Here is a 72,089-nt window from a genome sequence, read left to right as displayed (position 1 = left end):
TCTTGGCCATCATCCAAGAGAGTTGTTGACGTCGTAGCTCGGTGTTTTCCTTCTCGAGCTCAACAACTCAGGCGGTGGCCTTCTCGGCGTCATAGCGGGTCTTCCCCAAGCGGTGCAAGGCAAACTTCAAAGAATGACAAGGCCAACACTAGTCATTTTGCTAATTGGGTTTCTAACCTGCATGTGGAATCTTACTGTGAAGAAGGCGTTGAACACCGAATCCTACTAATGACCAACCCGCCCTTCAAGCATTTCCCCTCAGGATGCATCGAGCGGAATTCCATACTCCTTTAGTGGAGGAGCTACAACGACCTCAGTATTGGCTACTTCCAGTTCCTCACTGGTGGCCATTAGTACCAAGGGCTAGCCAGGTTTGTTGCCATCTCCTTTAGAGGAGGGAAATGTTGGAGGTTGAGGAAGTCGGGGCTTGGGTATTATTGGTGGTATTCCGGCTAGCCTGCGGGGGAGACAAATTCAAAACATGCATTCGACTAAGCATAGGAAATAATTCTCAACAAACATGGGTCATTTCCTGGTCCCCAAAGGCTTCATCAGGACCAGAAGAGGTGCTAATCTCTTGCTCCCTGATGCTAGCTGGGTAAAGGGAGCATCATCCGACGGACTCACACAGACTCCCATGCTCTTAGGTCGAAGGCTAAAATGTACTCGTAGATTAAAAATGGCATGGCTGCAAAGGATCATGGTAAATGCTCAACTTACCAAGATCGAAGCTGTTGTCTAAGGTGGCACAAGGTCAACGAGATCAGAGGGAGCAGGAGCAGTTGGCGTTATTGGCGTTACATCACTTGCCACCAAGTCCACTCCCGCAAAGTCATCACTCTCTAGCACCATGCCACTATCGAAAGATACAACTTGTAGCGTGCCACTCCCAGTCTCACTCAGACCTCTGCTCCCCATGATAAGAACATCGTCTAGGTCTACAGCTGTAGCGAACATGACTCTTTTAGGGCATGTATGTGATTTTAATGATTAATGACAACATAGTCAATGGAACAAACATGTTTATCAAGTATATGCTTCAATAGGTCTCATGGATGCACACTTGAGAAATTCTAGCATTAGGTAGCTCAGAGAAGAACATAGATGAGTTTAAGAGAATATAGAACTTAAAGAAGTTTGAATTAAACGAGCTCCACCTTATAATAGACTCAGATCAATATATGACAAACATGACGTAGGGTTATTATCCTTATGGAGGCCCGAACCTATTTAAAAACCCTTATGTGTTCCCTTGGTGATTCATCTACTCAAAGCATCCCCCTATTCTTTAACAAGTTCGTTAGATCAACATAAACCAAACACATGCACTACCCGATTCATGAGGGAATGAGAAAAGATGAACAGGGTGCACCCATTAATGAAGGTGATAGATAAAATGTCAATATGATATTTTAGCCAACTGTTTCCAGCTACGGCACTTGAAATGCTTGTTGGCGGTTCTTATGTCTTACAAATTTATATTTGCAAGCACACATAATCACCGTTGACGATGACTAATGGGTATCATATCCAAACACCCTAGGGTTTTCCTGTAATTCTTGTGGTATATCTCTATCTCTAGGAAGAGGATCCTTTAATGAAAATAAACTATCCATGGGTGCTCAGGGTATCCGGTAAATAGGGAAGTTTATCTACAAAAATGGGAAGGAAGACTCTAGAGGACGTACGACGCCCTCATATATATATGGAGCCTGGGGAACCTGTGGAGGACAAGTCATAGGAGCCAACCAGCGACATAAGTCTTTCTACAAGTCACAAGAAGCCACTCGACTAGGTTATATTCATCTAGGCTAGCCACACAACACCTTATAATAGACTCAGATCAATATAAGACAAATATGAAGTAGGGTTATTATCCTAAGGGAGGCCCAAACATATCTAAAAACCTCTCTATGTGTTCCTTTAATTCATTTACTCGAGACATCTCCCATCTATTCTATAAATTCATAAGATGGGTGGTTTACCAATCGTCGACAACTATTATAGCATTTCACCTTGGAGTAATTCAGGGTATTGTACTTATTTCTTAGGGAAGCAATATCATGGGTTGGGATAGTCATTTCAACAAGTATCTAAATATTACCAATATTTCCTAATGGGAGTAAGAAATAACGGAGTTCATAGGGATTATAGACACTGACACCATTGTCCACATCTAAGAATTCAAGAAAGATTCAAAGAGGTACCTATCTTGGAGATGACACTTGAGTAAGAGTACTGCAGTTCTTATTCTAACAAAATTGAAGTTAGCACAATATCTTACTTATATGTCAAGGCATGAAAAATGATAGAGGAATTAATCAATTATGGAAGCTTAACTAAGAGCCATCACCACCTTAGCCTCACCCTAAGAGGAATAACCTGTCAGGTCTAGAAGGACCTACCGTTAATGACCTACAGTTAAGCACAACTTCCTGGAACACCCTAAGGACCACATTAAGCTTGGAATGCTACTAAACTACCCTACAAGCATACCGAACAAGAAAATATTGACATCATCTTCCCAGACACAGAGGTAATGCAGAGCCACAACATTAGTTAGATTATATATCAAGAAACATCACACTAACATCATATCAAGCATCCCAACAAGGTAAAGCAATGACTCCAACATCAAGAACCACCGTGGTTGTCACACCCGGTTTTATAAAGGGACAAAACCAGATACAAATCACATGTATGCCAGGATCAAGTTTTATGCATGCAGCGACTTCATCAGTGTATCACACACAATGCATTATTACAACATTTAACTTAAACAAAATAGATAGACCGCAAAGTCTTTAACAAAAGCACACAAACTAAACACAGCAAAGCTCCCATCCTCCACAGGCAATTGACCGGGGGATCCATCGGCCTAGCAATCTTCATCTTCATCGATGTAGATGTCTGGCTCTCCTTCAATATCTCCATTGTCTGAGCAGCGATTTGATGCATATTTGGATGGAAATAGCAAGTGTGAGTACATATCGTACTCCGCAAGTGTGGAAAATATATGACATGCAAGCTTGATTAAAGGAATAGGCTATAGCAGGTAAATTTCCAACTATGCTATCGTAAAAAGAGTTATAAAGCAACCTATTTATCTATGTGAACCATCACTAAACTCCCAACTCCTAGAAATATCTCCACATGTTTCCCAACTACCTGAACTCCACATCAGGTTCCCAAACCAACCAACTTAATACCCATCACAAGTAACCAAGAACCATCCACTGACAATTACCCTTCATAAGTAACCAACCAAAACAACTAAATCAAACCAATTAATCATGTGAGGATCCAAGTCTCTCATGACCGTGAGCACGGCTAAAATATCAGATTGTACACTTCGCAGAGGTTGTCCAGCTTTCCTCACAAGTCATGATTTTCTTTTTGCCATGTTGCGCAAACACTTAACACACGCCAGTGATGTGTCGCCCGGAGATCACTACAAGGCTGTTACAAAGCATCATCCCAATAAGAATAATCCCGCTAAGGTTTCACCACCATCAAAGTGGAGTCACACCATCTAGAAGCCCCCTCATGCGCCTTGTAGCTCCAGAAAGAATCACTTTTCCTTTCCACTACACCACTAGTGGCTCATTCTATGCTAAGGATCTGCTAATTACTAAGCCAAGCTATACCCATATAAGCCTCATGAATGAATGATGATTCCTGGGTTGTCACTCCATGAACCGGTCCTTAGGTCACTGAGCAAACACTACCACCCACCAAAGTGTTTCACACACTTGTTCCTCACGCACCATCATCAACCAACCTTCTGCTCGACATCTCTAAGTTCCATGTTACCACACAAGCTACTAGTATTCCAAACTCATAGTTGCATAGTTCATTAATCATGTTTAACTAATAACCCATCCATTCCCTTGTGCAAAGCTAAGCATAAACTACCCATAAACCACTATTGACAGCTAGGCGATAAGGAATATATGGAACATGGTACTATAGGCAAATGAGATTCAAAACTAATAGCATGCACGTTTGAAATAAAGAACGCATTTGAAAACTGGGATCAAAATGTTCATGGACACTTGCATCTTCCATCTTGCTACTCGGACTCTTTAAAGGCTTGGCCCTAGAGATTCTCAAAGTGCTCTTCGTTTGCTCTTAGAACACACCAGAAAAGCACATACAAAACTAGCTAATAACAGTACACAAAACAATAGCTAACATAAAAAAGGGTACTAAAAGATAGTACAAGCTGCTATGAACATGATAGCGCAAAAATTGTCTAAAACGGAGCTAAAACGAGAAAGTTACACTAAAAACAAGTTTAGGGTTAAATCTGAAAAAGAAAATGACCTATTCTAAATTAAACATAAAGTTTAGGGGCCTTTTTGTAAAAATAGAGGGACCTATTTGTAATTATAGGAAAGTTTAGGGGCTAAGATGTAAAAAGACATGGGGTTTTTGGTAAATTCGGAACAGTCCATGGGCTTATTTGCAAAATTAGCTTCTTTCCCGAATTTTGGGGAATTAGAAAATTAAAAACCAGGGTGTTACAAACCTACCCCCTTAAAATGAATCTCGCCCTCGAGATTCGGAAGGATCATAGAAGAGCTGTGGAAACTCGACTTTAAGATCTGCTTCTCTTTCCCATGTTGCTTCTTCTTCCGAATGGTGCCTCCACTACACCTTGCACATATGGATCTTCTTATTTCTGGTGACTCGTTCTGACGTCTCTAGAATCTTGACAGGATGTTCCATGTAGATGAGATCCTCTCCAACTTCAATTTCTTCTTGGGGCATTTGCTCTCCAGGAACTAGTAGGCATTTCTTCAACTGTGAGACGTGGAAAATATCATGAACATCTGCTAGCTGAGGCGGTAGCTCCAATTGATACGCTACTTCTCCTCATTTTTCCAACACTTTAAAAGGGCCTATAAACCTGGGTGCAAGTTTTTCTTTGACTTTAAGTCTATGAAAACCTCTGATCGGCGAAACTTGTAAATATACGAAGTCACCTGCTTCAAAAGTCAACTCACAACTTCAAAAGTCAACTCTTCTGTTGTGTTTGAGCTGTTCTCAAATTTTCCTTAATCTGTTGTACTTGCCTTTCTGCTTCTCTCAGAATTTTAGGGCTAAACACTTGACTTTCTCCAGTCTCATTCTAGTACAACGGTGTCCTACATTTTCTTCCATACAACCATCGACATCTTCAAACTAGCCTGATAACTATTGTTGTAGGAGAACTCTGCATAGGGAAGATTTTTGTCCCAACTAGTCTTCTTTTTCAAGGTACAAGCCCTCAACATATCTTCCAAAATTTGATTTACCCTCTCGGTCTGATCATTGGTCTGCGGATGATATGCTGAACTAAAGTTTAACTGGGTATCCAATGACTCATGTAGCTTTTGCCAGAACCTGGAGGTAAACTGGCTTCCTCCATCAGACACTATCCTTTTGGGTACTCCAAGCAAACACACAATTCTGACAATATACAACTCAGCGAGTCTACGTCCTATGTATGTGGTCTTGACTAGGATGAAATGAACAACCTTTGTCAAACAATCAACTATAACTCAAATAGATTCATATCCAGATTGAGTTTGGGGCAACCCAACGATAAAATCCATACTAATTTCCTCCCATTTCCACTCTGGTATCTTCAAAGGTTGAAGCAATCCCACAGGTCTCTGATGTTTAGCTTTGACTCTTTGACATATATCACATAGTGCTACATACTCGGTAATTTCTCTCTTCATACCATACCACCAATATCGGTCCTTAAGGTCTTGATACATCTTGGTGCTTCCGAGATGAATAGAATATGCAGACTCATGCGCTTCTCGAAGGATAGTTTCCTTGATAGATTTGATATCCGGAACATAGATTCGTTTCTCAAACCACACCGTTTTGTTCTCATCCTCGGTAAAACTTGAGGCTTTACCCTCCTTAATCTGTTGGTTGATTTTCAAAATCTTCTCATCCTCGAGTTGCCCTTTACGAATTTCTTGTTCCAAAGTAGAATCAACTTCCATTACCACAGCTTCTACGTTGTTTACTAATCTGAGATTGAGCTTTTCAAACTCCTTGCATAACTCGGATCGTCTATCTTGCACGGTCATTAGACTGAGATGAGCCTTTCTGCTCAAAGCATCGGCAACTACATTTGCCTTTCCGGGATGATAGTTAATTCCCAAGTCATAATCCTTGATAATCTCTAACCATCTAGCTGCCTGAGGTTGAGATCTGGCTGAGTGAAAATATACTTCAAACTCTTACGATCCGAATAGATCTCACATCTCTTTTCAATCAAGTAGTGCCTCCAAATCTTGAGTGCATGAACTACGGCGGCTAACTCCAAATCATGTGTCGGGTAGTATTCCTCAAGCTTCCTCAATTACCTTGATGCATAGGCTACAACATGGCCTTTTTGCATAAGAACACATCCTAATCCTTGGCAAGAGGCATCACAATATATGGATAATGGCTTTTGTGTATCTGGCATAACTAGTACTAGCACATATGTTAATCTTTTCTTCAACTCTTCAAAACTTGCCTCACAAGCAGGGGTCCATTTAAATGTTTTACCCTTCTCAAGTAACTAGGTGATAGGATTTGAAATCTTGGAGAAACCTTCTATAAAACGACGGTAGTAACCAGATAATCCAAGGAAACTATGTGATGAGGACATCACTCTTTCGGACACACACACCGAGTATTCCTCCAATAATAGGTCCATTGACACGAGCTCGTGCACGTCAACTAAATCATGAGGTGAGCTCGTTCCTTAGTGTTCCTTTATATTTTGATGAGGATGGGATGCTACTGAATAATTGTGATGTATTGTTACTTCGGAACACGGGAGAAGAACAGCAAGGGCGCCCAAGCCAAGGTGGAGGTCCAATCAAGTTCGAGTCTGTTTCGGAGTCCAGGACCAGCCTGCACTAAAATCGTCGCTCAGGATGCATACGGACTCCGTTTTTGACGTTCTACACATGGTTGGAAAGCTAAGGAGATAAGCTTTCCAACAGGACTGGTCCCATATCCAAATTATTTCTGAGTCAACAGGAAACGTTGAAAAAAGTGGACGTCCAGAATCTGTCAGGGTGCTGCGCCACCATCTTTTGGGCTGTTGGGCCGTGTATCGTGTTGGAGTCCATTAGGGACGCATCCAGGGATCCTTGGCCGACCCTAGTCTTTTATATACAGTAGCCGCTGCCCTAATTAGGGTTGGGTTTTGGTTAGATATTGATCTACACACAGTTGTGAGATTTTCGCTCTTGTTCCGGACCGACTAGGCCGCCGCAAGTGTTTGTGGAACCCCGACTTCGAGTGCTTGAATTCGATTCGCAATATTTCAGATTGCATCTTTCTACGTTCTTCCTTGTGTTCTCAGTACGCTTGCAGGGATTGAGCCTTCTTGGCTGTCAACCGCGCGACACTGTTGATAACCATTGAAGCTGTGGTGTAGTGATTGCAAGGGAGACGATCTGTTCGGGTCGAAGCCTTTGGATCATCAATGTCGAGTTCTCCACCCACCGACTTATCGCTACCTATCGGAAGATCAGGCCAACATTTTTCATTAACTGGTATCAGATTTTCAGGTTGCCCGTTAGGTAATTTCGTTTTCCCCTTTAAATTAGTCTATTTTTCATTACCTAGAGTCCAGAAAAAGCCAAAAAAATTCCATCAATTTCCGCTGCCCTAGAACCCTTTGTACCTTTGCAATTTTTGTTTTCCGTTGCGCGTTGTTGAGTTTGTGTCCGTGGTCGAGTCTTGTTGCTGGTTTTAGAGTCGTGTTCTTGGTTTTTAGTCAACGCTCTGTGCTGTTTTGATCACACCGCTATCCCATTGCCACCATCCCCACCAACAAGTCGAGCCACCACATTACTCGATTTGCCACCGCGAGCCACCTTGTGTTACTTTCCGCCACGCCAACCCTAGATAGGTCACAAGCCGCCTTGTATCAATTGCCCTACCACTGCTGCCATCCTTGTTCATCTCGCGATCCTATTACTTGCAATACCTTAAAGAGGTCAATTTCTGCAAGAGGATCTTGAAAAAAACCCTAACTCGACAGGGGTTCAGTAAAACAGCCATAACTTTCTCATACGGACTCGGAATTCGGCTCGGAAGATTGAGTATTCGAGTCGCGAAGTTTCCGCACGCTTTTCAGAGAACGTGCTTGATTTTCTATAGGCCACATCTTGCATCCGTTTGAGCTGAAAATTTCTGTGGTTGTTGCTTGTGTGCTCCTAGTTCAGAAAAAAAATATCAGAAAAATACCAAAAAAACAAATTTCGTGATTCCTATTAGTGCTAAAAGACAAAAAAGAGGAGCACATGGAGAACACCCAGATCATTGTGCTATTTGCTGTGTCTTTCTCTGATCATCCTTTTTAGCTTTGTTTCAGCTGCTGTGCTAGGACTAGGGACACGTGATAGACCAGCAACTGTGATTCATACTTTGGACACTTATTTAGCTTTGCTCTTCTGATTACAGTTATTGCTAATCCTTGTTACCATATTGTGCCTTTCAAGCTCCACCTCCTTTGATCCGAACAGGTTCACTCTTGCAATCATCCCACGCTTCCAGACTCGTCACCGATTGTTCCTCCTTGCTGCGTTGGTAAGAACATTTGTAAGAGCGTGGTAAGACGCTTGAGTGTGTGTGATTCCACCTTCCACAACCTAGTAGTTGATAGGGATAATATTGTGTTGTCCTTTGTTTTCTACTAACCATGTCAGGTGATGGCTCTCCGTCGGATTTTAAGGATTGTGTGTCCAAGGAAGAACTCAACAAAGCCTTGCAGGATCATACTAGGCTATTGACAGACATTAGAACAAGCATTGCTAACCTCGTCACGCGAGTCAACGACCTTGAGTTGCAACAGCCACCACAGGATGATGACCATTCACATGATGATGATGATGATACTAATAATGGTGACCAAGAAGATGGTGAGGTTTTTGTTGGGCAAGATGCGCATGCTGAGCAACGTCCTCATGCTGAAAAATTACGTCGTGGCCAACAACAACGTCGTCAAGGTAATGGAGGTAATAATGTTAATCGCAACGGTCGCGATGATCCTTATTCTGAGATTAAGTTTTCAATGCCTCCTTTTGATGGTGCATATGATGCTGATGCTTATTTGAATTGGGAAATGACGGGTTATCAAAAGTATAGTTCTCATATGGTTCCTGAAATGCATAGAGTTAGACTAGCCACTTGTGAGTTCACGAATTATGCTATTATTTGGTGGAATGGTCTAGTTTCTAGTGGCTTAGAACCTGAATCATGGCCTAGACTAAAGCGTGCCATGCGCAATAGATTTATTCCTCCTGATTATACACGTGAATTGAAAAAGAAATTGCAGCGCTTAAATCAAGGTTCTAAATATATGCATGATTACTATCAAGAGCTTCAAATTGCTATGCTTCGTTGTAGTATACAAGAGGATGATGAGGATACCATGATTCGTTTTTACTCCGGGTTGAGACGTGAAATTCAGGACCTTGTTGATTATAAAGATTACAATACTACCAATAGGTTGTTCCATTTTGCTATCTTGGCAGAAAAAGAACTGCAGGGTCGACAACAGGTGCAGAAATTGCGGAACAATTTTGGGAGTACATCTACTTCACGAGTACCACCAGGACGCAACAACATTCCCTTCTACATCTACACGATCTGCTGCCCCCTCCTCCAACACTCGGGCGCGTTCAGCAGGAGCACCACAATCATAACGTGAGGTGAGTAAATCTACTGTTTCGCAGGATCCAATGCCACGCTCTTCTTCAGGTGCAGCTACCACGAGTCGTACAATGGGCATTGTGTGCCTTCGCTGCCAAGGTATTAGCCACGTCATGAAGGATTGCTCAAGCCAGCAAGCATACTCCGCAACAGCAGATGGTGGATATGTTAGTCATAGTGATGTCGAGGAAGAATATGCATTTGAAGCTAATCTTGCAGCCGATCATGACATGGATAGTGAGGGGGAGGAGATTAGTGGTACCGCTGCCACGGAGAGTTATGCAGCACGCACCTTCATTGTGAAGCGAGTTTTGAGTTCTCAAATGGGGCAAGCAGAGTAGCTACAACGCCATAATCTATTCCAGACATTCCTCATTGTCAAAGATGCACATGTTTGTACCATAATTGATGGCGGGAGTTGCAACAACCTCTTGAGCTCCGATCTTGTGAAGAATCTTTCCTTGCCAACACGTGCACATCCTCATCCATACTATATTCAGTGGTTCAATAACAGCGGTAAGGTTAAGGTAACACAATCTGCGAGAGTACATTTTTCTATTGGTTCCTACCATGATTATGCTGATTTTGATGTAGTGCCTATGCAAGCATGTTCACTTTTGTTAGGCCGTCCTTGGGAATTTGATACCGATGCTACACACTATGGTAGAAGTAATAAATACTCTCTCAAGCACAAGGGAAAGAAAATCTCTTTGCTTCCTTTGACACCTGCTGAAATTGTGCAATGTGATAAAGCTTTAGCTGAAAAAGAAAAGAAAGAACGTGTTTTGGAATCTGAAAATCATCAAGTAGCTCAATCTGTTTTTCCACCTAAGAAAGAGAAGAACACACCTAGGTCCGAAGGCATTAAGTTAAAGGGTGGTGTTATGCTTGCTACTAAATCTGACCTTGCTGAAATTCAAGATAATGATACTTTGTGCTATGCTTTCGTATGCAAAGAGGTTTTATTTTCAATTGATGATATACCTAGCTCTTTGCCTGCTGCTGTCACTAACCTTTTGCAGGAGTATAAGGATGTCTTTCCAGCTGAGATACCCCCGGGGCTACCACCATTGAGAGGGATAGAGCACCAAATAGATTTGATCCCGGGAGCGACTTTGCCAAACCGCGCTGCATATAGGACCAATCCGGAGGAGACTAAGGAAATTCAGCGACAAGTCCAAGACCTTTTGGACCGTGGGTACGTATGAGAGAGCCTTAGTCCTTGTGTTGTTCCTGTTCTTTTGGTTCCTAAGAAAGATGGTACATGGCGCATGTGTGTTGATTGTAGAGCCATTAATAATATCACAATAAGGTATCGTCACCCTATTCCTAGGTTAGACGACATGCTTGATGAGTTGAGTGGTTCTATTATTTTCACAAAGATCGACTTGCGTAGTGGTTACCACCAAATAAGAATGAAATTGGGAGATGAATGGAAAACTGCTTTCAAAACTAAGTTCGGTCTATATGAGTGGTTAGTGATGCCTTTTGGTTTAACTAATGCACCTAGCACTTTCATGAGATTGATGAATGAGGTTTTACGTGCTTTCATAGGAAGATTTGTGGTGGTGTACTTTGATGATATTTTGATCTATAGCAAGTCACATGAAGAACACATTGATCATCTACGTGCTGTTTTTACTGCTTTGAGAGAGGCATGTTTGTTTGCTAACCTTGACAAGTGCACATTTTGCACAAATAGAGTTGCTTTTCTTGGCTATGTTGTTACTCCACAGGGAATTGAAGTGGATGAAGCTAAAATTGAAGCCATCAAGAGCTGGCCGACCCCTGGGACTATCACACAGGTGAGAAGCTTTCATGGCCTTGCAGGGTTCTATCGGCGTTTTGTGAGAGATTTCAGCATCATTGCTGCCCCACTCAATGAGTTGACAAAGAAGGGCGTTCCGTTCCAATGGGGGCCAGCACAAGAACAAGCTTTTAATACGCTGAAAGATAAGCTTACGCATGCACCTCTACTCCAACTTCCGGACTTTGGTAAGACTTTTGAGTTAGAATGTGATGCTAGCGGCATTGGAATTGAAGGAGTGCTACTACAAGGAGGTAAACCCGTTGCTTATTTTAGTGAGAAATTGAATAGGCCATCTCTTAATTATTTGACTTATGATAAGAAGTTGTATGCTTTAGTGCGAGTTTTAGAAATATGGCAACATTATCTTTGGCCCAAGGAGTTTATTATTCATTCTAATCATGAAGCTTTGAAACATATTAGAAGCCAAGCAAAACTGAACAAACGTCATGCTAAATGGGTTGAATTTATAGAGTCTTTTCCTTATATCATTAAACACAAGAAAGGTAAAGACAATGTCATTGCAGATGCGTTATCTAGACGTTATACCATGTTGTCCCAACTCGATCATAAGATTTTTGGTTTAGAAACAATTAAAGGATTATATACTACTGATTTGGACTTTAAAGATGCTTTTGAACATTGTAACGAAGGAAGAACTTGGAATAAATATGTGCTGAATGATGGATTACTATACCGTGCTAACAGGCTATGCATCCCAGCTAGCTCTATTCGCCTATTGTTCTTGCAGGAAGCGCATGAAGGTGGTTTGATGGGACATTTTGGAGTGAAGAATACCGAGGATGTATTGGCTGCTCACTTCTTTTGGCCTAAGATGAGGCGCGACGTCGAGCGCTACGTGGCACGCTGCACTACTTGCAATAAAGCTAAGTCTCGCTTGAACCCACATGGACTTTATATGCCTCTTCCTATTCCTAGTGTGCCTTGGGAGGATATTTCTATGGATTTTGTTTTAGGATTGCCTAGGACCAAGAGGGGGAGGGATAGTATATTTGTCGTTGTGGATCGTTTTTCAAAAATGGCACATTTTATACCTTGTCACAAGAGCGATGATGCTACAAACATAGCTGATTTGTTTTTCAGGGAAATCATTCGCTTGCATGGAGTGCCTAACACCATTGTTTCGGATCGTGATGCAAAATTTTTGAGCCACTTTTGGAGGACACTTTGGAATAAACTTGGGACAAAGCTACTGTTTTCGACGACATGTCACCCTCAAACCGACGGACAAACGGAGGTTGTGAACCGCACATTATCCACCATGTTGCAGGTTGTTTTGAAGAAAAATTTGAGGATGTGGGAAGAGTGTCTACCCCATATTGAGTTCGCTTACAACAGATTAGTTCACTCCACCACCAAGGTAAGTCCGTTTCAGGTAGTGTATGGTTTTAAACCCCGTGCTCCTATTGTATTACTTCCTTTACCAACATCCGAGAAATTGAATTTTAATGCTAAGACACGTGCTGATTTGATTCTGAAAATGCATGAGTTGACTAAGCAAAATATTGAAAAGATGAATGAGAAGTATAGAACTTATGGTAACCAAGGTCGGAAACATATTACTTTTGAAATTGGTGATCTTGTGTGGTTACATTTGCGCAAAGATAGGTTTCCTGATTTGAGAAAGTCTAAATTGCTGCCTCGAGCTGATGGTCCTTTTAAAATTATGAAAAAGATCAATGATAATGCATATAAGCTTGAGTTACCTGCAGATTATGGGGTTAGTCCCACATTTAACATTTCAGATTTAAAGCCTTACTTGGAAGAAGAAGATGACATTGCGTCGAGAACGACTCCAATTCAAGAGGGGGAGGATGATGAGGACATCACTCTTTCGGATACACACACACCGAGTATTCCTCCAACAATAGGTCCATTGACACGAGCTCGTGCACGTCAACTAAATCATGAGGTGAGCTCGTTCCTTAGTGTTCCTTTATATTTTGATGAGGATGGAATGCTACTAAATAATTATGATGTATTGTTACTTAGGAACACGAGAGAAGAACAGCAAGGGCGCCCAAGCCAAGGTGGAGGTCCAATCAAGTTCGAGTCCGTTTCGGAGTCCAGGACCAGCCTGCACTGAAATCGTCGCCCAGGATGCATACGGAGTCCGTTTTCGACGTTCTACACATGGTTGGAAAGCTAAGGAGATAAGCTTTCCAACGGGACTGGTCCCATGTCCGAATTCTTTCTGAGTCAACTGGAATTGTCGAAACAAGTGGATGTCCAGAATCTATCAGGGTGCTGTGCCACCATCTTTTGGGCCGTTGGGCCGTGTATCATGTTGGAGTCCATTAGGGACGCATCCAGGGGTCCTTGGCCGACCCTAGTTTTTTATATACAGTAGCCGCCGCCGCCGCAAGTGTTTGTGGAACCCCGACTTCGAGTGCTTGAATTCGATTCGCAATATTTCAGATTGCATCTTTCTACGTTCTTGCTTGTGTTCTCGGTACGCTTGCAGGGATTAAGCCTTCTTGGCGAGGTCAACCGCGCGACACGGTTGATAACCATCGGAGCTGTGGTGTAGTGATTGCAAGGGAGACGATCTGTTCGGGTCGAAGCCTTTGGATCATCAACGTCGAGTTCTCCACCCACCGACTTATCGCTACCTATCGGAAGATCAGACCAACATTGTTCATCACTATGGATCCTAGAGACATTCTGGGGAGACTTCAAATTCAAAACATCATCTACCTTACTTAGATCAACTGCTATTCCTCCGGCGGATATGACATGACCGAGGAAAGAAACTTGGTCTAGCCAAAACTCACATTTGCTCAACTTAGCATACAACTGATTGTCCCTAAGTCTCTGCAGAACCAATCTTAGATGGTCTACGTGTTCCTCTTCATCCTTTGAGAAAACTAGGATGTCGTCAATAGAGACTACAAAAAACTTATCCAAATACTCCATGAATACCTTGTTCATTAAATACATGAAGTAGGCAGGGCATTGGTCAATGTGAAATATATGACTGTATACTCATATAATCCATAACAGGTGACGAAAGAGGTCTTAGGAATGTCGGATGCTCGAATCTTCAACTGATGATAACCTGAGCAAAGATCGATCTTGGAGAATACACACGCACCTCTAAGCTGATCAAACAAGTCATCGATCCTGGGAAGAGTGTATTTATTCTTGATGGTCACCTCATTCAAGGCTCGATAATCTATACACATCCTTTGGGTACCGTCCTTCTTGGGTGCAAATATTTCTGGTGCACCCCATGGTGATGAACTAGGTCGAATATAACCTTTGTCTAACAACTCTTGCAATTGTTCCTTAAGTTCCGCTAGCTGATTAGCAGCCATTCTATACGGCCTTTTAGATATAGGAGTTGTACCAGGTACTAGTTCTACGACAACTCGAAATCACGGTCAGGTGGCATACCCTACAAACCTACAAATCTTCTGGAAAAACATTCGGATATTCACAAATAACTGGAATGCTCTCGATTGGGGTTCCACTAGCTTGATTGATTGTTCCTCTGATTGCTGGTAGTACTTCTGCAATGTATTCCACTTCATTTCCTTCTTTAGAAGTTAGGCGAACAACTTTTCTCACATAGTTAATAATTCCATTGAATTTGCCTAACCAATCCATTCCTAGAATGACATCTTTCCCTTCTGATTCCAAAACGATAAGGTTTGCCAGAAATTCTACCTCCTTTATTCTAATACTAAGGTTAGGGCATACATGCCTTGCTTTCATTTCTCCACCTGGGGAGCTAACAACCATTTTGTGCTTCATAAGAGTTATAGGTAGAGTGTATCTTGCCACATACTTGGTTGATATAAATGAATGTGATGCTCCAGAATCAAATAATATTGTAGCAGGGTTGGTGTTGACGAGAAACATACCGATCACAACATCAGTTGCATCTTGAGCTTCATCAACAGCCACCTGTTTTACACGGCCTCTAGCAACATTCTGCTTCGCATGATTCTGGGGTTGACTCCTATTACGGTTCTACTGCAGGTTTGAACCTTGGGCAGGTGGTTGACTTTGAAGTTTCTGAGGACACTAATAAGAAAAGTGTTCTTCTACTCCACAATGGAAACAAGGTTTGCCTTTGGTTGAAACTTGAGTGTTGTTACCGACGTTCTTGTTCCTTTGAGAGGTCTGAATTGAAGTGCGGGGCGCTTGAAAATTGGAGCGCGGGTACTGTCCCGTATTCCTGGATGAGTTCTGATTTGTAGACTGTGTTTTGGATTGGTTGTACTGCTGACCAGAACGATTCATAGATCCTTACTGAGATGAGTCATAACGGGGCCTAATGTCACTGCTCGACTGACTTGGGCACCATCTTACGCTTGTGCTCGATCCTGTTTCTATTGTGCTCCAAGATGATAGTGCGATCTACAAGGGCCTGGAAATTCTTAAAATCACAAGAAGCTAGAGAATACTGCAGTCCATCATTTAGACCTTTTAAGATACAGTCTTGCTTCTTCTCGTCAGTATCCACGTCTTCTAGTGCATACCGAGATAACTGAGTGAATTTAGTGACATACTCACTCACAGTCATTCCTCCTTGCTTGAGTGATAGGAATTCCTTTCTTTTGATTTTGATTGCTCCTTGGGGAACATGATGATCACGGAAAGCAATCTTGAACTCCTGCCAGTTGATGCTATCAGGCTCCTCATGAGCAACAACATAGGCATCCCACCAATCTGTGGCAAGTCCCATCAGTTGGTGTGAAGCAAACAAAACCTTCTCCCTAGTGTTGCACTGAGCGACTAAAAGTTTCTTCTCAATGACCTTGAGCCATTCATTAGCATCCATAGGTTCAATAGCATAGGATAAGGTAGGTGGCTTAGTCCTTTGAAACTCTCCGAGCTTATCACCGGGTTGCTATGGCGGTGCAGGGGTGGCGACGAGGTGATTCTGCTGCATTTGGGCCATTGTGTGGGCCACTCCTTGAAGAATCTGAGTTTGCACTACCAGAAACTGCTCGAGGGAAGGCTGCGGCAGTGGAGGGGAATTGTCATTGCCTTGTCCATCATAAATATTGCCATTAGCGTTGGCACGGTTCCTTAGGTTCACCATCTGACATAAGTGCAAGAAGATGAGGAAACAAGGAAATAGATAGAATGACAGAAGCAAGAATGGACAGAGATACACTCCCAAACTAACTAATATGCTATTATAAGGATGCATCCTTGAAGAATCTCTTCACAATACATCACCCGCTCAAACAAAGATCTAAATCACTACAAAGCACACCACCAACTCAACTCCCTAAATAACATGTTATATTGGCCACCCATCCCTCTTTGCAAAGACAAGACAAGCCATAACGCCATCATGACTTCCACCAAACGTGCAACGCCCCTGAGACTATGCCATCATTTCAGATCTTGACGGCCATGTTTATACAATACAATCCGTTTCCCCCGCTATAAATAGAGGGAACTCGAAGCCGTCTGTCTGTTGTCTCCTTTGTTTCCTTTACCCATTTTCCTCCTAGGACTCGTAGATCTTGAAGCCATGGACTCCACTCCATCTTCGCCTCTTGAGCAAATCCCAAAAGTCCTTTCCCCTAGGCCTCTCGCCATGATACCTCCTGAGGTCATCATCATCATGTCCTCTGATGACGAGGACTCGAGTAGCAGGCCTCAAAAGGAGAGGGAAGAAGCATCCACCATGGATCGTCATCGTCCCCTCACTCAGCACGTTCGCTGTTACATCAAGACCTATGCTTCGGCTCATCGCTCTACACCGGACAGGAATGAGGATGGTGATGATCTCGACCGGATCATCGACCAAGCCGCCATTAAGGTCTTCAGCAGTGGAGCCCCCGAGTCATCGCCAGCGAAGGAGGCACGGTTGCCTTCTCCATCGAGAACCACCAGATCGCCTTCACGCTAGGCAAAAGATCACTCGGCATCGCCCGCACCGGTCAGTAGCTTCACCAGAGCCATCGCCTTGGCCACTTTTCCTGGCCCTTATGCTAGTCGGCAGCCAATTCCTGTGGTGATCAGCTGCCGCCCGAGGGAGGAGTATAGAAGGTTCCTCGACTCGTTCAAGGGCGAATAAGGGTCCATACACTTCCAAATTTTTGGAGGTGGTGGATCTTCACTATTTGCCAGAGCTAGGCAGATCCTTTCTGCTAATTTTGCACTAGCCACATGGATTAGAGGAAAAGGGAAAGATTATGTAATCAAGTAGCTAACCGAATAGAATGTAATTGACTTACATGTAACCTACCTTTTCTATGAATAGAACTTTTGGAGTTGGTCGATGTTCCATGAGTGCTCGAGTATCTCGCCGCTTGGAGTAGATAGCCGTACTGACCCAGGTCGAGTGACTTCGACTACTATGTAAGGTCCTTTCCACTTAGGTGATAACTTGTGGCAATGGGCCTGTTTCTGCACCTTTCATAGGACGAGGTCCCCAGCAGCGAGTTCTCTGGGTTGAATTATCCGGCTTTGATACCTACGCAACGCCTGCTAATACTTAGCGGCTCAGAAGATGCTCGATCTCAGTACTCCTCGAGTAAATTTATATCATTCGCTCGTAGCTGCTCCTGCCCTTCTTCAGAGTAACTTTCCACTCGAGGTGATCTGAATTGCAACTCAGTCGGGAGCATCGCTTCCGCTCCATAAACTAAGAAGAACGGAGTTTCACCAGTGGCTCTATTGGTTGAAGTACGAATGGCCCATAGTACTGAGGAAGTTCTTTCACCCAGTGTTCTGAGTAGTCTTATAGCCTGTCGAAGACCTAAGTTTTCATGCCCTATAAGACTATTCCATTAGCACGTTTGACTTGTCCGTTACTCTGCAGGTGAGCTACTGGGGTGAAACGAGTGTTGATACCAAATTCTTCGCATAACACAATAAAGGTCCCGCTTCTGAACTGGCTACCGTTATTCATAATTATCCGATGTGGAAAGCCGAATCGAGTAATTATGCTCCTCATGAACTTCTTGGCCTCTTATGCGGTTATCTTTCCTACGGGTTCGGCCTCTATCCACTTGGTGAATGTGTTGATAGCCACAAATAGGAACTTATAACCACCTTGGACCCTTGGGAATGGTCCCAAGATATCCAAGCCCCAGACGGAGAAAGGCTAAGAAAGAGGAATTATTTGTAGAGCTTAGCTGGTCAAGTGGTCTGCCTTTCAAAAAATTTGCAGCTCTCACACTTTTTGACCAGCTTGAAAGCATCCTGGAGGGCAGTCGGCCAATAGAATCCCTGGCGGAAGACTTTTTTCTGACCAAGGTGCAAGAAGACGCATGCCTCCATGGATATCGAGCAGTATTTTACTGCCCTCTTCCTAAGTGATACACTTAATTAAGATTTTGTTACTCCCCTTTCGGTAGAGCTTGCCGTTTACCAAAATATAGAGCTTGGATTTACAAGGAATTTTCTCTGTAGATGCATCATCATCAGGGATGTCTCGACTCTCGAGATAGGCTTGCTACGGAGTCATCCAAGTCGGGTGGCATTCAAGTACTGCAACATCTGTGTCTGCAGGTTATGACTCACTAACCTTGCCAGACTGCTGGTCGGGTTGGGCAGTATCCATTCGCCGAAGTATCAGGACAAATGGTTTAAGGAGTTTCTCAACGAAGACTCCTATGGGTATCGATGCTCGAGAAGAAGCGAGTCTAGCAAGTTCATCTGCACCAGAGTTATCACTCCTTCTGATGTGCGTCACTTGTAGCCCTTCGAACTTTTGCTCAAGCTTTTGTACCTCGAGTAAATAAGCTGCTATGTTGTCATCTGAGCACTAGTACTCTTTTTGAACTTGGTTCACGACTAACTGTGAGTCCCCTTTCACAAGAAGTCATTTAATTCCAAGCGATGTAGCTATGCGAAACCCGTTTGCTAGACCTTCATATTCTGCAACATTGTTAGAGGCTTTGAAATTTAATTGAACAACGTACTTGAGTTCATCGCCTGTTGGAGATTTGAGTATAACGCCAGCCCCCGCGCCCTGGAGCATGAGCGATCCATCAAAGAAGAGAGTCCAGTGATCTTCAACCATGTTTGGTGTCACACCCCAAATTCCGTAATCGTGTAATTAAGCTTAATCATGCGTCATTAGCGCCATAATTAAATTTGAGGTAAAATATTTTGGCACACTAGAGTACTTCATTTTGAGTCAATTGGATAAGAGAAAGAAATTTGAGGCAGAAAAGAATAGAATTCGCAGTTAAAATGGACCCCTTTTTCTCTAACACATGGGCCCCACAAGTGGCCCCACCATCCCAACCACCAAAAGGGGCAGCACCACCTGCTCCCTCTCTCTCCTCCCTCACTCCCCATGCCTCCCACCCGAGCAGCACAGCTACTGCTTTCTCCCTCAAGCTCTCTCTTTCTCCTCGGATTTCTCCTTCAATCACGAGCTCGTAAGCTATGCATCCCTCCAATTCATTCATTTTCCCAAAGGATTCAAGCCAATTTTGGTGTCTTTTGGTTGAAACGTGAGGAACACCGGATTTCTTCGTCTCTCGGGCGATTTCCTCCATCACCCAATGATCACCCAACTCCACAATCATCTTGGGTAAGTCCCTTAGGCTTCCATGGCGTGAATTCAAGTTTTAGTTGATCAATTTTGAGTTAGAGTGAAGTTCTTGAGTTCTTGGAGTTTTTGGAGCAATTTGGGGAATTTTAATGAAATTGAGTTAGGAATTGAGTTGCTAGGTTGATGAGGGTGTTCTAGACTCTATAAACTCTCCCAAACATGTTCCCCTTTGACTTGGAGAGGCTCTCAAATCAAACCGGCTAATTTTTGCTCTCAAAACGGCTATTCTGGTGGAACCCGGAGTACCCAGGTTGCAACCCGGAGTATCCAGACGACCCAGTCGAAAATGATAGAGAACCCCCTCCCGGAGGGTCACCCGGAGACTCCGGTACCCGGATCAACCCGGAGTATCCGGGTGGTCCCATCCACAGAGGACCCCCGCCCAGAGGGTCACCCGGAGACTCCAGAACCCGGAGTGTCCGGCCCAACCTGGATAATCCGGATTTGCTGTTCGTCAGACTTTTTCCTTTGTGCTGATAGCTTGTAAAATCATAGCTAATTCATACGAGCTCCAAAAATCATGATACCAATTTTGTTGGCTTCATAAAAACCTACCCTAACTGTTAAAAATGTCCCCGGACATTAAATAGTTTGTTAAATTTCTGAGATTAATTAATTAGGTTGAGGCTTCATTAATTCACCATTAATTATTTACAAGTCCAAAACTAGGAAAAACCAATTTTTATAGTCTCCTTATGACTTGTTCTAACTAGGAAAAATATTTTCATGCTTTATATGGTATATTTTATGAAAATTCATCATATGCATATTGTAGCATGCATTATTGCATTTCACTCATGCTCATCATTGCATGCGCTTTTCTTTAGTGAACAAGGAGCGGAGCGTGATAAGATCGTGGTTGAAGACGACTCTAATCTTCCAAATTTCTGTGAGTGTCGCATGGGTTATTATAGGCGGTCACCTGAGCAGCAAAGGAAGCAACTAAGCATATTGCACCTTTGTTCAATTGAATGAATTCTAAAATTGATGAACTATGCTTATGTATGTTTGCATGTGTCGAGTCGAGATCGGGTACAAATGGGTAGATCCTATGTTGAAAGCATTACTTCTACCTTGAATTGTTGTTCATATCACCTTGAGTATGTTGTTGGTGTCTAGTTTACATGTTAAATCGAAATGCTTAGCAATGCATACGTCATTCGGTAGAAGTCGAGCGGTGAATTGTTTCATCGTTCGCGAGCATAGGCATTATTTACTTTCATAATGATCACAATGTTGGATATGGGTTGATGATGTTAGACGAGTGGTGAGTATGAGATGAGATGTGGACAATGCTAGGGGCGTTATCTGCTCCGGAGGAAAGTCCTGGGGGCAGGTCGGGAGAGGATCTTGAACACCATAGACCGCTTGCATCATTTAAGCACCGATCGTCGGTGTAGTCGGCTTTAGCACTTACCTTACTCACCACATGCCGATCTAATGGTAAGGCGAGCCAAATACCTATGTAGTTGTGATCATTTGGGCATGAACATCGACGGTGTGAGCGGGCAGGCTTGTAAGAGGTGCTAGTTTGCTCCTGGAGTAGTTCTAGTACCTCTGCGCCGAGCAATGCATGATCTAAATAGTTGGGGCTTATTGGGAAAGGTTGACATTAGTACCCCTTTTATGTATCTGTGTGGTCATGCAAGTAATGTGGGTCTAGGAGTATCCCCCTGCAGGATGTAAAAATATTTTAAAATACCGCGCTCTCGGTCGTGAGCATACTTCTGCCCATCTGCATCGGTAGTAGAGTTTTCACTTTGTGGTTGATGGTTGGATATGTGGAAGATAGTTGAGTTGGTCTTTGTTACATGTATATTCATAATGGTTCTAGTTATTTATGTTCAGTTGGTTATAGCAGGGTAGAGTTATGTTGTTATTGGTTAAGTTAGTTGTTCACATATATGTGTCTAGGTTACTTACCGCTTATGTTTAACTTAACCATGTGACTTTTCCTTGCTAATGGCTCATTGCATCATCCTTAGAGTCGAGCTATGTATATGTGCTCTCTATAGTTTAAGTCTTGCGAGTACTTCTGTACTCATGCCTACGTTTTCTGGTGCTACTGGTGAAGAAGAGCCGGTGTTTAGTGTAACACCCTGATTTTCAGAATTTGCAACTTTTTAAAAAATTTCAAGATTATTAAATAGCTTCAGTAGTAGTATAGGTTTAAAACCTATTTTCTTAATCAATCAATCAATATAGGTTATTATTTTGTGTGCATTGCATACTGAGTTTTGTTAGGAGCCAGGTAAATGCATTAGAGTTCTTTTTCTTTTCTTTCTCTTTTGTGTTTTGAGTGAAAAAGATTTTGAAAAGGTTTTTACAAAACTTAGTAGTGAATAAGTTAAGGATATTAATGGTTATAATTCAAAATCTTTGTTCATCACCTATTCAATCCTTGATCATACCTGATCCTTCTCTAGTTCAATTAAAATCTTATTCAAATCCTTGTTTAAAGCCAATATCTCCTCTTTCTCAAAATTCTACCCAAATCCAAATTTAAATTCCTTATCTGCTCCAATTCTTGTTCAACCTCATTTTTTGTTTCTCTTAAATTCACTCCAAACTCAATTCAAATTCAAACCCTATTCAAATTTCTTTGCAAAAGTTTCTTTTCTAAACCCTAGATATATCTAAAATGTTTTTGGGCTCAATCTTGCTCAAGTTCAAACCCTTAGCCAAGCCTTCTAGATGTCACAACAAAGGATCCACGAAATCTACAAATTTTCACGAAGTCCTGGACAGCCTCATCTTCTCATTAAGTTTTGGAGTTCAAAACGGCCTCAAATGCAAATCTTGATAATACCAAAGTTATAGGTCTTATTGAGAGCTTCGATTTGAACCTATGAAAGTCCCCTTTTGAATAATGGAGCAAGTAGTTATGACCCTTGAAATCAATACTGCACAGATAAGTTTGAGTTTAAATAGTTTATCTTGTAGTGCATTTTTAGAAATCAAAATGATGTTTTTAGACGTTCCAATGAATACCAAAGTTATAGATCTTTTCAAGTACTATAATTTAGAGTCAAGAAATGTCCAATTTGGAGTTCGTATGATAGAGATATCATCCTCGGAATAGAGAGCTGCGAAAAAGAAACCATAACCGACTCGAACTCGAATCGGATTTGTGTTCGGCTTGGACTCCACCTCAACCAGCTGCCCCTAGCCCTTTAAATATGAGTTTCACGCCCTCTCCTATCCCTATTCCATGCCACCAAATCCTAGAAGTCGCTGCTGCCCTATCGGTGCGCCGCCGTTTGCCGGAGCCGCCGTTGCCACCGCCCGTTATGCGCTACCTCGTCGTCTTCTCCGCGAATCCTCCTTCCTCGACTATCAAAGCAAGGTGAGGACCCCTTCTTCTCCTCCCTTACTACTGCTTTATCATCATACTAAGTCCCTAGCCCAGCCCTAGCCCTGGCCAAAGCCCGATCTACTCCGCCACGGTCGTGGCCGTCGCGGACAGCCGCGCTGTAGCAGATTGGCATCGACGTTCCTGACCGACTAGAGGTCAAATCACTAAGCCCTTTCACCGGTGCATGTCGCATGATGTTCCCCATGACCTCACCAACCAGGTCGGCCAGTAGAGTAGACAAACCACCGTAATCAAGGTCGACATACCCGCTGTCCCGTTTCTAGACGTGTTCTGCGCGCGCACCGGATTTACATTCGCGTTCCCTGTCAATCCGAAAGCCATATGGATGCACCAACCACGTCACGGCGTGTCCCATCGAGTCTTCTACATGACCCTAGGAGCCCATCCCTGTTTGTTCAGCGACATGACCAGGACGCCATTGCCAACCATAGCACGTTGCAGCCATCACCCATCTCATCTTCGTTGACCGTTCTTCCTCTCAGTGGATGATCTACCCAAAACTATGACGTAGCATTGTGTTCCTGGGATATATGAGCATCTCTGTTCAAACGGTTTCTCAAATTTCATAGCCAATCTCTGGGAGCGCTAGCGTCTTCGTTCCTGCATCTGTTCGCGGTCACCACCAAACCTAGCAGCAGTCATCGTTGTTTTGCCGCTACCTTGGATGATCCCTTCCAAAACCAACCATACCACTGAGTTAGTATTTCCGTGTTCTACGTTATGCTTCCCTCGTTTCACAGAAACACCATTGAAGCCTGACATCGATGTCAATGGCCAAGCGCCCGATCGTTGTCTTCGACGAAACTTGAACCACCGCCACTACGCAGACTTACCAGTAGTATCCTTAACCTAGAAGAGAAATATACAACCTTTTTGATCCATCGTAGGTGGTCAATACTAGACTCAGTGTATCCCTTCTTTGATCCAAGATGGTACTTACATATCATGCCAAGTCAACGCCATATCATTCTCCTTAGCCTAGTTAGTGAAGTCTGTTCTGCCCTACACTTGTTGAATCTTGCGCACTAATGTTGTCAAGCCTGACACAGTGATTGTGCAAAAAAAACCTTTCCCATAGGAAGATAGTTCTAGAAAATTAGCATTTCCTTTTCAGTCTAATCCATCTCTCGAAAGATGTTCTCTTTTCATCTTAACTCCAATTTAGGCGATCTTGCGTCTAAATATTTATAAAATCTTACCTATCCAACCATAATGTTTTTAAAATATTTTAATGATGTTTGGTATGTTGTTCTTAGTGTTTGCTTTGTGTTGTTTATCGGTAGTTCTCGCGATTAGTCGATAACGTTCCTGAGCAGATCAAGGGACTTCAAGACCAAGATTTCGACAACACTGAGCAGCATTGGGTAAAAGACAAGTGTCCTTGATCATCTTGAACCTGTGTTTTTAAATGTTTTGTTTTACAAAAATTGCATACAGTGTCTGTCAATATGATAGGTAGTCACCTATGTTAGGGTTTTCCCTAGATTTTTCCCTTATCATCCTTTGGAACCTAGATGGTTTATGGTTATGTGTCTTTGTTGAGTAGATTGCTTAGCCATGCTTTTGGGATACTGGGAAGTGTCATATACTTGATTAATGAACTTACACAACAATGACCGTTAATTTGTTAATGGTCTAGCAACATGGAACCTTAGGTCTTGAGCAAAGTGGTTTTGATGGTTGTCATGGTTATGATGTTGGTTTAGTGTTTGCTCAAGTAACCTAAGTAAGGAACTATTCGTGGAGCGACAACCTAAGTAACATACCAACCACGAGGCTGATATGGGTAAGGCGTGACATACTAGTTAGAGTCTATCCAGTGTGTATTGTGTTAGCACAAAAGGGGGCTTCTGGGTAGGAGTTGAACTCGCATAAATCCTGGCAGTGAAACCTAGTGGGCAGACGCATACTGGATTAGTCTCTGGTTAGTGGAAATTTTCATTTAGTGATTTCTGGGTGGCACACCACTGGCTTGTGTTAAGTGTCTTGCAAAACAAAGCAACATGTAATTCACTGACTCGTGGGAAAAGCTGGACAACCTCTGCAGAGTGTAAAACTGTTATAATAACTGTGCTCATGGTTATGAGAGACTTGGATCCTCACATGATTAGTGGGTTGTGTTTATGGGTTGTTTATGGGTTGTGGTTATGGGCTTGGTTGTGGTTATGGTTCTGGTATAGGGAGTACTAAATAGTTGTGATTTTGGTTACAATATAGGGAGTACTGGTTATGGTATGCAAGGTGGAGAGCCTTATATGCTGGGTGTTGCACTGTATGGATTACATTCACTTAACAACTGCTTAATGTTTTTCAATTACATTACTGTTTTATCTACTCGCATTTACGCAAATATACCTTGTGTTAGCCTATTCTTGATATAAGCCTGCATATCATTATCTTTCCCACACTTGCTGAGCGTATCATGTGCTCACACTTGCTATTTTCCCTATACCATGCGACATGTGTGCTGCTGCTCAATGAGTGAAGATGTTGAAGACTATCCAGACGAGGTTGCGACGTTCTAGGCGCGTGTCTCTCGGTCAGGTGCCTATGGTGTTGTTGGGCACCAGTACTTCTGTTCCGCTGCAGATATCTTCGTAGAAGACAATATATGTCAATTGCTGTAAGAGTTTAACGTTTATTCTATAAAAGTATTGCTTTTGTTACTTCACTTGTAACGTCCTTATGTGTGTTGAACATCCTGAGCACACATAAGCCGCATCTAGTTTTGGCCGTTAAAACCAGGTGTGACATTTGGCTACGTGGCGGGCAAGAGTAGTGCATCCTACTCTCGAAGGTTGTGCTTTTGGAGTGGAGCCTAAGGGCATGTGGCTCCATTCTCTTTTGTTTTATAGGTTTATGTTTCCGCTGCGCAGATGTTGTTACCTTTTGATGTAAATTGTTGGAAATGGTTGCATGCTTAAGAACTTGTAATATAATTTTAATTACCCGCTCTTTCTTAAGCTATGTTGTGATGCTAAATGTTGGAATGCATGTGTTCCAATCTTGGGCACAAAACACGTGACGGGACTACCAGGATGATATTTTGTTTAATCATCGAGGTTGTGATTATGAATAATGATCCTCCTGGTGATTAATTAGAATATTATTTGGACGGTTCCTCACATTTGGCCTTACTTCTTCAACGCTTGTCCATTAACACTCCGGATTTCACGCTCGTGTGTGGTGCGTAGCTTACATCAAACTCATTTAGTTCTATCGTCCATTGCGCGATTCGTCCAGTAGCTTCCGGATTGCGTATTACATCCTTCAGCGGGTGCATCGTCATGACAGTGATCCTGTGCGCTTGAAAGTAGTGTCGTAATTTCCAGAAAGACATCAAGACTGCATATATCAGCTTCTGTACTTGCAGGTACCGTAGCTTAGCATCATGTAGAACCTCGCTCACGTTATAAACAGGTTTCTAGACCTTGGACTTTCTCTCGGGACATTCCCGTTCGACCACCAGTACCGTGCTTACAACTTGTGAGGAAGCTACAATATACAAAAAGAGCTCCTCTTTTTTGTTAGGCGGTGTGAGGATTAATGGAGACGATAAGTACAATTTTAGTTCCTGAAAGGCGCGCTCCTCTTCTTCCGCCCACTCGAACCGATCTTGTTTCTTCAATAGCTTGAAGAAAGGCATCCCTCGCTCACCTAACTTGGAAATGAATCAAATAAGAGCAGCAATGCAATATGTCAATTCTGGACCTCTTTCAGTGTTTGAGGTGACCGCATCTGGTCGAGAGCCTCAATTTTGCACGGGTTGGCCTCAATGCCTCGACTCGACATCAGGAAGCCAAGAAGCTTGTCGGACGGCACGCCAAGTGTGCACTTGATACAGATGGTGTCCCGATCTTCATGATGTAGGATCACGAACAAGATATTTAGCTTCAAAGAAGCTGAATAACTAGCTGCAAGCAGCCGGATAACAGTGCAACCTAGCAAATAAAACTCAAAGCCAACTACCATCTTTAACCGGTAACCTGAATCAAGGATTCGCCCAACCACACTCTCAAAGAACCAACCAACACAACCTGGAATCAACGGACCAGGAGCACCAATTGGGAGACGATGACGCGGCCGCTTCTATAATCCCGCAAGGAAACCACAAGAGCAAAGGGGTAGAGATCACTCTCTAAATTTGTTAGCACATATCTGAACAAAGGGGTTTGTATTTCGATTATCAAAAGTCTGCCTATAATAGTGATACCATAGGGTATTTATACTAGGAACAACCCTCCTAGCTAGGTGTGAAAGGTTGGTGGAATTTCCTTGAAGATAAGCTAGCTAAAAGTTCTGAAGTCGAAGAGTCTCGCGTGGCATGCTCAGCTTCTAGCAGTCTTTAGTAAATTGGTTGTTACTCCTTATTGGGAAGTCAAAATTATGAACCGTTTGTTGGGTGTTAAAGTACACTTGATAATATTTCCAACCATGTGTATTATGCATGCCGAATCATCACAGGCTTGGTCGCATGTCTCGTGGAAGTTGAAGCAATTGTCACAAGACTAAGAGTGTTAAAGGTTGTGGAGGCGGTCGAGGCCCCCCTCTTTGTGGTCGACGAGGTGGTCGACAAGATCGATCACTTCCTCTTCAAGGTCATTGTTTCTTCTTCGTGATCAAGTATCTTACTGCACTGCTCAGAACTGGTCGAGGATCACGTGGCGGTGCTCAGAGTTGGTCGAAGAGCATGCAATGCTACTCGGAACTGATCGAGGAGTATGCCGCGTTGCTCAGAACTGGTCAAGGATTATGTGGTGCTGCTCGTAGGCCTTTGTATCCAGAGCAATGTCCTTCTCTTCAGGTGTAAACCTTAGGAAAAAAATATACAACATTTAGGTAATATAAAATTCTCATCATTATTAAAGTTTAACTCAGTAAGAAGTGAGTTCACCTCTCGTTGTATCTTTTTGGCACAGCTTCGTGTAATCAGCCCTTGGACTAGGGGTGAAGTATCTTGGTTTACATGACTGGTTGGGATGTCCGCATCAGCACTTTTCTTGGTTGAGCATCATGCGACACTTCCTGAGGTTGTCAAATGTTTCTTTGAGATCGTCAACCAGTGCGCTTTCGGTTTTCGATTTGACTACAACATCATCGACATATGCTTCTACATTGTGTACAATTTGGGGTTGCAGACAGTTTTGAATACACCTTTGATACGTAGCACCAGCATTTTTTAAACCGAAAGGCATCTTTACATAACAAAGCACACCAAAAGGAGTAGCAAAAGCAGTTTTCTCCTCATCCTCTAATCCCATGCTAATTTGGTGATACCCTGAATAGGCATCTAGAAAACATAACAATTCGCAGCCTATTGTATAGATGATGATCTGGTCGATGCGCGGGAGAGGACAAGGATCCTTGGGGCAAGCCTTGTTGAGGTCGGTAAAGTCGATGCACATTCTCCATATACCATTGGCCTTCTTGATGAGGACGGGATTCGCAAGCCATGTAGGATGACGTACTTCTTGAATGAAGCCCGCCTTTAGGAGCTTATCGATCTCCTCCTAGATGGCCCGCTTCCTGTCTTCTGTAAATCTTTGCTGCTTCTGCACCATAGGTTTGGCATCAGGTTTAATAGCCAGTCTATGCTCAATCACCTCCCTGGGGACCCCAGGCATATCAGACGGTTGCCATGCGAACACGTCTTGGTTCGTCTGGAGGAAGGTGACAAGCATGAGTTCCTATTTGGGATCGAGGTTAGCCACAACCTTAACCATAATAGATGGTTCAGACGGGTCGAGGGGCACTACCTTGATGCAACCATCGATCTTTTTGTTGCTGACGTTGTCATGCGTCTTGCCCTTGGCGTCATCGAATTTGGTAGTGCCAGCAGACTTACGAGCCTAGAGTCTTTGGCCTCGACAACACCTTGCTGCCTTTGACACTTAGAACTTGCGTCCTTAGGGGCGATGGCCACTCGACTAAAGTGTTCGACCATATCTAGGCTTTGCTTGCCTCATCTGACCATTGCACGCTGATCTCCTTTAATTGTAATGGCCCTGTTGGGACTCAGAATCTTAAGCGTTTGGTAGGTATAGTGAACCACCGCCATGAATTTGCCACATTGGATGGCCTAGGATCACATTGTATGCCGTCTCAAAATCCACGACATCAAAGGTCAGCTTTTCTATGCGGAAGTTGTCAGGCGTGCCAAACGTGACCGGTAGATCGATCTGGCCGAGAGGCATGGTTGATGAGTTAGGAGTTATGCCATGGAAAGGCATGACTCCAGCTTTAAGCTCTAACCTCTAGATTCTCATCTTGTCCAAAGTTTGGAGAAAATGAGATTGAGTGAACTGCCTCCATCGACCAGAGTTATGGAAACCTTGATGTTGAGTATGGTTAGCTGAACTATGACCGGGTATCAACTAGGATGTGGTACCGCAGCCAGATGGTCGGTTTGATCAAAGGTGATCGGCTGTTCTGGCCACTTGAGATACCGAGTAGGCCCAGTCAGGGCCAAGTTATCTTCTCACTCAACCGCCTTGTACTGTCTCTTGGACTCATACATGGCGGATCCTCCAAAGATGTGCACCAAGCTGTGGTCAACCTCATAGAACTAGGGCTCATCACCCTCAATGTTAGTCTTAACCTGCTTACTACCACGCTCAGCATTTGCCTTGATCTTCTCATCAAGTTTCTTCTTGAAGACAAAGCACTCATCAAAGTCGTGCTAGTTGCTCCGATGGATAGGGCACCACTTTCCACCACCTCAACTGGGGGCCTTTGTTGTCCCCAGTGTTGCGCAATTTGCTCCTGTCGACCGCAGCTATAGTCGTATCGGGACCATTGCGCTTGTCACCGGGTTTGTTTTTCTTTGCTCTCTTTTTTGAGGACTCGAGTCTGTCCTTGCCAGGTTGGAGCCATTTAGTGCGTACCTGCGCTTCCGCTCATTTTGCGCACTTGTCAGCCAACTTGAAAAGCTCTTTGACCGTGCGGATCTTTCGAGTAGCCATCTTTCTACACAAGTCTGTGTCCTGAACAACTCGTTTGAAGGCAATAATTACCGATTCATCTGAGATGTCCGGGATCGTGTTATGCTTGTCGCTGAACCTGTGGATGAAATCTCAAAGAGATCCATTGTCACCTTGGTGTAGCTGGCGAAGGTCGTTCTTCGTTCTTGGCCGCTCGAATGTGCCCTGGAAGTTGGCTATAAACTGAGCCTTGAGTTCTGCCCATGAACGAATTGAGTTGGGCGGTAATTTTAGCAACCAGAACCTTGCGGGTCCATCAAGGGTGGTTAACAGATAATTGGCCATTACTCGATTGTCACCGCTAGCTGCTTGAATTATGGTGTTGTAGATCTGCAACCACTCATTAGGATTGATCTTCCCATCGTATTTTTGGATCGGGCCCGCTTTGAAGTTCTTGGACCATCGAATCGACTGGAGTTCACGTACGAAAGCCTCGCGGCCCCCGTCGAACTCTTCAGGAGGAGGTGGTGGAGGACTGCCACGCCTCTCTCTCCAAGCGGGGGAGTCATATCGACCATCTCGTCCGATAGAGCTGCGGTCGTAGTAGCGGCGATCATCATCACAGAGTTCCTCATGATAGTTTTTTATCACAATACGTAGATCACACCAGTTGTGAGGAATAGATTCCTCATATCTTCCTGATACCCGCGCCTATGGATAGGGCAGCTGGCCCACAGTATCATTTTTGGGCTCGACCACCTGAGCTTCCCGTCTGGGATTCCCTTACTCAAGAGCATTCTCGCCCGTGGTTCCTTGAGCTGGGACAATTCCGACTGGGGGCCTGGAGTTACGGGGATTGTTTTCTCAAGCAACTTGGTTCTAAGCCGCATCGAGTAGGATCTTGACTTGATTGACCATACGAGTCAGTGGATTTGCCTGATCCAATCCTGGAAGGGATCTGAGAATCATATGAGCTCCTTGCACGTTAGCATCCAGGGTACTGAATATGTCACTACCGAGGCTCGGTTGCGGTTGAGCCGATGAAGCCTCACAATGATTGCTCGAAGGGAGCTTGTCCCCGAGCGGTGGGCTGTCGCAGGAGTAGATACACCCACTGGAAATCGTCGGGAGAGGCCAAGAGGCACCTGCCTTCCCGTGTTCCGTCGGTGGAGGGCCATGTCGGGTGCACGTATGTCTCCAGATGCGGATGTTTCGAGCGATAACCCAGCGCCAGTACCATCGACATCGACTGTTGTCGCTGGATCTCCAAGGATTTCCGCTCCATTATCGACCACGGCGTTTGTATCTACTGCCATTGGGTCAGCCGATGGGGGTCGTCGCCTCTAGCCATAAACATGAATCGATCTGTTCGGCTGCTTTGGCTAGCGTTAGATTCATCGTCACCACCCTCGTCGTTGTCAGTGTCCGTGCAGTGGAGAACATTAGGCTCCACGACATCCCACTCGAGGTGTCCCACCTCGCGGTACGCATCCAATGGTTTGGACTCGAGGCTACAGGTGTGGATCAGTTCACCTTGATCGTCCCAATGGAAAACCATAGTTCCAAAGATAATCTCTAAGCCGACGGAAGGGGACTCGAAGATGTCCTCGGTCGACTCAAAGCAGTCGTAGAAGCCGGTGTCAGAAAATACAACGCAAGAGTGAGTCGTAGAACAAGGCTCCTACCTGGCATGCTAGCTGTCAAAGATTAGTTCCCAACAATATATCCGTAAATTGACTAGGTACTTTTGAGAGTAGGGATTAATCACGAAGAGAAACAAATTGATGTATACAAGTTCGGGCCTCCGATTGGAGTAATACCCTACGTCCTGTGGGGGTGTTGCTGCCTTGTATTGATAATCTTGAGTATAAGCAAGATGGCTAAGACTATTACAAGGAGTTGATTGGATCTAATCTATCCTAGGGCTCAATTCCAAGTAACTCCTCTATTGTTGCCTTCCGTGTTGCTCTTAATTCCCTGTTCGTGTCTAGTTCTCATTATGGTTGTTCCTTCCCCTCTCCCCAGCCTTTCTGCCTTATATAGGGGTGAGGTACTGACTCCTATCCAGCTATAGTCGATAGGAAGTTGTTTTCCTTGATGTCCAAGTAGATATACCTGTTTTGAATACATATCGTATTGGTTTGGGTAACCAATCTAATTCCTCTCGGTATGTACTTCCTTGATTCCGGGTGTATCAGGTACCGCTGATTCGGTTCCGTGATATTTGGAGCTGCCGAATATGCTTCGTATATACCTTGTTAGTATATGATGTACTCCTTATGCGTATATACCCCATAGTTAGATATTCGACAATTGAGAAGGTCATCTTGTCTACGTACTCGTTGGACGTGCCCTTCATTGCCTCCACCAACTAGGTAGCTTCTTTGTTGGTGTCCTTCGGGAACTAATCCTGGTGGACATTGGCATAGACCTCCAGGAAGCAAGCCTTAAGGATCATTAGCAGCTGGGTGACCACCTCATGCGCATTGTTCCACACTTGGCAGATGGTGTTCTCGACAATCGCTGGTCGTAAGCCATCAAAGATACCGACCATCTCTGCCACCTAGCTGGTGGTGCCAACGATGTTATCATCCTCCTAAGGCTAGACTTGCATTCCTAGCCCGCTCAAAGCGGCATGGAATAGGTCCAGGGCGGAGTTGAGGGTCTGCCAAACAAAGGTCATGTTGAACCCTACCTGGGCCTGGGCGTCCTGCGCCTCGGATAGCTCTGCAACCAAACTAGAAGCTTGTTAGAAAGATACACAAAGAAAAAGTAAGCAGTGCCAGAGTAGGAACACTTACCTCTGGAATTCGTGTTCAAGCTTGATTGCGTCTAGATCTGCTTAGCCTCCAGCTACACCGGCCACTCTTTCGGATGCGTGAACACAGGGCCCCACAAGAGGGAAACCTATGAGGCTGTCACCATCATGGGAGCCTCTTCTCTTGCCATTGTTAGCCTAAATGAAGACGACTCCTCATGGTCTCTGCACAATAAGTACGCTCCCAAGTACAATAGTGATGTAGGCAAGAATCAAAGTGATGTGGAACAGATCCAGGGTAGAAGCAACCAAAGCGCATGAAGCGATCACCTCATCATGCTCCAGCTAGGTCAACATATCCTAAGACCTCCGATGATGCCCATGTTGGGATTGCAGACTTGTCGACGGAGGAGGTAGTTTGCTTTCCTAGCTTGTTGCAACCCATGGAGGTTCAAAGAATGAAAGGGAAAAGGAGAGCTCGGAATGACGGTTGCAGGTGCAAGGAGGAAGAAGAAAAGGCAAAGGAAGCAAATCACTGGGAAGCCAGAGTGTTTCCTTAGTCGCCTCCGGTCCCTTTTATAGAGGCACTCAGCAGATCTCCAACTAGCCCTATGACGGTTCTGAGTTCTACTCGTGACCATGATTTTTTGTACCAATGTCCCATCGTATTTAATGCTCAAAATCTCTTTCAACGCATGCGGGATAGTTGACGAGAAAACCTAGGGAGCAGGCGCACTTCTCTAATGAATGTTCTCTGGTTTCCAAACATCATTATGATCTATTGCTGAAAAAAGAGGAAAGATTCCTTCACACAATAAATCTCCACTACAACAGTACAAATTTTGAATGAATCGTTGTATGGAGAGCCAAATTTTTCCATCCTCGTTGAGACTCTGAGAAATTGGCATGATATTTTCGAATTGCCCAGAATTCCTACACGGGACGAGAGACCTTCTTCCAGAGCTACCCAAAGTAGGTCCAATATCCTGACTAGATGACTCAAGGACAACAAGAAACCCGATTAGATGTAAATCCTACCTGGAACTCTGAGGTATCACTCGGAGATGTAGTATGCCAAGATGCCTTCCTTGGCTAGGCTAAGTTTTTTTATCCACCACAGCATCGTTTCATGTACTAATGGGGGTCTTGACGATGTACAGTATAAAACTATCATGTACAATACATATATGAATCCCTGGGGTACCCTAGATACCCGAAACATACAGTTATATTTAGGAAGGGAATCCCCGGACGTATAGAAACCTTCTGCATGTGTCTAGATATCCCTTAAACAAGGAAGTATATCCCTACGTTTAAAGATGACAGAATCTTACTATAAAAGGAATTCGGATACTACACGGCAACCCCCATATATATGGTGCGGGGGGGCCCTACGGAGGGGGCATCACTTTCTAGCAAGAGATAAGTTAGTCTGCAATCACAACCATAATCGTGATCCATACCGACAACACACCAGACAATGCATAAGGAATCTTCGACTAGTTTTAGATCCCATCTAGGCTAGCCACGACCCCCCTTGTACTCTGTCTCGAAGATTAATAGAACAACACAGAATGTAGAGTTATTATCCTTTGGGGGCCCAAACCTTTATAAACTATGATTAGTAATTGATTCAGCAAGAGGGGGCATCCCCTACTTTCATTATGTATTCGTATGATCGGTAGTTTACTAATCACCGACACTTATTTACTCCTTTCTGGCTCATCATTTTCGTTGGGATCAAGTGTCGTAGTTGCTCCAATGGGTGTCAAAATTGGCTGCATGTTCTCCATCTCAAAACGTTGTAGCAGATCTCTTGTATACTTACTTTGATGAACAAAAGTACTTTCCTTAGTTTGTTTTATTTGAAGACTCAAAAAGTATATTAGTTCACCCATCATACTCATCTCAAATTCTCTACTCATTGTTTCTGAAAACTGGGACACTAAAGCATGGGAAGAACTACCCAAGATGATATCATTTACATAAATCTAAACAAAAAGTTGATTATTACTATGCTTGAGCACAAACAACGTCTTATCCATTTTTTCCCATCTCGAATCCCTTTTCAAGAAAAAAAGTTTTTAGCTTATAATACCATACTCTAGGGGCTTGTTTTAAACCATACAAAGTTTTAGATAACTTGTACAAATGATCTAGATATTTAGAATTTTTAAAATCATGTGGTAGCTTAACATAAACCTTCTCATCAATATAGCCATTAAGAAAAGCACTTTCAGCATCAATTTGATACAATCTAAAACCTTTAAATGTAACAAATGCTAAAAGGATTCTAATATCTTTAATCTAGCAACAAGAAAAAAAGTTTCCTCAATTCTATATCTTCCACTGTATAAAATCCTGAGCTACAAGTATAACTTTGTTTCTAACAATAACATCATCCTCACTTTGTTAGTTTTTGAAAACCTATCTAGTACCATTAAGTGTTGACCCTAAGGTGGTGAAACTAACTTCCAGACTTGTTGCATTCAAAATTTTCAAGTTTTTCATGGATGACATTGATCCAAGATATGCTTGTTAATGCATGTGAAACATACTTTGTTTCAAAAGAAGCAAAGCTAAATAAGCATGAGAATTAGAATCAATAAACCTGGACCATGTGACTCGCTCATAAAGATCCAGTTATCTACTAAGGTGGATGACTGTGTTGAATGTGCAAAGGAGTTATGGTTCTAGAAGCAATCTCTTCTTCTCTAGCATGCACATAAGCATGCGAATATCCAACTATAGCCAATGTAGTCGAAGGTGTCAATGGATGCATAGTTGATTATGTCATACGAATTTCAATCTCATCCTCATTGTCTACAACGTCGTAGCTCTCGCCAATAGCTTACCAATGTCGTTGGTCTCGTCCAGTTCTGATAAGCGGTTTAGGATAAATCATCATAACAATGTTGCTATCTGGCAAGTTTTAATCTACACAGTATTTTGTTTATTTATTTTTGTCCTAGTTAGTGGGAGATTTCACCTAAGTCATAAAAGCAAAGTTGTAGAAACTTTTCAGTAGATGTCTGAGATGTATTTATTTGCTACAGTTGGTTAAGCGAGTTGAATGTTTTGGACAGAACATTGAATGACTAAACGTTTAGATCAATATTTATGACAATGGGGCAAAATGGGTTTAAACATATTGTTGCTAGTATTACTGTTGTGTTATGATTATAGACATGTGGATATCATGGACTAAGTATTGAGTGTAGTTTTATCCACAGGTTTGGGGAGTACCAGTATAGAGGGTGTGACGTCAATTTCTTGCCATAGTTAAGCCAAGTGCATGACAAACTGCATTGATGTGTTCCATATGGTTTGGTTTTTCCTATTCGTTATGTTTTCAATTCTTACCTGTTATATTCGTTCATGTGGTGTCCTGATTCAAGTTTTCAAGATGATGTTCTTCATGTTCATGATTCCCATTTCCATGTTTGTCCTTTCATATCATTTATGATCCATAGCTTATTCCAATCCATGTATATGTTGATTGGTTCTTATATGCATTTTTCTATGAGTCAATGTTGGCCCTACTTGCTCGGCTTTGCAAGTAAATTCTAAGAATGTATTAAGGTGTTATCCGTTTCAGATGGAAACTACTATTTCCATGATTTTTCACAAGAGAATTTTCCTTCAATTATGATTTTCCATTGAATCTTAATATGTTATATGTTTTTCCAATTTCATATTGTACTTGTTGAGTTCTTTTACTCACACTTGTATTTTATTTGGTTTTTACTTACCAAGTGATCTTGGCATAAATGAGAATGGAGTAGCTTCATCGACTCGACCACATACACACACTCATAATATTAATTCATCTTAAATAAGTAGAATATTAATGCTAGTTTCATTCAAATAAACTCTTGTAAGGTTGAGGTGCTACCGTGGTTAACCATCAGTGTAAGTTAGCTATTCGTGTATGTGTAAATTGCAATCTCTGTAGCGAAAATTATTGTATCATTATCACATAAGTGTGATGTAAGCCCATTTAATTTTTAGAATGCCCTTTTCAAACTTAAATTCTAATTTTGAGCCTTCTTCAGATTTCAGCTCTTCTATGCCTTGTACTAAAATGTGGAGCCAGTTACATAGAGATAGCTACCGGCGAAGACATGTTTTGAGCCATCTTTGATTGTTCTAAGTAGCACACATTTTAAGCCATATCGTACAGAGAAGGAAAAGAGAGTCCCAATTGTCGTCCACGAAAACATGCTCTAGATGCCGTGGTAGTGTGGTGAAATAGTATTGCTAGATTAACTAGAAACTTGCAGCTAAAACCCAAAAGACAAAAAAGTTGCTGAGCACCATGGTACCCAGCATCAGCGCCAGGAGAACCACGGCGGCATGGTGACGCGGTCTCATCTCCAAGTTTTCCTCTTGCTCGATGCCAAATCGCTACCCTCTTGCTATACAGCCACACATGGAATGCCGATGGGAAGGGCTGGCTTCTTTTCGGACTAAGTCACAGCACCCCAACGGCTTGGAGTCAAAGTCAACAGGAGAATAGACACGATGAATACGGGTGGTTGGTTCGCCTTCCCAACCACAACTCCCACTATGCTTAGCTATTAAACTTGGGGTTAGAAAAACACAGGAACGAGAAAAACGCACGAATAGAATATCTCATACTATTTAATCCTACAGGATTTTAAAATATAGGAACGTTAGAGATAATATATTTTAATAGTTCATAGGAACACAACACAGAGAAAGAAGAGAGAGAGATTGCATTGAACTTCTCAAAAGATGATTGTTAAAATTTCTATAGAATCGGAGGCATAGGAATGCATGTTCTAAGCAACATATAGAAAAAATTCCTAAGGATTTAGATCTTCCATAATTCCTATAAATTTCCTTCAATCCAAAGGTGGCCTTAATGGACAAGAAAACATGTTTATTTTTCTTGCCTACATCTTCTTGCTAGCGCCCACTAGCGAGACAAGGCTATAAAAAGAACCAAAAATGCCCTGTGTATTCGACCACCAGAATTGCGCTTAAAGGGGCCCCAAACCTTCTCCCTCCATCCACAAATATAGGGCAAATCTTGTTTTCAAAGAAGTCATCAAAAATAAACTTTGACCTTACTTTCTCTCACAATATGTTATCAATTGCTACAAAATCAATATCACATTAAAAACAGCCAATGACAATACACCATGGAAACTTCAACTGTACATTTCATAACGATATTATTGATGGCAAAAGACATCCACATGCTACGGCAAGAACCACCAAAGCAGGCTTGATTCATTGCACAAATCGGTCCACCCCGAATAAATTAAACTTCTACAGATTCTGGAGATGGGATGCCAGCATGTATGGTATTTGTGCTCTCGAAAATAATAGTTAACAAGATACAGGATAGGAGCCTCCGATGTCCTCGATGCCAACTATATACGACCATTAAATCCATTTGTCTCACCTCCCAATATGATAATTCATCTCTGGGATAGCAAGAACTGGGAAAATTATCGGCTCACAGGCAGTTTTGAATCAGTCACTTGTTCTGCAAAAATGTTTAACACAGGTAAAATAATTAGTCTGCAAATATCATTGTCATGTCTTATGGAGCTCTAAAGAACTGAAAGCAACCAAAGCAAAGCTCTGAGGGAACAATGATGCAGTGAAGCATTTATCCAATTTTAGTCCGCCTAAATCAAAATAGTTCATAAACTCTACTTTGCATTAATATTGATAAGTATACATGCCTATTAGGGAATCTGAAAACTGCAACAGTATTCCTATATTGCATTGGTTGTGCCTTTTCTACTTGGCCACAAAAGAATATAAATGTTCAAAGACCATTTAAGGCTACCATTTGAACCCCATAAATCATCAAGTCCAAGATCAAACAATAAATCCAAGAAAGCATCCACAATTGTCATTTAACATGACAAGAAACTAAATCTCAGTGTCACACCTTTGCCTTTTAGAATTAGGCTCATCAATTCGGTCACGGTTATGTTGGTGGGAATTCCTGGAATCACTTGGACCATCCCTTGCTCTGTTTGAGCTCTCAGATGCAGCCTGCATCCAGCACCAATGTTACAGACCAATTAAGAGACTAAACGCATCAAGAAACATAATAAGTAGAAACTCAACTTGCCTGTAAAGGAATGCTGCTACTGTCTGGTGGGGCACTTTGATGCTGTGTTTCAATTTGGGAGATAAATGGCATAATTTGTTGGACCATGTTAGCAAAGCGTAGCCCCTCCTCACTGACTACTGACACTTCGGGTGTTCCACGATTTCTAGCATCTCCCTGCTCAGCATAAGTCATTGGTGCTTGCTGACTTGTGCCATTTGCTCGGCCATTTTCCCCAGAGAACAGTGATCCAGAAAATAAATTATGGAGACTGTCCATTAAATGAGAAAAAGGACCCAGGCCATTCTGCTGCCCAGGTGAGGCATCAGAGATACTTCCCACATTGACATCAATTGGAGATCCCAGATTACCTGTAAAAAAATCCATTGATGATCCAAAAAGCATAATACAATAATGGACAGTCTGGGATGAAGAATTTAGAAGGCAAAAAGATCAGCAAGTGAACCAAAATATCAAACACCAGAATGAAGAATTGTTCAATAATGGTACAACATTCATTGAGAAAAGCATCCACAAAACAAATTATGGCCAACAGAAGGTAATGCAAATTCATGCAGAAAGTATGGGTGCAGTCATGAATACGGCCGGATGTTAGTTCTCAATATCCTACCTGACATTTTATCAGATTCGGTGTCTGAAACAAATACCACCAGATATGAATACGAAATTTAATGGTGTCAAATACAAAGGTAATACATGTACTAATATACTCCTTCCAGTCAGTAATACTACTCCCTCTGTTTCGCAATGTTTGTCTATAGCCTCGGGAGTATCTGTCTCAAATTGTTTGTCCATTGCGATAACCAAAGATACTTTATGGTCTATTTTCCTGCTATACCCTTGAGTGCATGTATACATTTACTCTAACGCTGGTGAGTTACTTGCTCTCATCCTTGTATTGATTAGGGGTAGCATATCATCTCACTGTATTTTTTCACTCAATTTCAGTATTTCTTGGTTTGTACGCAATGGTGAGCGTGGACAAACATTGCGAAACGGAAGGAGTAGTCATTTTAGGCAGGATAACGGGTACCAAGGCAGGGATAAGTTTCCTCTTGTGCCAATCTACTCTTCAATTCATATAGTAGCAAGACGATTTCACGCACTGCCTTGTCCCTCTCCCTATCCTGATGAGTTATCAGAAATGCTTGCCAGATCAAATTCAGCGTCAGCTCTACCAGGAGATGTCCAACCCTACTGCACTCTAGTAGAAACTCTCCAGTTTATCGAATAAATGCAACACACTAAAACAATGTAGAAAATAAAGATGGTAATGAGGAAAATTCGTTCACCTGCTTCGCGAGCTTGAGATGACTGAGGAATCGGTTGCTGGTTAGGATGGGTGCTACTGCGAGCAGGTTCAGTTGGAGATTGACCATTTCGTTCATCACTACCATTAGTGTTTGCTCTTTGTTGAATTCTGGTGACCAGTGGATAGATAATACCAACTCCACTAGAGGACCCTGACAGAGCACGACTGATGCCAGCAGGCATGGCAACCACTGGTCTAAGTGGCAACAGTCTAACTCCAGACTCAACAGAAAAAGGAGCAACACTTGCAACCCCTGTAAATGCTTCACCAAAATTTGCGTGTGAAGCATCTCCTGCCCTATTTGTATGTTGCTGTGCTTGTTGTGCACCAGCCGGTTCACTTGGGTTGGTACTGGCTACAGGCACAGACCCACCTAACAAACAAAAAGGCTGCATTTAAGAACTACCATCATCCGAAGCATTAACAGGACAAATATACACTCAGGAAAAGCAGCTATCAAGATGCAGCAAGTTTAGAATAACTATCCCCATTAATAGTTAAAACAAGTTTGCTGTGAATTGCCAAATGTATTATTGTTCAGTAATTTTCAATTGGCACACCCAACTTATTCTCTTTTTTTGGGAGGGGAAACACACCCAACTTGATCTGGTTTATAAAGTACGCCAGAGAAGACATCAGATGAAAACCATCCACGATCCACTCTTAAATTTGGCATCTCCACTGATTTCAAACCACCTGCTAGAGATTGTGAATCCAAACTTCCTATTGACAGGTGCACCCTGCCTGTACTGATTTATTTAGTATTCCAGATTAAGCACTGAATCAAAAATTCATGATCCTGAATGACTAGTCTTACAAACAGGCAGTTCAGCCATCAATTGTTGTTTATGAAAGAGTTCAATGTACCTGCAGTACATGTTGATCCTAAGATTAGACATGACACAATTTTAAGTAGTTCTGGTCGAATAGATTTGTGATGTCTGAACTACAAGATGAAGGCACCCCAAGAGGAATATTTAAGGAACAGAGGATAAAAACATTGGAAATTACTCACTTGTGTGGACATGGATCTCAACATCTCTTGGGTGTAGCACAGAGCCTTGTGAATTAAGACTAGAAAATACTGGACCCATTTGGACAGACCTTCCTGGAAAAAATGGAACAGGCTGAACAAAATAAGTTAGCACATGGGCAAACAGGATAAGGGGGGCTATCAGTGAATTCTAAACTCAAAAAAAAATTAGTTACTCACTTGAACCATAAGAGGATTTGGCCCAGATGGAGATATGTAAAGAGCTGGTCCAGAGTTTACAACCGCTTCTGACTGAAAAGAAGGTAAATAAATCAGTACAAAAGTACAAAATAATTTCCAAGCCGAATTGAGGTCAACATAGTTGTAACAAAAACCTACAGATGCAGGATTGATACGTAGCATCATTGTGGTGCGACCAAGTTCTAGAAGCAAAGAACCAAGGTTCTGGAGGAGAACACCCGAGCGCATCGCACTACTCTGAAGGTTCCTCCGTGTTGCAGAATCAGTTACATTCACAAGATCTCCCAACTGAGTTGATAGTTGCTGGATTGATTTAACAGGAAATTAACTCCCAGGCACACATCAACGATGTTCAATTGGTAACTAAAAAATAAATAGGAAAAAGACCATTTATGTGTCTTTTATTCATATTGAAGTGCTACAGTGTACATGTCACACAAGAAAATGACACATTTCAATGCTGCATTCAATTTTCTGACTGAACAGATTATTCAAAACCAAAATAAAAGCACTCATTTAGTTTGGGCACATATTAAAGTATAATCAACAATGCATTGCTTTCTTGGTACTATACAATTGACTGGATGGGGAAAAATTAAAAAGAATACTTGGGGACATGAAGTTTATATGTTATATTTTCCTTTGACAAGGATGCCATACATATTCTTTCTATAAGTTGCATACAATAGCTTCATGGTACAGAAATGTGTATTAATCAGGGAGTTCGTGAGAAATTGGATGTGACTGTAGGGCATTTGATAGGGGTGGATCTAACTATGATTATTGGCGATTAGATCTAACAAACTGACAAGTCAGGGTCCATGGATCTACGAAAAACAATTTTTACAGTATCATAATAGTGTAGACTAAAGGGGATGTCATCATCCAAATAGCTAGAATTGCAAATATTATAAGTTTACTATCAGAAATATCTTAGGTTTATTATCAATACAAACCAAGTAAATGGCTAAAAGCACGGTATCCTTAACTCAGGAGCAATGAACAGAAACAGATTAAACACTCATCAAGTAGCTAAATTATCCATTAGATTAGCTAACTGATACCCGCAAGACTTCGAAAGATGTGACTTACAGATAGCAATGCTCCAGCCTGCTCAACAATTTGTTTAGTAGAGTGCATAGTTTCGGCTAGCAATGCTGCAGTAGGAAGCCCAAGTGTGGAAGCTGAATCAGGCTGGCTTTCCTGATTTTGAGTACCACCAACACTAGTACTTCCTGCAGTTCTGTGTTCCATATTACCCTCTGTTTGTCCTGTAGAAAATGAGCAATGGAGGTGAATCTTATAGTAGAGTACATAATGGATATAACTAAAAGAGAACAAAGTCGGACCATTTTGATTAAAGCCTTCCCTCCTAAATGAGTCCCTCATATAGTCAATGAACTGAGAAATAGTTGTCAAGGCATCAGGGATGACCTACAAAACAGTAATATGTTAGTGACAATATACCCAGCTATTTCAAAATCAAGGTGGGCATGCGACAAGGATCAATAACATATATTTACATTTGGCTGTGATGACCCATGTGCCGGTTCAGACTGGAAAAGTAGAGGAACCTGTTGTTGGTCAAGTTCAACTCTTACATTATTTGGGATAGAAGATTGTGTAGCCTCTGAAGGTCTGGTGTCAGAAGGTGCTGGTGCACCCTAGCGTCAGAGAAGTTATTTTCAGATAAGTTACTTTAATTTACATATAAACAATCTAAACTACTTTAAGATCACTAGATTACCGAAGATTGTGTGCTGAACGGTCCAAGCAGGCTTTGGATAATCTATCAAAAGAATACAAGAATTTTGAACATAGATCAGTGATATGTCAAATGTAGTGGGTCATCAACAGAAGTAGGGTGACAGAACATCCCAGTGCATGTAGGAATATAGGATCACCTGGGCAGCAAAAGCTGGGAGTTCACTGCTGCCACGATCCACATTGACAGCCTCAAGTACAATACTTCGAGCCACTGTGGGACTGCGATGGCTACCAGAATTTGATGTGTTAGCTGTAAAATTGTAACAATTTACAATGAGTAGAAGTTAGCGCCCAGAAGGGAACATGGAAGAATGAGTTCTAAGATGCAAGTGTAACTGTAACTCTAATATGCTATTGTGTCCGAAATGCTCAGCCTAGACATGTCACAGGCTAGCATTATTTGGACTGAGTCCAACAAAGATTGGACCATAGAGATCAGTTCTTCAAATAGCCAATAAGTCTAACTGTAAAGGGAAGTTAAGGTTGACAATGTATTAATTGCCATATACTCAGTGGCTGAGCGCAACATACTTGACTGTCCTTACAGAAATATTAAGTCAATAACACAAAATAAAACATCAACGTTATGGAAGAACCAAAAGACAAAAGATGAAATGAACACCAATCGCAGATAACATTCAAAGGAACAAAGACTACTGCATCAACATAATGGGCCTGTGTTAGGTGCAAATCGTGCATCTTGGAGAAGCAATAAGTTGGGAAAAATGAAGGCAACGCAGGAAGTACATGACAATTTGCAAAATTGTATGTGTTCCTAGAAAAGAATAGACATAATAAGAAGCCTTTAGGGAATTTGGGACTACGAAATTGAGAGTTGAACACAAAACCTAAATGTCTTTTGACAGAAGCTGACACCACATGCTAATTTGTTCCAGCAGAAGGGGGTGGCTATGCTGACTGCTGTGGGCCACTGTCTAGAACACTGGAACTGGATGGGCATGCCATGACAACCATCATGCAAACAAAACAACACAGAGTGATAAACCTAATGATGTTGGCAAACATGACAATAACATAACTTCAAATATCAAATATTTTCTTTGCAGTGAAGAAATTAATAAATGTTCTTTCAGTTTAGATAAAAACTTAACTAATCAATAAAAAGAATACAAAGTCTACACACGAATTGTACAGGTTATTAAGTTTACAAACCTTCAGTTCCTGAATTTCCTGATGTAGCTGACTGGCCTGGTTGTCTAACAACAAGATGCAATGTATGGCCATCTTCAACATCTTAAAATGTCATTAAGGAGAAGCATTTACATGATAAAGGTAAGGACTGGCTAAAAATGTAAAACAAAATTATCTGTTTTACATGATCAAAAAGTCTTTCCTTGGGTTTTAGCAACGTGTCAGATGAATGAAGACATGAGGAAACTCCTCATAGTATCCAGAAATTGCTAAGCCATTGCTTAATTATATACAAACAAATAATCAAAGCACAAATTAGCATATTTTTCGACCGCCGTATTCATAGGATAGGAAAATGGTTAGATTCTGCCATTGGATTAACAGTTTCTCCCTCATTTGAAATCAAATTCGAATTTGTAAATATGGATGCGCCTATGGAATGGACTCTTTTCATCCTAATGCTCTTTTATCTAAACTATTCATATTGATATTTGACAAACCAATATACATATCTTATCGCTTTGCTATATGCCTAATTAGATGGAATAATTTAATTCGCCGTAAGTTCATGCTCCTTCAAGTGAAATAAAATAAACAAGAATAACTGTGCTATTTATAGTATAAATTGTCATTTGTGTCTTCCCATTACATAAGTTGCGAAGATATCTGCATCCGACCGAATTGATGAGATATTTGATTTGTATTCGTATTTGCCTGAATTCATGAGTACACCCCTATTTATATTCCTTTGGAAAATACAAATACGAATGTAGTTGGACTACTATTGAGTAGTATTCCTAGTTGTTACGGCAGCATGCCAAGCCGTGTGACCCACCACCTTCATTACTTTACAGCGCCTATGGCGCGCGGCGTGGCAACGCCGTAGACACATCGGTGTGGCGAATACACGCATTTCAGTACTTTTTCCTAATACACATTCTCTCTCAAAGTATATACAAAAAGGAAAGAAAAAAGAAAGAAAAGAAGAATACACAAATAACATGGGTTGCCAGCCAGCCCAACCCACTAATTTGGCCCATGTAATCGGACATGGCCTACTAATTTGGCCGAATTCACTAATTTGGCCCATGTAATAGGACATGGCGAGACGTTGTTCTCCGCCACGCTGATATATCAGCATTATGGCGACAATATCCCGACGCCATGACAACTATGGTAGTATTTAACCCATTTTCACCCATAACACTTTGATTCCATCAATGGGGTGCATGCCATTCACATAGAAAGGAAGGAAATTGCTTCAAAAGAAAATGCATTCACTTTAAACTTAAACAGCATTAGCAACGATATTCATATATTTGCAGAAATCTGATCAGCATCCATTGTAAATACATTATACTTGAAATAATAGACCAGATGACAGGAAACTGGACATGGCATAAATATAAAGCAGGTTTTCTTGCAAAAATTACAGACGGAATCCCAACACTGAACAATTAGACAATTTTCATAAATAAGGCAGTATTTACTGTGCTTCATGTCATCTACTGATCAAATCCATGGAACATGGTCTCTGTAGAATGGAGTAAACGAATTTCACAAGACAAACAGAAAAAATAGAATAAATGAACGAAAGCTAAAATAGATGAGGATACGATATGCAGACAGGAGTTCATCATCCTTTAAGACTCTCCCGCGACAAATCAGGCGCTGCTGTTCAGACAATATTCCAGTTAAAGTAGCAATTTTTTCCTTTAACAGAGGAACTGGCACCTGTAAATCGGACAATGAATTAACATACGGCATGCATTGTAAAAACAGATGACAGAAAACGAATTCAAAAAATATTTCAACGCACCTGCTAGTTTCAAAGTTGCAGATACCTAGATTTTTTTGTTACTCGCCATCAAACTAGATGGCGAAAGGATGTTGTTGTTAACATGTTAAAACCCATCACTACCACTACAACTATTTCGTTTTTTATTTATTTGTTGATGTGTTCTTACCCTTTTTCTCTTGAATATGCAGGAGAACCGCGTATTATTGCATTAAAAAATACGGTTTTAGAGTACAACACACCCATCATAACGAGTTACAGACGCACCACAATCAGTAAAAAAACAACCATGAAACTAACTAGTGCAAGGATTAACCCAGAGCTAGCTGTACTAGACCTCTAGCCCCAGCCAAACTCCAAAGTTGAGCTTCTTCACCGGCTAGACATAAGACCCTTTGAACATTCCGCGTTGCACCATTGAACACGCAGTCATTGCGGTGTTTCCAAATCAGACAAACCCCAAGACTAACCAGCAAGTTGAGGCCTCGCTTCAATGGATTGGCGACCCTCTTATTTATCTTAACCCACCAATCACTGGACACCATATCTTCAGGCTGTGGCGAGAGGTCAGGGAGACCAAATCACCTAAATAAGAACCAGACCTGCCGCGAAAAAACGCAGGAGATCAGGATATGCTGAATAGATTCATCTTCCTAGTCGCAAAGCAAACAATGCTCTGGATGCGGTAGTCCCCTACCTAACAAATCTATTGTCCAACAACAATTATGGACTGCTAACCAGAGAAAAAAATTGACACCGCTTCGGAGCCCAGGACTTCCATGAGTTTCCATGGCTCGAAATGGATGGCCCCATTGAAGGAGCTATAAGCCGATTTTGCTGAATACTGGCCGAATTCTGTTCATCTTGGATGTCTGGCTGTAAGACGACATCAGTTAATAAATCCCATACATCAAGGTACTCTGCAAGAGCTGCAATAGTAAGAGCACCTCGAATATCCTGAACCCAGTGGTGATCCGTCATGGCCTCCTAGACAACACACTTGTTGGCCCGTTGCTTGGGAACACAGGCGAACAAATGAGGGGCAACGTCTGCGATTGCCTTTCCTTGAAGCCACCTGTTAGTCCAAAACAAGGTGTTGCATCCATTGCCCACCTTGGAAACTATTGAGATCGAGAAGAGCACCTTGACATTAGCATGAATCAGCACAATGAAAGCCGCCCAAGGCTGTGTTTTTTGCATCCATAACCAATGCATTCTCAATGCCCAACCAAGTGTCTTGAGATCATGAATACCACAACCACCCAGCTAACGAGGTCGGCAAACTTTTGGCCAAGCAATCAAACAATGTCCTCCATTTGCTTGTTTCCTTCCTCTCCATAGAAAACCATGACGGATTTTGTCAATCGCTCTCAACGCCCAAGGTGGGAGGTTCATAGCTATAGCATGATACACTATCATAGAAGGACAAAGTAAACCAAAGTTGACCTTCCAGCCTGTGTCATCAATGTCGCCTTCTAGCCTCGGAGTTGGTCGGCAATTCTATCAATTATCGGCTGAATTTGAGCTCTTGTCAACTTCTTGATAGATAAAGGTAAACCAAGATATTTGCACTGAAACTCCTTGATTTCACAAGGGAGATGATCATGAATCAGGCTGAGCTCATCTGTCGAACATTGGATTGGTGTGACACTACTTTTCTGGATGTTAGTCTTGAGACCAGACGCCATGTCGAACACTTGTAAGATGTCCAATATCATGTCCATGTCCTCCACCACCGGCCAAAGGAATAAGACGACATCATTAGCATACAAAGACACACGACGTCGAATGTTCTAAGCGACCAGGGGTTGGAGAAGACCTTCACTAGCCTTACGAATTAAGGCTTTAAGCACATCCATCACCAGAATAAATAGCATTGGTGAGAATGGATCCCCTTGGCGCAATCCGCACCGGTGTAGAATCTCATCTCCAAGAGTGCCATTGAGGAGAACCTTGGTAGAAGAAGTGACCACAACCTAGAAATCATATCACGCCAACCCGAGCCAAATCTGAGGCTGCGAAGAACATCCAGCAAGAACGACCCACGAAACGGAGTCGAATGCTTTGGAAATATCAAGTTTTAAGAGGATCCGAGGTTGTTTTCGTTGGTGCAAGAACCGTGTAGTTTGCTGGACCAATAAGAAATTGTCGTGAATGCACCGACCTTTTACAAAAGCGCTCTAATTTGTAGAGACAATTTCCTGTAGTCTCCCAGCCAACCAATTTGCCATCAGTATTGTCACTAATTTGGCAAAACTATGGATCAAATTAATCGGCCTAAAGTCATTGACATGCACAACACCATCTTTTTTGCGAATAAGCGTCAAGAATGACGTATTAAGCAGCCTCATATTTCTAAAATTTCCACTCTGTACTGCTCTCAAAGCTGCCATGATATCATGTTTGATTATAGGCCAACATACCTTGTAGAACCTAGTAAGGCCGTCCGGCCCGGGCACCTTATCGGGTGGTAAGTGCTTAATTGTAGCCTATACTTCGTCCTCAGTAAATGGAGCATCAAGGGCCTCAAGGTCATGACCTCCAGGTTTATAGAGTGCATGCTATGATCAGACTCACCAAGTAGATTTGAGTAAAAATCAAAGACGGCTCATTCTTTATCCTCATGACTGGTCAAGACCTAATCCCAGGATAGCAGCTTTGGTATGAAATTTTTTCTCTTGCTGCGCATAGTCGCATGAAGGTGGAAGAAGGCAGCTTAGCGTCGCCATCATTCAGCCAATTAATTCGCGAATAAAGTCGTGCAATTGTTCGTAGCAAGGATGCCAACCCAAGGCAATGCCTCTTGAAATGACATCTAAGTCATGATTCCTCACTGGATAGCTGCCGAGAGTCTTGTGCAATTTCCAACTGGTGGATGATCTCCCAAGCCAACAAAAGCTAAGAGTTAATATGACCAACTCGTTTTTGGCTCCAGCTTTGCAAGGCCTACGTGAGCTTAAATATGATCGATAGTCTCTATCAGGCACTATCGTGGCTCAACCACCAACCATGCACGAGAGACCTCCATGAAGCCATCAAACTATGGCCAAAATGCCTCAAAGTGAAAACATTGTTTGCCGGTAACATTGTCGTGCAACCCGAACAACAATGGGCAATGATTTGAAGCCTCAGTTGCAGCGCTTTACAGCAAGCAGTTTGGGAACAGCTGCTCCTACTCTGCGGTACAAAAAACATAGTCTAGCTTGACCAACGTTGGTGACTCCCTCTCATTTGACCATGTGAATTTGCGACCAAGCAGGGAACTCTCCTTGAGCTCAATGTCATCAAGTAGTCTTTGGAAACAACCCATCATGGCATAGTGAATGCTTGGATTGTTCTTGTCCTCCGATCGGTAAATGAGATTAAAATCTCCTGCAACAACCACGGGCCCAAGCACTGAGCACGAATTTCTCTCAACTATTGTAGGAACAAAAGCTTTGAAGCATTGTCTTGGGCCATAAACACATGTTAAGCCACCATGCTTGTCCATCGGCCACCACAAACTGGACCAAGGTGGATTAGGTGTCCACCCGCATGGAAGAAGCCAGTCCAAGCTAATTTCGCCACACCATAAGCACAACTCCTCAAACACCATCCACCAGTAAAAAACTGTTGAACCCCAGTCCAAGCATGGACAGCACTAGGCGCTGAGAGATGTCCGCAATTTTTGTTTCCTAAAGACAAATGATGTCAACTCTAGAAGCATCCACTACTGTCCGAACTGAATTTTGTCAAATGGTTGAGTTCAAACCGCGTACATTCCACACCAGTATAGATGAGAGATTCATTAATACACTAAGGTTAACGACCCCACACAAAAACTTTGCTAACACACAAAGGTAAACCCCTTGGCCACCGAGAGATCACCCACCGCATCAGGAGGCGGCACCCACCCAAAATGAGCAGCCAGTGTCTGAATGTGCCCTCTTGAGAGCGATTGACTGAAGAGCTTGGCATAGTTATCGAGAGCTCGTTGGTCGACGCGCACGCGATCATCATCGACGATCCCCAACGTGCGCATGACCCTCCTCTTGGGCTTTTCAGCCACAACAACTGGTGATTCGACGTCAACACCAGCAATGCGTCTACTGCGCCGAGGCGTGGTCCCCAGCAGGAGGGTCTTCTTGCTCCTCTTCTGAACATGCGGCACCGGTAGAAGGCCATCAATTTCCTTGGTAACTCAGGCGAAGAAATCATCACGGGCAGTCAGCGGGCCAGCAACTGGTATTGCAATTGAGCTACTGGCAACGCGACTAGACCCTGCCCTAGACTGGCATCGCTGCCGCGAGTACACTTTTAATCCGGCCACGATGAAAGACCTCAGCGACTTGATAGCTAAGCGTGAAGATGGCCCAGGTGAACGACTGGACACGACAACCTGGTAGAGAGGAGGCGTAGACGAAACCCCCGGCTAAAGCCCCGGAGACATAAGGTCAACCCGGACGAGCCCACGAAAGGAATCCGACCTGGGCACATTCGGCGAGCCAACCATAACCTCACACAGCGCGCAGTCATTGCTCTCTAGGTTGATCGGTTGCATGGCGACTGGTTGGGCGCCCGAAGACAATAACACACACGACCGTTCAGCCTAGGGAACTAACACGTCCAAGTCACAAGTCGCAACAACCGAGGAGACCACTAGATCGCTTGGAGAGACCTAGCAAGTGGCAAATGAACCGCCCCACCATCAAATCGTGGGTGGTTGTTCGCTGGAGGATCCCCCCCCCCCCAAACCGGTGATGGCCAATTGTGCAGGAGTGGCTGCTTCTACGGCCGCCACGTGGCCAGGTGGGACCACCTCTACAGCCACCACGTGGCCAGGTGATCCCGACGACATGCACAACGTTGGAACGATGCTAGCGCCACCGCCTTGGACACCGACGCCCGGGCCACCGCCGCTACCAATGCCTACAGCAACGCCCCCCTCATCATCGTTGAGGCTAGCGCTAGCATTCATCGAATCACGACATCTCCGAGTGTGGAGATCATCGGCAACATCAGCTTCCGAGGAGGACAGCGGAGCCGGAGGGAGGGAGAAGTCAATGGCGTCGATCAGCTGGATGTCGATAGTATACTCCAATGTCCACTTTGACGGTGGTCCTCCATCACCAACTAGTCCTCAAGCTCCGCAATGGGCAGACACTTGCACGACGGGAACTCCGGATCGATGGTCCAAGCTGAGCCAAAAAGTAGAAAGATCAGAACGATCTGCCGTGGAGTGATGTATCCAGCAATACGGGCTCAACAGTTGTTCTATCGTCGCGAGCTCCCACGCATGCGCAGGAATTCCTTGGAGAGACACCTCAACCCTGAATGGCAAAGACTGAACCGCTCAACATGCAATGGTCTACCCCGATTGATGACCAGCTCCACAGTTTGCTAATCAGGCAACAAGTGCAGGAAATCCTCAAGGCTACAGCAATGGATGAAGAACGTGGTGAAATCAAGGTTGAATCTATCAGCAAATTAGCTTCAGCTCGAGTAATGCTTGAAGATCTATCCAAGACACACAACGGCCTAGGCGGGGCATGGTCAGGCACCAGTGATGTCATCGATGCTCGGAGCTCCGGAGGGGTCAGGATCAGAGCCATGCCCACGACCAAGATCAAAGCCAGCAGGGGCACCAATACCAGCAGAGGACGCTCAGCGCCATCTATGTCGTCAAGGGTGACAACACGATGGACCGCCCTGACCACTAGTGCCGGTGTATTGGGTTTGGCCACCCTGTACCATGGTTGCCTTGCCTCGGTCACCTGTAGGCATTTCAGCCACTACGATCAGTTCGGAATCCACCACCATTGACGGCAACGGCGACGAGACATGGCGCCAAACAGATGGATGTGTCGCTACGGCATCCGTCTTCATGGCCATCAACGCGCCGAGCTAAGGAACACGCGGACTGGGGCAGTTGAATGCGCGGTAGCCCAGAGACCGGCAACGAATGCAGCGAACTTGGAGCCAACACCCCGCAGCACGGTGGCTCGTTCGCAAAGCAGTTGAAGCACTTTCCCCGAAGAGCCACGAGGATTGGCCTTGGCTATTGCCACAAGAGACAAGGGGCACTGGCGCCAAAAACACTTGTCGACCACCAAGCGCCACCCTTCTGCGTCTGGACCACGGTTCGAGAAGGAGATCATGTGGAACACAAAGCGGATACAGGGGCGACGATCAGCTGTTGGAGCATGCCGGGCAGGGAAAGCGGCCTCGGGCCACCGTGGGTGGTGGAGAAGAAACTAGACTGAGACCTCCGAGGCAGCACTCATCAACGTGTCCTGGTAGGAAACAGGGGTGGGAGCACACTGCATCGGGAGAGGGCTACCAGGCGGCGAAGTCGACGGGGTAGCATGCCGCCATCAGACCTCCTTGGGGTGGCCCGTCAGGAAGAACGGCGAACTCCACACATCGAGGGAGGAGGAAAGAGGAGATCAATTTCAGAGGAATGGACGCGACCGTGGAGGTGGCCGCCTGGTCCGGGATGGATTCCGGCGTGGGGCTTGGATGGCAATGGCTAACGGGAGGTGACAAGGCTGGAGGAGCGGAAGCGTCCATCACTTTTTCACAACATCCATATTGTTCTTAACCTTAGATACTAGGTTGTAGTTATCTAGCTTAGTCTTGCACTGTGCCATAGGGCCATGGGCCATTTATGTAGCAAGATACAAGCACATGAAACTATTTCAAGACAATGTTACACGCACATTCAATATTTCAGCAAGAAATCATGGTGAAATTTATCAATTGGAATCTTACGCAGCAAGAAATGACTTCGCAACACATTGCTTCATTAAAATGATCAAATATAGGATATGCTGGGAAAAAAACCAAAAATGACTTGGGGAAATTGAGCAAGTTTGACATTCATATATATAGCTCTTGAGAAAAGGATGTGTTGGTAATATGCACTAAAGAAATTGAGAAAACACTGTAATTGTAAACAAATCTTGCATGGAGAAAGCCTAGAGTTTCGTTAGAACTGTGCAATTACACACATTTTAATCCCAGAAAGTAAATATATAATCACAGAGTTTTGTGAGATGTGCATGCATTATCAACTTACACATTTATTCACACGCAAATTGTATGTTTGAGAATCCAAGGTCTTAATTTTGATCTCGATTGTAGTCTCCGAACCTCCAGCACAATTTGACATTTGTACATCTGAACTACTCTCCATGATCTCCTGTACTGAAGAAAATTAGAAGAAGAAATATCAACTGACAGGTTTCATCAAATAAACTAGTGTAATGAAATAAAAAAGGGGATGTCAATTGCATATTCCAAATCCATACTAGGATTTTGTAGACTAACCATCCAAGGTATTTTTATGTCTATAATGATGCAAGTACTAAAAGCATATGTTCCTTCAATCAAGTTGGCATATTATTATAGGGCTCTGGGAAACTAGTAGCAGAACAAATTTACAAGTATACTAGAGCAATTAATAACACCATTATACAGCTCCATGCTGGATTTTGTAGCAACTCACCCTAATTATACGAACGACATAGTGAAATAAATAGGATGGTGGTTATGGTGACAGAAGTGTTACCGGGGCACAGGTGCGTGTGTCGAAATCTGACTCGGGTGCAGGTATCCGATTCCGCAAACCCTAGAAACAAGATTTGGGGATTCATTTAATTTATATTAATATTATATTAAAATACATTATTTTTATTAGTAAACAATATCAGTACTTCTGAAGTAACACATTAATTTGTAATTAACACACATCAAAATATTTGATTGTAGCTTTGTAGGTATAAAAGATGTGTAAATAAACTACACAAAAGCTGCAGAAATAGAAAATAAAAAGGAAAAACGGAAAAAGGAAAGGAATTGGGTTGCCCAGCCCAACATCCCTTCCCTACAGCCCACCAGCCCACTAAGGTTTCAAGCCTTCGATTACTCAGGCTCCTCCTGCTCAACCCCGCCTCCCGAGTCCTCTCCACCTACTCCGCCCACCTGCTCAACCCTGCAACCTCCGCTTGCTCCCCCACCACCGCGCCTCCTCCTGTCCTCCCCCGCCACCACCTCTTCTCCTCCTCCGACATGGCCGAAGGTGTCAGATCCGCGTCACACCGTGTCAGGTGCGAGTCGACGCGTGGATACACATCAACGTGTCAAAATTTTTCGAATGCGTGTCCCAGTAACACTGGGTGATAGTTAAGCGGCAAAGTAAATGTACAAAGTTGAAGTGCAAAAGAAGAGTAGGTAAAGAACTAATGATATATGAACAAACATAGAACAAAAAATATTTACCCACCATAAAATTCCAAATACTAAATATATAGCCCAAAGAAAGAACAAATTTAAATAAAAACAATAGATCTGTATGGAAAATTAAGTGGCAGTGACCTATTTCTAGACAATAAGTGATTTATGGGCTCATTTATGCAGTTCTAGCTCAAGTGTACGCGCCAGTAGAGTGGAATTTAGTGATGCAAATATGGCAATTCCTTCACATAACCTTTAAGAATTTCACTTCAACTTCATGAAACCAACTCCCATGCATGGTGGGATGCAAATATCTTATGCAAGTGCAGTAAAATATTGACATGTATCTAGCAAGTTAAGGTGAAGCCTAATGAAGTGGTGGGTGCGTAACAGAAGCGCTTGATCTTCTTGGTGGGGCAGAAAGAAGCAGTGTATTCCGCTTGCTTCCTACCTTGATGTGGACCCAGTGGTAGCAAGCAAGAACACCATAGAGGAGAGCATTAACATTGGATGTGAGGTCGGCAATGTTCTATATTTCCTCTCACGGTCATGGAACAGTATCGTTCCTCACCATTCCTTCACCCTTATGTAAATCCTTATTCTCTATCAAGAGAAAATCTCTCAGGGTCACTAAAGCTAGACCCCACACCATAACTAAACTGGATTGGAACGCCAAACAGCTCTAGATTCGAGGGTTTCCGTTATAGCCGAACGCGAGGGAAAGATCATTTCTAGTGATAGTCACAAGATCCTTTTATCAAGTAGTGGGAAGACTATAAGTATTTCTTTATTTGCCCCTCGGCGCTCTAACAAAAAACTTGTATGCACCAAAAACCTCGGGTTCCGCAGGGTAAATCGATTAAAAAAGGGCAAATTTTAGCGGAGGGAGCAGCTACAATTGGTAACATCATATTTTTGAAAGATGCCCAATATGTTCATAGTGTTAGGAATAGCAACTTATATTCCATAGAGACCATAGACCAATATAAATACATATATAGGTGTGCAATATGCAAAAAGTTCCTTATAAAATAAGGATATTACACAGGAAAAATAAAACACTATATCTCTAACATTGTAATACCCCTAGTGTTTCCAAATAAAATAAGACATTGACCACAGGACCACGGGAGTGCGCCAAATTTGGATTTTAGATACATTGTTGGGATGGACGAGCGGAAACCATGGATGCGAAGATCTCATCAAGATGAATCCATTTGACTATTCAAACTTTGGACACCTAGTGAGTCCAAAGTGAGCCCAATAAATCTAGACCGCCGAAAAAGAAAAAAAATAGGTATAAAGGGCAAGATGGATCGGTCATCACCTTGATCCATCCAGACCCTGTTCGACACAACCGTCGTCCTTATCCAGAGGGACCCGACCGTCGTTGCTGCCGACAAGCCGTCAGAGCACCACCACCGTTGCCCTCGCCCCTCCACCTGCCGCCCAGCTGATACTGTCCGCCCGGCCGTCATCAACCCTTCATCGTGTAGCAGCAGCCGCCTCCCATGCCCACCTCGCCAACCGCTCAGCCACCACTCATCGCCTCCAGTTGTGTCGTGTTGCGCTGCCATCGATCGTTGTGTCTCCATCGCAGACCAAACCACTCATCTCCATCGCGCCATTGGCCATGCCACCTCCAGCGGCCCCATCACCCGACCACCGCTCTACCGGTTGACAAGGATGCCAAACGCCCGTGCATGGAGAGCAAGCCCGATGTCGCAGGGGTTGAGCAAGACAATGAGCCATCTGTGAAGGTCGAGGAGCCAATAGTTGCAGATGATAGCAAGATTGCTCAAGCGGAGGGGGACGAAAGATGCTGAGAATCGTGAAGCCGCTCCTGCTTCGGATTCACAAATGGTTCCTAATGAACAGCCGATTGAATCCACACCTTCCAAGGAATACCCAACATTTAGGTCAGATTCTCAAGGGTAATCAGTTGTAGGGAGCTCGTCTTCATTGCTGCAGGGAAGGATGTGCCCAACATGGGTACAAGAGAGGGGGTTGACATGTTTAAACCAGTCACTAGAAATGCAGTACGAAAGGGGTATACCTCTTCAGGACGACAAATTAGCAATGCAAAACACAACCCCAATTCATCCAGGTCGATGACCCAGGTTGATTTTGCTAATATGTTTTTTGGTTTTTATTTGACTTTTCTTTTAACACATATAATATTTATTTGACTTTTTTTCTTAACACAAACAATCTCTCTAACAGTCTCACTTACATCTGTCCTTATCTCTCTCCCCCCCTTATTACTCTCTCTCTCTCTTATCCAACCGGTTGCTCTATCTCTCCTTATCCATTCAACATAGAAGTCGGTGGGGTGAGCGCGCATAGTGGCCAGGCAGGAGGTACGGCAAGCGCAGTGGCCAAGCAAGAGGCGCGATAGGTGAGCAGCGCGGCACAGTGGGTAGCGAGGAAGTGGAGGGAACACAGCGGTGTCGCTATTGAGATCCACTCGTCAATAAGCCTTCTCTCTCTCTCTCTCTACAGCAGCGGAGTCCCGCAACCGATGGCGTCCCGGCAACGAACCGGACCTACGATCCGGGTCATTTGATCCGGGGTCATGGGTCACGGCATTGACCTTGACTCATATGACTATGGTTTAAACATATGAGAAACAATGGAAGATTTAAAGGACTGCAACTCAAAAAGCATGGTTGCTCTTCCTGGTTCGAGGGTTCTGCATCGCTTCAGGCTGTTTGGTCAGCAGGATCAGAATTCCTGGCAGAAGTACATACTAGCTTACTTTCTTTTGGTCAGGAATGAGTTCTCAAGGGAGTTGAAGAAACAATCAGTTTTGATTGGACCAGATGTTCACTATTGTGATACAATTGGATGTGGATTTTTTATTTGCAATAGATTTGGACAGTGTAGAGCTAGAACTTCAGAAGCATAAACCTGTTCTAAAGACTTAGTCGGAAGGTTATTCAAGTGGCAACAGATCAAACGATTGCTTCGCAATATCTTGGTATGCTTCTACATCTCTGGTCTTTAAGCCAAAGATCAGTTCTACTACCACCGAAAATCGAAGACCTAGACTTTGTTGGGTACATAAAATATGGTGGCATGTTGTTAGGAAGAACCTTTTTCGTTCTGATAACACTGACCCTTGGAACTGCAATGGCTGCTCAACAAGGCACCCTAGCCATGGCCGCTCATCAAATATGTCTGCAAGTATGGCTGGCAGTATCATTATTGATCAAGCGTTGATTGCAGGTTAATTTGCTAAACTTGACTATGAAAAGGTGAAGGTGGTCATGTACTATGTATAGTAAGGTGGCCATTTTCAGCTTTGGGGGACAGCCTGTTGGATGGGAACTGAAGGAAGAGTGGTTGCATAATGGATGGTTGGCTCTGTATGTTATGTGCTATAAACTTCAGCCCTACTATGATGACTCCATAAATGGTGGCAAGGTGGTAGTACCTCCGCTCGTGCTTAAACGAGCTTCCATCATCTTTTTGACGTCTTCGGTAAAAAGGCAAGTAACGTAAGGTATTGTCAGTGCTATATTTATATTCATATCTTACCTTTTTCTTTTTTGAATAGATTGGATTACATGGCATCAAGAGTAATAATTGATTTATCCTCATATTCAATTATGGTATGATTGTTAATCGATAAACTATGTGAGTGAATCCTACTTCTGTACCAAAAAAATTATATTCGAATGTTTGCCCTTTTCTAATTTATCCAAATCATGGATGATATTTGTCGAATATCTAACTATGGGGTATACGCACATAAGGAGTACATCATACATTGATAAGGTATATACGAAGCATATTCAGCAGCTCTAGATATCGCGAAACCAAATCAGCTGTACCTGATACATCCGAAATCAAGGAACTACAATAACGAGAACCAGACACGAACAAGGAATTACGAGCAACACGGAAGGCAACAACAGAGGAGTTACTCAACAATTAGATCCAATCAACTCCTTGTAATATTCTTAGCCATCTTGCTTATACTCGAGATCATCAATACAAAGCAGCAACACCCCCACAGAACGTAGGGTATTACTCCAATCGGAGGCCCGAACCTGTATATATCTTTTTGTCTCTCTTCGTGATCCCTACTCTTGAAGGTACCCAGTCAATTTACGGACATATTGTCGGGAACTAATCTTCAACAGTTGGCGCGCCAAGTAGGGGGTTTCTTCTGTTTTGTAGGATTAATCATGTCTCAGATTCACTCTTGCGTCAGATTTTCCGACACCGGCTTCTACGATTGCTTCGAGTCGACCAAGAACATCTTCGAGGCCCCTTCCGTCGACTCGGAGATTATCTTCGAAACTATGGTTTTCCATTAGGACGATCAAGGTGAACTGATCCACACCAGTACCCTCGAGTCCATACCATTGGACACATACCGCGAGGTGGGGCACCTCGAGTGGGATCCCACGAAGCCTAATGTTCTCCACTGCATGGGCACCGACAGCGACGAGGGTGACGACGGTGACTCGAACGCTAACCAGAGCAGCCGAACAGATCGATTGGTGTTTATGGCTAGAGGCGACGACCCCCATCAGCTGACCCAATGGCAGTAGATCCAAACGCCATGGTCGATAACGACGCGGTAATCCTTGGAGATCCAGCGACAGCAGTCGATGCCGACAGTAGTAGCGCTGGGTTAGCACTCGAAACATCTGTATCTGGAGACATACGTGCACCCAACACGGCCCTCCACCGACAGAACACGGGAAGACAGATGCCTCCTGGCCTCTCCCAACAACTTCCAGTGGGTGTACCTGAGCCCGCGATAGCCCACGGCTCGAGGGACAAGCTCCCTCCGAACAATCATCGTGAGGCTTCATCAGCTCGACCGCAACCGAGCCTCGATAGCAACATATTCAGTACCCTGGATGCTAACATGCAAGAAGCTCATATGATTCCCAGATCCCTTCCAGAATCGGATCCGGCAAATCCATCGACTCCTATGGTCAATCAAGTTAAGATCCTACTTAATGCAGCTCAGAACCAAATCGCTCGAGCAAACAATCCCCGCAACTCCAGGCCCCCAGTCGGAACTGTCCGAGCTCAAGTTGCCACGGACGAGAACGCTCTCGAGTAGGAGAATCCAAGACGATAAGCTCAAGTGGTCGAGCCCAAAAACGATATTGTGGGCCAAACTGTAGCTGCCCTATCCATATGCGCGGGTATCAGGAAGATATGAGGAACCGTATTCCGCACAACCAGCGTGATCTACGTATGGCGATCAAAAACCGCCATGAGGAACTCCGTGATAACGATTGCCGCTACTAGAGCCGCAGATCTACAGGGCGAGATGGTCGATATGACGCCCCAGCTCAGAGAGAGGCGTGGCAGTCCTCCAACACCTTCTAAAGAGTTCGATGGGAGCTGCGAGGCTTTCGTATGCAAACTCCAGTCGATCCGGTGGCTCGAGAACTTCAAAGCGGACCCGATCCAGAAATATGATGGAAAGATCAATCACAACGAGTGGTTGCAGATCTACACCACCGTAATTCGAGCAGACGGCGGTGAGAATCGAGTAATGGCCAATTTTCTGTTAACCGCCCTCGATGGACCCGCAAGGTCCTGGTTGCTAAACTTGCCGTCCAACTCGATGAGTAGAACTCAAGGCTTAGTTTATAGCCAAAAAACTGGGCAAATTCGAGCGGCTAGGAACGGAGAACAACCTCCACCAACTGCACCAAGGTGACAACAAATCTCTTCGAGATTTCATCCATAGGTTCAGCAACAAGCGTAACACGATCCCAGACATCTCAGATGAATAGGTAATTATCGCCTTCAAACGAGGTATTCAAGACACAGACTTACGTGGAAAGATGGCTACTCGGAAGATCCGCACGGTCAAAGAGCTTTTCGAGTTGACCGACAAGTGCGCAAAACAAGCGGAAGCGCAGGTACGCGCTAAAAACCTCCAACCTGGTAAGGACAGAACTGAGTCCTCGAAGAACAGAGGAAAGAACAACAAACCCGATGAAAAACGCAAGGGTCCCGATACGAACACTATAGCCACGGTCGACAGGAGCAAATCGCGCAACACTGGAGACAACAAAGACCTCAGTCAAGGTGGTGGAAAGTGATGCCCTATCCATCGGAACAACCAACTCGACTTTAACGAGTGCTTTGTCTTCAAGAAAAAACTTGATGAGAAGATCAAGGCAAATGCTGAGCATGGTAGTAAGCAGGTTAAGCCTAATGTTGAGGGTGACGACGCCTAGTTCCACAAGACTGACCACAGCTTGACGAGTCTGAGAGACAATACAAGGCGGTCAAGCGAGAAGTTAACTTGGCCCTGACTAAGCCTACTCGGTAACTCAAGTGGTCGGAACAGTCGATCATCTTTGATCAAACCAACCATCCGGTCGCGGTACCACATCCTGGTCGATACCCGGTCGTAGTTCAGCCGACCATACTCAACATCAAGGTTTCCAGAACTCTGGTCGATGGAGGCAGTTCACTCAACCTCATTTTCTCTAAAACTTTGGACACGATGGGAATCTAGAGGTAAGAGCTTAAAGCTGGAGTCATGCCTTTCCACGGCATAACTCCTAACTCATCGACCATGCCTCTCGACTAGATCGAGCTGTCGGTCACATTTGGCACGCCCGACAACTTCCGCACAGAAAAGCTGACCTTTGATGTTGCGGATTTCGAGACGGCGTACAATGTGATCCTAGGCCGCCCAATGTTGGGCAAGTTCATGGCGGAGGTTTACTATGCCTACCAAGCGCTTAAGATCCGAGTCCCAACAAGGCCATTACGGTTAAATGAGATCAGCGTGCAACGTTCAGATACGACAAGCAAAGCCTGGATATAGTTGAACACTTCAGTCGAGTGCCATAGCCCCTAAGGACGCAAGTTCTAAGCGTCAAAGGCAGCAAGGTGTTGTCAAGGCCAAAGACTCCAGGCTCGTAAGTCTTGCTGGCGCTACCAAATCTGATGACGCCAAGGGAAAGACCCACGACAGCGTCAGCAACAAAAAGACCGATGGTTACGTCAAGGCAGTGCCCCTCGACCCGTCTGAACCATCCAAGACGGTTAAGGTTGGGACCAACCTCAACCGCAAATAGGAACTCATGCTCGTCACCTTCCTCCAAACAAACCAAGACGAGTTCACATGGCAACCGTCTGATATGCCTGGGTCCCCAAGGAGGTGATCGAGCATAGACTGGCTGTTAAACCCGATGCCAAACCTGTGGTGCAGAAGCAGCGAAGATCTGCGGAAGACAGGAAGCGAGCCATCCAGGAGGAGGTCGATAAGCTCCTAAATGCGGGCTTCATTCGAGAAGTACGTCATCCTACATGGTTTGTGAATCCTGTCCTCGTCAAAAAGACGAATGGCAGATGGAGAATGTGCGTTGACTTTACCGACCTCAACAAGGCTTACCCCAAGGATCCTTTTCGTCTCCCGCACATCGACCAGATGGTCGACTCTACGGCAGGCTCAATCGGCACGAAAAAAGAGATGATGACGATGTGTGAATCTCTGCACACCCTTCTGCCCGCATTAAATACGCCCATACTCGCCGTTTCAAATTTTGAATGGTTTTTTAACTCTACTCGGAGTCGGGTGTCGATCAATTGAGTTCTTTAAATCTTTTTTGTTCTAGCCTCGAGTGCGGTTAGCCACAGGACGCTTGACCCGACTAAGCTTCCACTCAATACTCGAGAAAGGATTCGTTCATACTCGATTCTTTCGATCATGAGCCTGATCTACTTTACTCGACCAAGCTTAAACTTGGCAGTACTCGAGTGGGTGCTTATGAAAACCTCTCCTCCGGAGTAGAGTTAGGGGGCTACTATCAAATATCTAACTATGGGATATATGCGCATAAGGAGTACATCATATACTGAAAAGGTATATACGAAGCATATTCAGCAGCTCCAGATATCGCGGAACCGAATCAGCGGTACCTGATACACCCGAAATCAAAGAACTACAATAACGAGAACTAGACACGAATAAGGAATTACGAGCAACACGGAAGGCAACAACAGAGGAGTTACTCGATGACTTGACCTCTAGGATAGATTAGATCCAATCAACTCCTTGTAATAGTCTTAGCCAACTTGCTTATACTCGGGATCATCAATACAAGACAGCAACACCCCCACAGGACGTAGGGTATTACTCCAATAGGAGACCCAAACCTGTATATATCGTTTTGTCTCTCTTCGTGATTAACCCCTACTCTCGAAGGTACCCAATCAATTTACGGACATATTGTCAGGAACTAATCTTCAACAATATTGCATTTGACAAATTGAATCTATCCATTATGATTTAACTATGTCGTTGGTGTCATGGATTGGTAGTAGTCTTGTTCATCACGAGGAGTCATCAAAAGAAGAATTGGCGTCAATTCCCATCCATACATATGCACTTATGCATTTCATATGGAGTTAAAGGCCGATCACCACCATTGTGTCGTGACTAGTACCAGTTCATAGAGTTGCATGAGGTTGGCATCATTTAGCACAAAAGGCTCAAATTGAGCTGCATCAATGTTTTCAAGTCATCCGATTAGTCACGATTAGTTGACGATTAATCGACAAATTGATCAGATGCCACTGACTAGGCACTACGACACAACTTGAGCGTCTAGATGGCTGGTTGGCCAACTAGTCGTCAATCAATCACGATTAGTCGTCTAGACCGTCTAGACAAGTCATAGACGACTTGTTGGAACTGGGAATCTAGGCTTGTTTCGGTGGCCCAGTAGGGTTTCATGAGCCCATAGCCCCATATATATACCTCCTCCTCTGGGCTTGTGAGGAAGATTTTATCTCGTTGATGTCTTAAAGAGTTATATGGCGTGACCATGTCGTGAGTAGTCTTTTTCCTACTCATATCAAGTTTATGAATCTTATATTCTCCTGACTGTGATGTTATGCCAGTTATACACCAAAAATTAGAGGAGGTGATGCGGAAATTTTGTATTTTCAACTAAAATATGCTAGTCGTAGCGTAGGACGTTACAACCCCCCCCCCCCCCAAACTCATGGAGATCAACCACACTGAGTTTGGAGAGAGAACATATGCTAAGATGTATTCTGAGCCTTCGTGAAGAAATCAACCAACTGAAGCTCTGAAAAAACATATCGAAGAGCAATAACCTCATCTTATACCTGCATCTGTGTGTAAGAAGCATCAAGACCAATACGCTTGGTGAGCTCATGCTTCACCGGATCTTGAGCAATACTAATAGCACATGTATTATCGAAGTAAAGAGGAGTAGGTGCAGGAGGCGAGACACCAAAATCCTCAAGTAACCACAGTAACCAACTGAGCTCCACTTTAGTCATCTTCTGTGTGTTTTGCGTTATCTTCATGGGACTATTTCTCATCATCTCTTTTTTCCATGTTCCAGCTATTTACACCGGCGCTGGCGCACCACGCCAAGCGGCCCGACGCGAGAGGCGGGATGGCCGAATCTGGTAGCCGCCCGGTTAGATCTAGCGGCAGATCGGTCGGAGCGGCAGCAAGGCAAGCGGAGGAACCAAGGCGACAACAGGGCGGCAAAGCAACCAGGGCAACGGCAAGGTGTGCGGGGAAGCCGAAGCAGCGTTGGACAGGCAGAGTAGCAGACACCAACGAGGCGGGCAGCAAGCCAGCGAGTAGATGAACACTGACGAGAAGAGAGAGACGGTGGGTGGACTACATCTAGATTGGAACACGTTGGTGCGTCCAAAAAAAATCTAGCTCTAATATCATGTTACAAATAGCAACTTGTATTACCTAAAGGCAATAGGTTAGTATATATACATGTACATATGAGCAATATGCAGAAAACCCCTTATAAGATAGGGATATTCTCAGGCACAATAAAACAAAATATATCTCTAACACATAGCATCCAAGAGGCAGCAAAACACATATTTGCTCTTTGCAAATTAACTCACATCTTTGATTTTAACAGAACTTACAGCTTATGTTACCAACCAGCGCAAGTTCAAGGGAATTAGTTGTCTCTAACATGCCATGTATCAAGTTTTAATTGGACATTTGAATGATATAAGCAGAACACCCTGCATAGGAGCCTGAATAGAAGTACGTTTACCATTGGGATACGAAAGTTCATCTTTCCCTTTCAAGTGTCCAAAAGAAAGGAGATATCATACCTCTCCATTCACAAAAAGACTAGACCATGTACCTTGCAAAGCCTTGCATAACTCCTACATGCAAACAGTTCACAGTGCTAACAGCCATCAAGAGCCAATTCCAACAGAAGAATCCGCATCAAAAGCCCAGTGTAAAATACAATGTCATGCCCACTCCCATCCTAGCAGGCATTGCAACCCTTATCACCAATACAGGAACGTACTCATCACCAAAAGCATTTCCAATCCCTAGAACTAGCAGCCTTTCCCTCCACGCGTATGCACAGATCAATCCCCATGGACGCCACCCAATCGCCACCCCGCGTAGACCAAACAACCCCACGCCCTGCCACCCCGCTCGCCAGATCAACACAGACAAGCAATCAATCAATCACCCACCCGCCCAATCTACCGTACGACCCAAACAATCAGGCAATTCCGTCCAGACACGACTCCCGGCGGTACACCCAAGATGCGCCGCCGCCGCCGCGGTATCGAGAGCGACGCACCGCTTCCTCCGCAGGAGCACGCGCATCCACCCTCCAGACACACACGGAGACCACAGCACGAACACCCCCGCGCGGAAGCAGCACCATCGAAGAGAAACAAATCCAACGGTACGAAGGAAGAGACTGTGTCGTACCTCGAATCGACGGCAGCGGCGGCAGCGGATCGCCGGACCCTAGCAGCCGGAGGAAACCCTAGGCGGGGATATTTTTGGGGAAGCGGAGTGGAAGAGCAGAGAGAAGGTGCGAGGAAAAAGAAACGGGGGTGCGTTTTTGTAATTTCACGGGCGTGGCCGGCGCTGTGGGAACCAGCAGTATGAAAAGGGGACGGAACAGAACGTTGGGCTGTACCGCCTTAAATTGGGTAATTCCTCCGCGGTTATTAGATAGTAATAGGACATGTGGGTCTAGGTACAGTAGGTTCCATATATGATGGGTTTGGTTTGAGTTTTATTTTTTGTTTATGGGTTTGTCTGAATTAGGTTAGGTCGGGTTTGAGTTTTAATTTTTATCCGGGAACCCATCCGATCACTCGAAATTCATTCAACTCTACTGGTTTGCTCTCCAGCCTAACCTAACTTCCCCTCAGCCCATTTAACCCTAGCCTGCCCACCCCTCCGTCTTCCCTGCTCCCTACCCCCTCGGACCTCTCGCCCAGTCGGCACCCCTCCTGGACGGCCTCCCCGCCTAGCCATCGCTCTATGTCTACCTTCCCACCCCGGCCTCTCCGCCTGGCCCTGTCGCCGTCCTTCCTCGACCCTTCTATGGCTCCGCGTCATTACCACCCCTCCGCCTTTCCAAGCCGGCGCCGCAGCTCCGCTCTTCCATGCCACCCTCTTCGCACCAGTGCTGCTCCTCTAGCCTCTCCGCGCCGACGGCGCCCCTCCGCCCTTTTCGCGTTAGCCCCCCCCCCCCCCCCCCCGTCTGGCCTCCCTACGCCCGACAGCCCCACTGCCTCTCCGCCCCGTCGCCAGGTCAGTGAAGCTCCCCAACCCGAAGGGCGCCTAGTGGGTGCAAGTTCGGGTTTTATTTTCCATCCATTTGGCATTTCGGGGTCGAGTCGGGTTAGGTCTCGTGAGTTTCGGGTCAGGTGTAGTTTTACTCCACTGGGCCTAACATGACATGTTGTCGTATAGAAGTCGCTTACTCTATCTAGCGAAGGTGTCTGGACAGGGTTTTTTTAAGTAATAGTGGGCGGGTCTCATGAGATTTCATCCCTACATAAACTGACAAACACACTTTTATGCTTTAGCCCCTGTATCTTTTATTCTAGATGTCATCTAAGTACAATACATAGGTTCCAACTAATGTTGGGAGGTCCCAAGCATCAGCGGAAGACTTGGAAAAAAAAGAAACTTTTTAGTAATACCTTTGTATGCATCGAAGACCCTAGCTACGTTAGATATTACTAAAACTAGAAGAGCTTCCCTTTATTCGCTTCACGTTAGACGCACATAGCTGAGAGGGCTTGTCAATAATCGATAAAGCCAATATCTAAATACTTATAATAAAGTAGAGATACATGGTCTCAATGTACATATCGAAGATATAGATAAGAGTTTTTATATACGTTCATACCTCCATTAGGATAATAGTGATATGTCCTATCTTACCTTGATTAATCTTAAGAAAAGATAATTACAATTAGGGGTATACAGATCTAATCATAAGACTCTAGGCGAAATCTCTCGTATTCTATGTCTGGAAGCCCTAGTCGGATGAATTCACCATAGTATGACGTGTTGTGGATCTTCGATGGGTATTTGTGGTTCCTACCTAATTAGGCTTGCTTTGTGCTTGAGATCTTGCGTCTAGACTTGCTTGGAATCGAATTGGCGTCTCTTAACTCTAATTGGGATGCCTAGAATGTACCCCCTCCCCCTCCTTATATAGTTGGGGTGAGGTAGTCGTATCCTACTTGGATATCTCGAGCGTAATCATCTTGAATTGTACTTCTTCCAGATATCTAGAAGATTCTTTTCTAATGCGAGGATAAAGTCCGTATCGAATATGATCAGTTGTCGGTAATATCGGCACATGCCTTATTTACCCCCTAGCTGTATGAAACCTATTGTATCGGGTTAAGGATATACGCATGGTTGATACCCATTATGGATATATTGTAAATATATAATTATTAATTACACATTCCTCGCTAGGGCCCGTACTACTTGCCTAACCCTTCGCTCTGACCTTCAAGTGCCGGCAGGCACGCCTAGGAAGAACACTTCCCAAAGAAATGAGAGAGGTAATTTAAATAAAGCTTTAGGAGGCCACAAAAATCCTCTTCCCATCCCCCATGCCATGCCTGGTCTAGGACTTGTTTAAATGGGACGGGTTTGCCAACCCGATCCACATAGAAAATGTCATGGAAAACGTCATGTGTACCACTATTCTATGGTCGACCTCCACAGCCAAATCCCATGGCATGTCTCTCCACCCACCGCATGTCAACATCTAAGTTCAACTTTCTCGACTCCACCTTCAATGTTCGTTTACCACTGCCTAAAGCTAACCCTCATCGAGACCTCTGCCACCTCCCATCCCCGCCTCACAAGTAACCTCCCATAGTAGCGACCAGCATCACGGTTGCCCTCCCCACAATCACCGGCCATTTTTCACTGCCTGCAATCGAAGACGATCTCACTACCTCACCGCTTCACCATCCACCATCTACCCCTTCACCCTAACTCATTTGGTGCTCGCACCCACCACTAACCCTATCCACAACCCTCATCCTTGCTGACAGTTGGCAGCACCACTGCTGCCACCACCTCCCACGATTAAACTAGTCACCTCCCATGGCCATTCCTCTAAGCCCACACCCCCACCTCACTCTGATGACCCCTAGATGAACAATAATACTAACCTTAACCTAAACCAGATAGCATCGCTGAATGTACTTGATGTCGCCTAGAGGGGGGGTGAATAGGCGTTTCTGAAATTTAAAACTCAGCAGCGGATTAAGACAGAGTTTGGATACTCCGGTCAAGTCCAGATACTCCGGTGTTCGGAGTATCCGGTCTTATCCAGATTATCCAGCCTATACAGATATGCGAAATCGAAATGAATCTAAGCAAGTCTACTTGAGTCTAAGTGTTACCATATGTTCTAATAGATGTATGATGACCTTATCAATAACACCCTGCAGTATAACACTCACAAACAATAGGATTTGGGAAAATCCCCAAAAACAACAAGAACAAGTAAAACTTGCAAAAAAGTAAAGGAGACAAAGGATTTATCCCGAAGTTCAGTCACCTCACTAAGAAGTGTCTACGTCTCCGTTGAGGATCTCACAAAGAGTCGGGTCTCTTTCAACCATATCCTCCCCTAGCGATCACAAAGATCAAGCTAGGTGTTCTTACTTAACTCAACGGGTGATTATAAACTTCCCGTGGCACTCCACAATTCTTGGGTACTCTACGGGCGATGCCTTGTCGTCTACGAGCACGAGGCTCCAAGAGAAAAACATCACAAATGAAAGCTTGACGACGAACTCAATAGTCAAAGATTGGATTTTGGTTCACTAACTCAAATCTCTCTTCCAAACCCTAACTCTCAAATCTTGCAATAATCTAAGCACTAGAGAGGTTTGGAGGGGCTCTTGAATGCTTTGGGAGGCTTTGTCAAGAAGTAGCTCAGCAGCAACAGCAAGCATTTAATGCAAAGAGGTGAGGGAGTATTTATAGCATTCTCTCAAAAACTAGCCGTTACTGTTCTGGTTGACTAAACCCGGAGTATCTGGTGTACACCGGAGACTCCGGGTGGTATTTCAAACGAAGCCTAGAATAATGTCAGAACTAGCTGTTACAATTTTGTTGAACTGACCCGGAGTATCCGGTGTACACCGGAGACACCGGAGACTCCGAGTGACACTTAAACGCCGCACAGAACAGTCCCAGAGACTTGCCGAAGTCTCTGGCCTCTCCAGATACCGGAGTATCTGGTGTACCCCGGAGACTCCAATATTTTTAAAAATAAATTGAACCGAGACTCTCTGGCAGAGTCTCACTCGGAGACTCCGGCCAAAAACACCAGGTACCAGAGTATCCGGTGTATACCGGAGACTCCGGACATTTTTTAAAAAAATCGAAACCGAGACTCTCTGGTGGAGTCTCACTTGGAGACTCCGGACTATCCAATGTATATCGTAGACTCCGGACTCAGAACAACTTAGTCTATTTCCCGGTGTCCGTAGGTGAATGTGTCTCTCAACTTTTGGTTCTAAGATGTCACTTTGAGCACTGAGACACCATCAAAACTATCAATATCATCCCTCTTGATAGTATGGCTTTTCTAAACTCAATTTCAAAAATAAAATTAAATTAAATCCTATTGAGTTCTACAAACCGCTTATCTTTTCTTTTTGAGGGATGCTAACATCGTATAACTTCACCAATGGAACTAAAACCTGTTCATAGCTTCAATAAACTCATTAGTCCCTTAATCGTTTTTGTCATCAATTAGCCAAAACCCACTTAGGGAGCCTAGATGCACTTTCAATCTCCCCCTTTTTGTGATTGATGACAACACGATTAAATCTTACAAAAGATAATTGAATTTAAAGATTTTGAATTCTAGAATATACGGTGAGCTCCCCCTAAATCTATGCATTGATTAAGAATTTGATTTGAAATCAAATGCACATATTTACAAGAAAATTTTGCAATAGCTCCGTGTATATCCTAGGATCCGTGGGGTGCAAGTGTGTGTGAACATGAATATCCATGATGCATATGGCAAGATGTATCACTCAATCTAAAAAAGAGAAACAAACATTACATAACAAACTTGAAATTGCATCACACTAACATAAATTATCTTACAAATTTAAAGTTACCACTAGCACACCCCACATGGTTCATCACAATTATTACATAGGTCTTAATGTCCAACGGAGACAAAACGAAACGATTGCAAGATTGAAACTGGTGGAGACAGAATAGATTGGCTGACTCAGAGTATCCGGTGTACTCTGGATACTCTGGTAGGGAGCAAAAACAGCAGACACAGAAACACTGAAATCTCTCTCCCATTGGTATCATGCACAAAAAAGAGAAGAGAAGCACGATGAAAAACTACTCATTTCCTGCCTCATAGATCTCATCTCCATCATCGTTGTCTCCGTTCCCATCATCGTCATCATCATTGGAGGAACTCGCTCCATAGACCTCTTCCTCTTCAGATGAATCATCAACTTGTTGGGCTTGTGAACTCTCCGCAGCAGCTTGGGCTTCATCATACCATGCTCAAGGGTTCTCAAACTCAACTTGCTCACTCTCTTTTTCTTCGGAAGCAATTGGAGAACAAGGCGGCTCAAGATTCATATATGCATACATAGCCTTTTGCTTCTTCTCCATCTTCTTTAACCTTGCATTTTGCTCTTTGATTTTTGTTGCATTGTGAATGCAAACGTTGAAGATAGCCTTGAGAGCACTTTTGATAAAAGAAGATCCATGTGAGGGAGCACGCCTTAAAACGGTCTTTCTAACACTTGGGGCAACATGAGGTGGAGAAGGTGAAGGAGAAGGAGCCTTAATGCTCAACGGCCTCATCCGATAAGGCTCATGCTTGATCTCTTTAACAAAAATTTTCTTGGTCACCCTCTCAATTAAGAACATGATGTAAGGAGCATATGCACAACTCTTGATGGGAGATTTAGATGTGAAAATGATTTCTTCCCAAAGAAAATCAGCAACACTAAATGGTGCATGATCATTTGATATTGCGGCAAGAAGGTTTCTTGATATGCTTTGCACCGAAGTGGCATCTCCACTCTTGGGGACTAAAGTGAGGCGAAACAAAGAGTTCCACTTGTAAAACGGCTTCAACCCAATAAGCTTGCCAAGTTCCACCTTTCCATGATTCATATACATAAAGGCTAATTCTTCCAAAGAGAGTTGATGCTCATTATGAATTTGATCCTTCTGAGTGTCACGAGCATCAAACTTGAAGTGATGAGCAAAAGCTCGATAGCTCACTTTGTACTTCTCTCCCTCTGTCATCCAATACATAGATGGATTCTCTGCACAATCATACCAAACGGTGGAATAAAACTGAGCCACCACCTCTTCACTCCAATCATACTTGAGAGCCACAATATTTTTCACCTTTTTATGCTCACAAGCTGCGATCACCTCATTGAAGATTGGATCATCCTTTTGAGCCATGTAGTCCCAGTCAATTCATTGCATATGAGTGATTGGCTTCTTCTTTGTAAGAATTACCGTCTCATAAAAGTCTGATTGGAAGTCATTCCAGAAACGATAATCCGTCACATTCTTCTCATAGTCATATGGGTTAACATGTCTCTCAGATTTCACCTCCGAAGCATTCTTCATATAGTTGACTGTTTGCTTTGGCATCTCAAAAGCTGTGGTTTTCTTAATAGGCTTATGAAGCTTTAAAGGGCATATCACCACATTTTCTTCTTGCTCTTCCTCAATATCATCCCGGGAGTGCCCGAACTAATGCCCATAGCTATACCCTTGCCTCTCTCTTCTCTTGTAGGCAAGGTTTCTCTACCTCTTCCTGCTGTAACTGGTGTTGTTCCCTTTCCACTTCCTGTTCTCCTTCCTCTCACTACTTGATTCTTGGTTCTCCCATGAGCCACATTTGCACTTGTTAGCCCTTCATCAACTATCCCCTCATCAAACTGAATGCCACGCCCAGTTGCTTCGGGTGATTTGACCTTCTTCACAACCTTGCGGACACGCTCACCACTTCCATGTTCACTGCCA

At 43.7% G+C, this 72,089-nt stretch overlaps 1 protein-coding gene across 10 annotated transcripts; it reads right to left on the bottom strand.

The window, feature by feature from the left end:
* Positions 1–38,217: 38,217 nt before the first annotated feature.
* Positions 38,218–65,627, bottom strand: LOC133895503 (ubiquitin-like domain-containing protein CIP73). Of its 10 annotated transcripts, XM_062335867.1 has the most exons (18): positions 65,484–65,552; positions 64,862–64,915; positions 54,072–54,131; positions 53,580–53,707; positions 46,341–46,458; positions 44,746–44,826; positions 43,710–43,822; positions 43,553–43,594; positions 43,329–43,469; positions 43,155–43,239; positions 42,898–43,076; positions 41,944–42,108; positions 41,785–41,856; positions 41,587–41,698; positions 40,552–40,944; positions 39,260–39,609; positions 39,074–39,180; positions 38,218–38,659 (listed from the first exon to the last, which is right to left on the bottom strand). In XM_062335867.1, exons 4-18 carry the CDS (start codon positions 53,694–53,696, stop codon positions 38,647–38,649), a joined length of 2,088 nt encoding a protein of 695 aa, XP_062191851.1. In that variant the 5' UTR covers positions 53,697–53,707; positions 54,072–54,131; positions 64,862–64,915; positions 65,484–65,552; the 3' UTR covers positions 38,218–38,646. The 10 variants fall into 10 exon arrangements, with proteins under 10 accessions (XP_062191851.1, XP_062191849.1, XP_062191856.1 ...); XM_062335865.1 differs by lacking the exon at positions 64,862–64,915 and having other exon boundaries at positions 65,484–65,627; XM_062335872.1 differs by lacking the exon at positions 64,862–64,915 and having other exon boundaries at positions 43,407–43,469; positions 65,484–65,627.
* Positions 65,628–72,089: the final 6,462 nt, after the last annotated feature.

Source organism: Phragmites australis, chromosome 16 (genome assembly GCF_958298935.1).
Source record: "Phragmites australis chromosome 16, lpPhrAust1.1, whole genome shotgun sequence".
Classification (NCBI taxonomy): Eukaryota; Viridiplantae; Streptophyta; class Magnoliopsida; order Poales; family Poaceae; genus Phragmites; species Phragmites australis.
Note: the sequence above shows the minus strand (reverse complement) of the source record. Positions and strands in the feature narration are given on the sequence as shown.

Bases quoted from the DNA above. Each gene is read 5' to 3' on its own strand.
- LOC133895503 (XM_062335865.1), bottom strand. From the start codon at position 53,696: ATGGAGAGTAGTTCAGATGTACAAATGTCAAATTGTGCTGGAGGTTCG. The intron at 41,857-41,943 runs GTAGGTTTTTGT...CCTTCTTTTCAG, and splicing joins TACGTATCAATCCTGCATCT to TCAGAAGCGGTTGTAAACTC. The intron at 40,945-41,586 runs GTGAGTAATTTC...TTTGTTTGTTAG, and splicing joins TGAGATCCATGTCCACACAA to GTGGGTCTGTGCCTGTAGCC.